The sequence below is a fragment of the Carassius gibelio genome, chromosome A16 (genome assembly GCF_023724105.1).
Source record: "Carassius gibelio isolate Cgi1373 ecotype wild population from Czech Republic chromosome A16, carGib1.2-hapl.c, whole genome shotgun sequence".
Taxonomy (NCBI): Eukaryota; Metazoa; Chordata; class Actinopteri; order Cypriniformes; family Cyprinidae; genus Carassius; species Carassius gibelio.
This window is the reverse complement of record NC_068386.1, coordinates 17819627-17891715: the sequence shown is the minus strand read 5'-3', so window position 1 is coordinate 17891715 and position 72089 is coordinate 17819627. Positions and strand designations below refer to the sequence as shown.

Below are 72089 nucleotides of genomic sequence, written 5' to 3'. Positions count from 1 at the left end.
TTCATGTCTGATGGAGGAGCATGAGCCAATCCATCAGCTGGGACTTTAATTCGGTGAAGTAATGGTTCTATCAATAGTACATTAATTCCGTCGTTTAAAGATATAGAGCTGGAGTGGACCTCAGCCCTGGTGGAACCTTTGGCATTAGAGTTGTTGCCGCTTGCTGACATGCACAGGGTAATTAGAGAAAAATGAAAAGGCGCCACTTTGGCCAGCCAGGCCTGATTTAATTGCAATGCAGATTGGGATAAATATTGGCTGCTGGGAAAATCGTCTTCCAGTTTTATTTAACGCCTTTGCCTGTGGTGGCTATTGCGAGCATCTGTCATCCTTTTCTGTTTGCTTCAATTAGACATGTTGGTGAATCTGGTGTCTAGTACGGGTGGAATGTAGATGGCAAGCTTTTTTCCGCAGAGTGCTGTTTAGTACCAGCTTAGAGTAGTCTCATTCTGAATTCATAGCACAGTGTGGTGTTTCCACAGGCACATCAGACTGGGTGGTAAGGAGTGTGAGTTTAACAGAGGTTTCCTTTTCCTTCTACACACTAAGCATCCAACCCTCACTTTCCCCGAGCTGCAGGCCCAGACCACACTTGGTCAGGAGAAACATCTACTGGGACAGGCGGTCATGCATGAAAGACCTAAGCTGGAGAGGATGAAGGTCGGTTACAAATTTCATATAATCATTTATGTTGACCTAACATTGTCCATTTTTGATTGCTTCAGTTGGAATTGAGCACCCAGCAGAAGTGTCAAATTGAGCTGAAGAGACTAGAGAATGAGCTGCTGAGCAAGCAGAAGGAAACTTTCTGCCAGATACAGCCTTAGTGGAACAGCTAGAATATGGCAAGAATACACCCAGACACATCCACAACAAGGTATGGTACAAACTGTCCATTTACGATGAACTCAAAATCAATATTTAAAACTGATATGAAAAAATAATAAACAAGAAAATGTAATTACAAAACTTTAGAAAAGTATATTATAGTTATGTACATTCTTCTAAGACTAAGTATGTCATGATTCTGCCTTCATGTCCTGACTTTCCTCTAGTCTTGAGGCAGGATCATGACAGACCCGTGTTTTGTGTACAAGCCTTGTCTGGCCTTGTCTTTGGGCCATGTGCTTGTGTTGTCTCGTTCCCTTGCCCCGCCCCCCTTGTTATCCTAGTTGTTGTGATTGCCTTACCTGTGCCACCTGTTGTGTCTTGATTAGTTTTCCTATGTATGCCCCCTAGTATGCTCTGTCTTTTGTCGGTTCATTGTTTCTACAGATGTGTTGCTTAATGTTAGCTTGTGAGATATTGTATCATTGTCACCCCTTGAAGAAGTCGTTGTTTTACCCGTGAGTGTTTGTTTGTAGTTAGTGTACTCGTGTTTAGAGTCTTTGTTTATCATGTCTACCCAGTCTTGTTAAGTTATGTAGTCTCTGCCCTAGTCGTTGTTTTCCCCCTCGTGGGTTTTGTTTTCCCCTTTTGTGTATAATAAATCCTGTGTTTTGTGCATTCCTGTCTGCAAATGAGTTCATCCCTACCCTCCACATGACAAAGTATCTGTAAATCTCAATGACTGTGTTTACATAGGCTGTTACAGTGTGAGAGAACAAGATAAAGACCCATTAGGCACGGGATCTCTACCAGCCAGCGGCTGAGAGACCGTCATAATCTGCTTCACCATTAAAAAGCTCCACAACACTAACTCCATGTACCAATAATCCCTCAAGGTAATACACAACACTGGATAAAGTGAAAATGTCCAGTTGTTACCCTGAATACTTAGTGCACTGTACATGCATTACAGTTCAAAAGGTTTGGGGTCATGTAATGTGAAAAATCTCTTATGCTCACCAACGCCACATTTCCAAAAATGCAATAAATGGAGTAGTATTGTAACAGGGTTTCGGCAGGTCCTTAAAAAGTCTTAAACTTAGTTGTATCAAATTTAAGGCCATACAAAGAAATGCTTATTTATTTCAAGAAATCTTAAACTTGGTGACAAGAATTGAAAAGAAAAACTTAAAAAGGCTATGATTCGCTGATCTATTATAGATCAGTGCTATGATTTTAATAAATTAATTGGAGCACTGCACATTTCAAAGTCAGGTACTGCAATGCCTTGTTGTGGTTACCAGAGAAACTGCTATTTTCCAAAAGCTGTCAGATAATTCATTAGCATTTTCAATAAATCTGTCTGCTGGTTTTGTTTAAACCAAAGTGAAAATCCATGTGCAGCAAAGATGCAGTTGTAAATGTGAACCAGTGGCTCGTCATGAAGCCAATGTTATTGCATTATAAAAAAACATTAAGACACTAAAGTATATTTATGTTATTTATTTCATGTAATAACTGATTGATAATAATTGAAGTAATAATTGTTGACTCTTCCCTTTTCTTAAAAAAAAGTTTAAATGTTAAAATGTGAAGTTTATGATTTTATTAAAACAATATTATTTTTGTGAAAGCATGTATCTTAACTGTAAATTTTCATTTTACAATTGAATATGTTATCACAGACATAGCCCTATGACACATTTTATTTGTGAAGGTCTTTGATTAAATTAGATTTTTAAAAATCCTGCAGATACTCTGTGTAAAATATTTCAATTTAAAATGTATTTCACAGTACAAAACAACAACATAGTCCCAATAACATAAACATATTAAAATTAATTTCACATTTCGGTATACCGTTGGGCAAAATTCATTAGCTTTCCCATTCATCTCAATGACAGTCATAGAAATGCTGAATCTTTGCTTGACTAGTGATAAGTTTCAAAAAACATTTTTAGATGATACCTCTATATATTAGAGACAGGAAAAACCAGTAGGCTGGTCATATAAATCCATTACACACAGAACACTGCATATGTTCCACTATTTAGTTCTAAGCAACATGTTTACTTTGTTTCCAAATAAAGTTGTTTTTTCAAATCATAAACTGTATTTTACATTTAAGGCCTTCAGCAAAGTGTTCCTTAAAGCGATTGTGAGAGCTCCATGTGATGAAGGTGTGTCAGTGCGTGTTTTTTCTCTCATTGAGGCCATCACCCACACTGCCATTCAGTGCACCTGCCAGGGGCTCTTCCAGAGGGACCTTCCTCACCCACACTGCCCTCCAGGTGAGTGGGATGGGATCCCGGCAGAATAGAAATGCCTCCCATCCACCCAACACCACCTCCTTCCTCCTCCTGCACTCTGTCATTCACAACAATCACACCACTTTTCTATCCTTACATTAAGTTCCATTAGGCCCTGTCAGTGGATTTAGGTCCGTTCCTATTGATTAACTCTCACAGCCCGGGCAGCCCCTCTCCCTCAACTGGTCAGCTCTGACAGGAGGGTGGGCTGCAGTGGCAGAATGCAAATACTTGTCGGGACTGCACCTGTTTTCCCTGCTGCTGTGTCTCCACTGCCTGTCCTTCACACGTCCACATCAAACAGAGTAAAGCTGTTCTGAGACCTGCTTTGTCCTTCTCTGATGGATGGAGACATCAGTATTCAACAGACCTGAGGTCTAATGTCCTCCTTTATTTGCATCTGTGTTTTATTTAGATTCTTCTGATGAGGGGCTACATTGAGGCTCAGGATCTGGAACTTCTGTTGTGATTTCCTGAGGTTTTTCAGAGCAGTCCCGCCAGCTTTCTGTCTCCACAGGCCACAGTGTCATTAGGGTAAGAACTCACGCTCTTTCCTGTGTTTTCATATGTCATTTAGCATTGCCATTTAGAAAATGATCAATCTGAAGCACCTTTTCAACCTCAATAAGTCAACCCATCTAGCCCAGGGGTGTTCCAACTTTGTAATGTGACCAAATATACAGTATGTGACGCTTTTCTTAAAAAATAAAGGCAGTTACAGTTATACAGTGAAATTATAAAAAACAGTGTGTTTAATTAATTAATATGCCTCTTATCTGGAAAATAATTGTTTTCTTAGTTTACAATAAGTTGACAAAATAAATAAATAAATATATATATATATATATATATATATATATATATATATATATATATATATATTGAAATGTAGACATTCGTAAAACTACAAACTAGTATTTAGTTGCAAATTAAACTTGATGAATGTTAACAATATTTATTTATAAATAAAGTTAATCTTAACATATTAACTTCGACATCCCTTAAAAACAATTTATATGTGTATATGTATATGTATGTGTGTATACAATATATATATATTATAATCTAAAGTGCACCAAATTGCCAAAGAAGTTCACCCAGTTATTCTGTTATCAAATATTTACATGAGAATGTCTCCCTCGGGACCGGAAGATTAAAAAAAAAAACCTCCAGAGACTCATCATTCACAGAGCATTTCGGCCTGACAGGATGACCTATGCTCTCCTATAATAAGAATTCTTCAGAGAACCATCACAACACAACCAATATTTACTTAAAATCAGCTTTTGTTTTCTGGTTTTGAAATACTAATATTTTAATCTTTAAACGTCTTTTTAAACCAGAAGTTTTACTGAGAACAGTTTGTGCCAAGTATTTAGATGTCGGTCGGATGGAATTTGAAAAGTGTTTTGAGGAGTGCATCAGGAGGGATCTCCTCTCAAAGGCGGAGGACACCATAGTCCATCCCCGCCCAGAGCTGTGGAAGTTATGGGTGTGGCCCCTGAGGGGGCACAACTCGTAGCTTCCGGTCTCCCAACCGAGGTTGTTGAGACCATCCTCCAATCCAGAGCTCCCTCTATGAGCAAACTGAATGCCTTGAGGTGGAAACTTTTCACTTCTTGGTGCGGAAACCGCCAGTTCGACCCAGTTAACCGCCCGATTGGTACAGTGCTGGAGTTCCTGCAGGCCCGTTTCTCCACAGGGTTGACCCACTCCACCCTGAAGGTCTATATGGTGGCCATTGCTGCCTACCATTCCCCTCTCGGTGGTCAGTCAGTGGGCAGACACCCCCTTGTTACACGTTTCCTCCGAGGTGCTCTGAGGCTGAGGCCTCCAGTACATTCTCGTGTCCCCAAGTGGGACCTGGCTATGGTGTTAGAAGCTCTCTGCAGGCCGCCCTTCGAGCCTATTGAGGAGATCTCCGATCACCTTCTCTCTATTAAAACTGTCTTCTTGTTGGCGATTTCTTCTCTCAAGAGAGTTGGGGACCTGCAGGCCCTCTCTGTGGACCCTTCTTATATAGACTTTGCGCCTGGTCTGGCTAAAGCTTTCCTTTACCCTCGTGCGGGGTATGTCCCCAAGGTTCCCTCCTCTACACCACGGCCTGTCGTACTCCAGGCCTTCAGTCCTCCTGCTTCAGGGAGCCAGACCAGAAGAAGCTTAATTGTATGTGTCCAGTGCGAGCATTGGACACATACGTCCACAGAGCTGCCCTGTGGGGAAGGGCGGACCAGTTGTTTGTCTGTTATGGTCCCCCTAAGAGAGGTCTTTCTGCTACTAAACAGACCCTCAGCCGGTGGATAGTAGATGCTATTTCTCTTGCATACGAGTCCTCTGACCTCCCCTCTCCCCTGGGGGTCAAGGCTCAAACCACTAGAAGTGTGGCGGCCTCCATGGCCTTCCTAGCAGGTGTCTCTATGCGTGACATCTGCGAGGCTGCGGGGTGGTCCACACCCTTGACCTTTGTAAGGTTTTAGGGTCTAGATTTACGAGCCGCTCCAGGCCCCTCTGTTCTCTCGTCCTAGCTGTGCAGTTTCCCACACTGGCAGAGATTTGTAAGTCTGGCGGCGTGGGCATTCTCGTTCGCCAATCGTTCTCACCGCAGCTCGAGTTCCTTCGAGGAACGTCTAAGGTTACGTATGTAACCCTGGTTCCTCGAAGGAACGAGACGCTGCGTCACAGGGCCACACTTCCGGCATCTCTGGCCAGCGCTTGCTTCATCCTTTGAGGCTGGTGCCGGCTGTGCCTCTCCAGCTTTTATGCTACCTGACGTCACCTGCCTATGATGTCTCGCCCATCCATTGGTCTGATTACACACATGATTCAGCGACGTCATGCTGGGGGCATTCCCCAATCGTTCTCGACGCAGCGTCTCGTTCCTTCGAGGAACCAGGGTTACATACGTAACCTTAGACGATATTCTGCTTAATACTAAATACTAATACTAAATAAATTATTTTTATTACTCACTGTCATGTCTTTTCTGTATAATGTGTTGTATAATTTCATCAAACAAGACCATGTTTTTCCTTTGGCAGCATTACTTCATTCACAACCAATTATGGCAGTTCTAGATATCCCCCCTCCCCTCCAAAAATGAATGTCCTTCATTATGTTAACCAAACAGTAACCTGTATGTGCGTACACTGAGGATTCATTAGGCGGCAAATGAAGCATCACACTAAATGTAATTACACGCGTTGTGCGTGACACCTTACAATGCTTTATAAGTGATCACTGCAATTAGAGCTGATGAAAGAAGCAATTTGCAAAACAATACAGGTACAAATGATGGTAAACCTCTAGCGTCTGTCAATGGTTATTAGACACACACTCACTTGTTCTTCTCTCCTTTAAAATTACACATCATTTGCTTTATTCTCAGGTCAGACTTAGGCCAAGCACAGCAGAATATCAGGAAGAGCTTGATCTTTGCTTAAATTATGAACATGAAGTGAGTTGAACACATGAAGTGAATTGTCTTTTTGTCTGGTGTGTAGAACCATTTCAAATGAAAAACTCGATATAGGATGCACCTATCACCCAGCATCAGTTCCTCAACTCATACTTGGGAGAAAATCCCTGCATCCAACATCTACCAGAAAGTTATTTTAGCAGTTTTCACCATGTTTATTTCCCTCTGTCAGAACTTGCCAACCTGGCTGAAAATAATGCTGTAGGTATTAAACACAGGGCGCTGAGGGATCAGTTTGTGCTGGAGGTTTGACATTTTGGTGTGTCAATATGTGTGGCTCGAGTACCGTGGGAGGATCGGTGTTATCTGTTTGGAGAGATCATATATGGGCCGGGATAGGAGGCTCTGCCGTACATACCTCCAGGAGATCATCAAACCTAAGATGGTAAAGACTTTCAGAGCACTGCAATATACTGAAACACCGCTCCAAACATATTTGATAAAAGCACTGTTAAATCATCAGATTTTGTTTCAAGACAGAATTCATGTACGGAAGTAGAATTTGAAGTTTGTTGTTCTTAACCACAGCGCCTCTGCAAACTTTTAAAAAGACATACAATCAAGATACAATCCAACAATAACTGTTTTTATTGAAGAATCCTTAACTTTTAGAATCACAAGAATTGGGTGTAATTAATTAACTATATAGGCACACCCATAATTGCAACAGCAAGAAATTAATGTAATGGTAAGATATTAACAGACAGGTCTTTTGCATTTCTTTTGTATTATTGATTTGATTTTGGGATGTTGCACTCAAAAGTAGAGGTAGATTAACGTGAGCTTGCAGGACAGGATTTAAGTGGACTAAATGATTGGAGAAGTCCTGTATCCATCATCAGAGAGACATTTGGTGCTGCATTTGATCAGTTATTATATTTTGATATTTTCATATGGATGATTAATTCACAAGATGATAAATAAAAACAAGCATTTACAAAATAGATAAAGTCAACATGAAATTAAATTTCACTCTAAGTATCAGATTAAGTAGTAATTGTGAGAAATAAATTCTGAATTTCTTTTTTTTTTTTTTTTTTATTGTGTCCCAGTAGTAAAATCTGGAAAAGCTTCAAATTCTGCAGACAGCATCATATCAATATGATTGTGACTATATGTTTGTCTGTGGACCTCACATATACACTGTACCTTTGAACAGATTGGGTTTGTACATGTAAATACTGCAGCTCTATGGGGCCATCTAGTGGTGAGGGTCTACATTACACGACACAATTTCCCTTGTGAAACAAAACAGAAGCTCTATGTTTTAGAATATCTTTTGGTTCTCAAGACACGTTTGTTGTGTTCAGGCCAGGTGTATTCCTTGACATTATCTGTAATGCTAACGTTTTGTCTTAAGTGTGTGTTTTCTGAAGTGATGTTTGTGAGGCGATTAAGGCTGTTTTCCTGCAGTGCTCCAGTGTTTTCTCACTGAGTCTCATTAGGCCCCAGGATGAGCAGCCATCAATCACAGAGTTTATACTTAGCCTCTCCACAGAGCTGCATCACTCTCCCAGTGTCCAGCACCAGCCCTGCTATCGATTACCACACACACCTTCATCCGTTACTGAGCAATACTGAGGTTTAGCTTGGTGAAATGTTACAATGCTGATCAGGTCAAAATATTGAGCAGAAGAACCCCATGGTCTCATATTTCTATCGCTTGATAGATCGTGTTGCAACTTGTCTTTTGTTTACCAGAGCAGATCTTTGACCACCATCCTCACCCTCTCCAGCATGAATCTCAAAAGACCGTGCTCTCATTAGAAGTGAAGCATCTCACCGTTACTCCATGATCTCTTTCTGCAGTTTGAAGGAGAGCTGTTCTTATTCCTGGATTTCCATTTGCTCTTGATCTGGACTACACTGGGTATCAAAGTATACGTGGATGAGAGATTGCCGTTGGAGAGCCCTGGTCTCTACAGCATGCACCCTACTGATGACCTCTTCAAAACTCACGATTCCAATCAGCATATTGGTTACTGACTTCTTTAAAGTACTTTAAAGGTTCTCTACCAATTTCTACTAGTGATAATTGTCTTAAAATGGCTTTCCTACGTATATGGTTGCAAAGCTGTTCTGGTTCTTTTTGGAGGTGTATTTACAGTGTATAGCCACTATTGATGCAGTTTTTCTTCTTCATTGGTCAGGTGAAGAGTATTCTAGATAAAATGCTGAAGAAGTTACCAGAGGGGGATAATCTTGCATAGCTCATGTCTAAAACAGACCAGAGGTGCCCCCACATCCTAGTGTGCCTGCAGGAGTGAAGTTTCACATGGAGCTGGTGGAGTGTTGATTCAATAGGATGACTCAGGGATTGAGCATCCTGTGTGTTATTTTTCTAAGAAATTGTTCAGCACAATTACAGCACTATTGAAAAAGAGGCGCTGGCCGTGGTACTGGTGTTGTGACACTTTGATGTGAAAGTGAAAGTGAAGTGACATTGAGCCAATTATGGTGACGCATACTCAGAATTTGTGCTCTGCATTTAACCCATCCGAAATGCACACACACATAGCAGTGAACACACACACACACTGTGAGCACACATCCGGAGCAGTGGGCAGCCATTTATGCTGCGGCACCCGGGGAGCAGTTGGGGGTTCGATGCCTTGCTCAAGGGCACCTAAGTCGTGGTGGAGAGAGAGCTGTTCATGCACTACCCCCACCCACAATTCCATCCGGCCCGAGACTAAAACTCACAACCCTTCGATTGGGAGTCCAACCCTCTAACCATTAGGCCACGACTTCCCTAAATGCCTTAGCAGAGGATGGTTGACAATCCACTTGTGTTTTTGTCACAAATGTCTAACTCAAGCTAGTGTTTGATGCATTGGTCTCTTGTTTTTCAGGAGTACAACCTTGAAATTAATCATTGGAAGGGTTCAGACAATGTAGCAGCTGATGTGCTGTCCCAGTGTGGGGTTGCTGATGAATGATGCGTTTTTTGTTGTTGTATTTTTCGTTATGGGGGTGTTACATCCGAGGACGCATTTAATGTATTTTATAATTGTGCATGTGTGTGTGTTGGATGTGCATCTTTCTCCCTCATCACAAGAGAGGTGATCCAACCCCCGGTGTTCAATCTGGTGATGCCTGCAGTGATTGGATGATGACGGGAAGGAGCAGAAATAAGAAGAGGTGGATCTGTGGAACAAGCAGAGAGAGACTTCTTTCTGTCAGGGTTACTCTTCCTCCTGGTTCCCCATAGTCATTTGTTGTTTGATTTTAGTAGAGCTATTTCTGAGTAAGTGAACTTAGGACTTTGTTGTGTTCTTGATCACGTAGAGAACTGATGTTGTTTAAATTGATTTGATTATTTTTGTTTGATGTTAACTAGTTTTTTTTTTTTTTTTTTTTGTACTATGTTCTTTTTTTATTTATGGGAATGTAGGGGGAGGGTGCCATTTTTTTTATCATCTCCTTTTCTCCTGGTTATGGGCAGACAGGATTTTTGGATTATATTGTTATTTTGGCCTAGCTCTCCCCTGAAGTGTCTGTTCCCTCTATGTCTGTTAATACTTTCTTTGAGATTTGAGTTTCTATGTTGTTGGGTTTTTTTTTTTCTTTCTTTTTTCTTCTTCTTATCTTTTCAATTTAAAAAGACATTCATTTGAATTGGTGTCTGTGTTGACTCTGGGTCAGGAGGCTGGATTCTCTCCGAGTTTTTCTTTTTTTTTTTTTTATATATTTTTCTTAGTTTTTGTTACTGGCTCCCCAGCCCTAGATGGGAGGTTATGTAACACCTGTGAGAAAGTAAAGAGCACTGTTGCTAAAATCTGCCTCTTCTCACCATCTTATAGGGTGAACTGATTCTGTCCTCAAACATGGAGCTGCTCCAAATGGCTCTGTTCTATGACACCTACCCTTCAACCATAACACCTTCATATAACTTCATCTGGAGCTTCCGTCTCAAAACACGCCAACCGTCTGCAAAGTGGATACTTGCAGGAGTGGCACTGCTTCTGTCTGTGTAAACAACCAACCAACTGTGATCACAGAGGTTGACCTACATTAGTAGTAATGTGCTGATCGAAATATATATTTTGGTCTATGCATGGATGCACGATTAATTGAAATAAAACCAAAATTGTAAATCGCAAATATATTTACAATGCATGTCATGTGAAGCTTTTGCACACAACCCTGTCATGATCCACGTTTTATATATATATATATATATATATATATATATATATATATATATATATATATATATATATATAAAATATAAAATCAATCATATTTTTCCCAAATAGTGCAGCCCTAGCTCTGCAGAACATCAGTATACTATAGAAAAGTTGCCATTATTGTCATAAGTTTCCGCCACTAGATATTTTTTTTTTTTACTTTTTATTTCATAATCCTGACATTTTTATCAGAATTGAGAGTTCATATCTAAAACTTGCAATTCAGACTTTTTTTTTTTTTTTTCGGGATTGCAAGGCTTTTTTCTCTTGTGAGAAAACTTTATAGCTTGCAATTTTGACTTTATAACTCGTATTGGCGTGTTATCAAGTCTGAATTGCAAAATATGAACTCACAATTTCCTCATTTTATTTTTTATTCAGTGGCAGAAACGGGCTTCCATACAATACTCATGTTGTTATTATCTTAATTAAATTGAAAGCTGGTTCTTGAAAGCCCAGTGTTTAATGAATGACATGATCTCCTCAGAGCCTCTACAATGAGACTCCCAGTAGATTATGAACCAGGTTCATACTGATTTTCAAATGAGGTGTGTTTGACCTTCCTCTCCTGAATACAGATAGATACTGTGATTCATCTCACGTCGTGACAGAAACCAAATAGTTATCATCTCTAAATGACATGCTTGGTCATGTCCATTCTTTGCCTCATGTGCCCCATGATTTGATTTGTTAACAAGTTACATTATATTGCTGAACTGAACAAAAGTGATTTTGCTCAGTAGTATTTTGGAAGGTATTAAACAAAATTCTACAGAGAACACAATCACAAAATGCATAACATCTGCTGCTGTGTTTATCTGGGATGGTCCGTACAGTTCTTTGCTATGACGCAGACCTTGTCAAGAGACAAGAAAATGACACATCTGTCCCGGAGAGGGAAATGAGAGGGTAGCACAAGCTGTGGAGCTGTTCTTCCCCTCTCAATGAGTCCAGCAGCGGCCTCACAGCAAGTAATAATGGCCCAGGGCAGGATGGATCTGTAACTCTTTGGACAATTCATCCTCGGTTCACACCGAGTCAGCTGAAATGCACTGTAAGCCAAACAAGCCTCACTGAAGAATATTCCCATTATTACTGATGAATAATGAGGTCTGGGGTTTATTAGGAAATCCCAATTTGTAGACCCAATGAAATCAGAACAGGAGTTCCATGGCATTTCCTTTTAGCTTTGCGGTCTCTATTAAATGTACATGTAAGGAATGATTGACGACTGGCTGTTGAATTATTAGAAAAATAATGCACAACCGAGGTGGTAATGCGGCCACATTGCGAAGCGGTAAACCCACCTCAAGACATCGATCAGATGATATATTTAAAGAGATTCGTCCAGTTTTTGTACTTAAATCGCTGTTGGGAGTAGGGTTATTTCTTCCGCATCTCATCCAGTGCCTCTTTTGCTAGTTCCAAAACGTCATTTTAAAGCTGGTAATTGAGGCTTGAGCCCTTGAAAGCATTCTAATGCAGTTATTAATTAAGTTATTCGAATGAGAGAGAGAGACTGAGCTTGTGTGAAATAGGCTACCTCTGTGTGCCCTCAATAGTGTTCTGAGCCCGTAGAACACCGTGACCGTAGTGTACATGTGTGAGCTTGTGTGACTTCAGTAATTCCTGGGTGGTTTATGGGTACTGCTAATTTCCATTATTACTGTTAACTATGCGAAGTGATATGGAACTGTAATGCGGTCAAGACATCTGGCTGGAACTACCTTCACTGTGCTTTTCCCTGAAAATAACTGCACACCTCAGAACATTCGTCAGCCGATCAGATTCAAGCATTCAATGGCCCCGTGGTATAACAGCTCATAATTAACGAAATGATCTTTTAGTGGACTTAAACTGACCCACTTTCACTCTAAAGGTATTTAAACTTTCTGGAACTCATTATTAAAACATTTAAAATAATAATAATAATATGATATTAAACACAGAATGATCAAATTAAGCACTCTTAGGGGAATATAATATTTCGTAAATTTAAAATTGGACAAATTTTCAAACTGTTTGTCATAAAATAATAATAATAATAATAATGAGAAGAAAAAAAAAAGAAAAAAAAAAAAAACTTATCCGAAAATGTTACAGGTTTCAAAACAGAATATGACTTTTTTTGTGAAACGGGGCATCATTTTCATACATCTTTAGAGGGCGCCAGGCAATTAGGCGAAACACAAGTCAATAGGGAAAGAAATTATAGATCAATATTCCCAATTTCCTATTTATTTATTAAGTTATTACTCCCATTATTAGACTTCTCCTATTTATTTTTTTATTTTTATTTTTTTCCTTTATATGTTTATTATGCTCCAACCAATGTAATGACGTAAATAAAATACATAAAATCTACAAAGCTTTTTTATTTTATTTAATGGTTCTCAGGAGGATATTAAAATATTAAGCAAAAAATAAATAAATAAATAAATAAAAAACGGACTTTCACAAGTTTTATTTATTTTTTTTTTTTTTATTATTATTCTTTAATGTCAGGCTCTTAGTGAAGAAAACTTGTCCAAACCGCAGCTACAGTCAATCACTGCTAACATTTTTTTTTTTTCTCTGAGGGTGAGATGTACACCTTGCTATTGCTGTATAGCCTGTTTATTATTATTATTATTTTTTTTTTTTTAAGTCTTAGTATTTACAGAGTTCACAGGCTTTATAAGACTGGTCAATCAATGGTGTCACCAAATCCTTCAGACCATCTGATTACATTTACAGTAAATTACAGATTTTCTTTGCATTTTGTTTTCCCTTCTGAATCAGGGACAAGCTTGTTGTGTAATAAATAGCTCAATGTCTCACAAGTCCAAGAACAACTTATACAAGAAATTTACATATTTGCTTTTTTTAAGCACCATCTAGTGTAAGAACCACTGCTCAGTTATTTTCAGTATGGCCTTTCCAATAAAATACATCCATAATTTAAAACCAATTATTTATCTTAAAATCTGTTAGACTTCTACTTACTGCTTCTGGTAGCAATTCTGCAGCTAAAATACAGTGTGCTGCCTTGGAATATTTTTCTGATTGTCTATAAACTGTTTGTTGGTCATGATCAAGGCATCACATTGTTTTGTGATTTGTGCATGTACTTCACATTGCAGATTAATTGGACTACGTAGGAATAATGATGGGTCTATTATTTTCTCATAAAATCTGCCCTACACTACAGAGTGAAGGTGTGTATGAAAACTTTTGAATTCCCAAGGTGATGTTTCTGTACTGTAACAAACAGAATACTGGATCCACTGTGATGTTTCCTGTTATAACAGTTCTGTAAATTCTTCCTGTTTCAGAAGCCAGTTTTCTATTTCACCGTCTTGCATGATTCAGCTTCTTTGTTCCTTTCACACTGTTGAACTGGCGGATGCTTCTTTGGCTGTGCAATACTGTTCTATCCTGTGTGGTTAGTGTGTGTGAGTGTGTCTCTCTCTAGTGGAGGACTCACTCATCACAGCCTTCAGTTAGAAGGATGCTGTCCTGTCTTCTGAAGTGGATTTAGGATACATCATGTCCTTCCATCATTTATGTCCTGGGCTCAAGTCTGTGTGAGAGCTCAAACAGAGTCTGTTGATTGTCGATGACGTGCAGGTAATTGATGTACGTTCTCACTTCTATGCTGTCCTTCTGCGACAGCATGTTTCCTGATGGACACAAATCATTGTTATACCCTATAGGAACCAACACTTCAGTAGTGAGGATGACTCTGAGTGTATAATACTTTCTGCTATCCGGGCTTAAAATGAAGAGAGAAATTTGAGGGCCAGGTGGAAAACATGTTAAAAACTGTCATTTATTTGCAACTTAATTGGATGTTCTAGCTGGGCCGAGATTACACTTCAGCATGGTAAGGAAAGCATTATTTTACAGTTATTATCTGTGTAATTTGAGCACTTACCCATGTGATCTGTCCGACACTGGCTGATAATGCGCAATGTGTCTGCTATCATGTGCTGCACATAAAATACACTCACATTAGCTCATCTTGCTCACTTGATGGGACATGACATTAAAGGAATAGTTTGCCCAAAAATTTTGATTCAAGGGTTATTTACTTACCCTCATGTCACTCCAAACTTGTATGGAAAAAATAAATAAAAATTATATATATATATATATTATTATAAGATTATAATAATCTCGGTGACATAGAAAAAAGAAAGTCATACAAGATTAAAATGATGTGAGGTTGAGTAAATGATGAAAATCTAATTTTTGGGTGAACTAGCTTTAAAATAAAAATATAAATGCCTCTATAAGGTCTAATTGTTCACTTACTAGTTTATCAAAGTTGACTAGGTTGTCAAGAAATGTTTTGTTGCCCTCATGAATGAAGGTAATATCTGTTCAGATAGAATTTGTTTAGAAGTCATTACACATAAGTTTGGCAAAAAGTCTCTCAAGGAGAATGTCTCACCATGTCCTAACCAGATCCGTGGCAATAAATGCTATTTCTTTTTTTCAAAACAGCCATGATCAAACATTTTGTCAATAGCTTGTTTGTTTTATTTCTGCTGTGTTGTGATTGGTAGCTCTGTCCACGGCAAAATCTCAGTAGTCCAAAATAAATACATTTTTCTACATATAATATTTGAATCATCCAAGCATTTATTTTGGTATTTTTATTTTTTATTTTTTTTTTTTTATTCCATATATTTATGTAGTTTGAAGTCTGATGTTTGAGAAAATAAACTTTTTTTTAATTAACTTTTATTATTAAACGGTAAATTACATTTGTCCCATGGTGTGATATATAAAAATAAAAAGAAGAAAAAAAAAGTATACAAGTAGCATAAGAGAGATTTATCTTTATTGTTAGACACTTTATTACTTACATTTAGTGTTATTTATTTAATGTGAAATTATGAATAATATTATTCCCCACATGACCCGTAGGACATTATGGAGACAAACTTTGACAAAATTAGCTGTCATCTTTTCAAAAATATTTAAGATTAAAATTATGAAAATTCTAAATATATTCATTTATATCTTGTGTGACAGTGAAAATACCATGTCATGTCAACAACCTGCTTTATATGCTAGACTCCAATCATGCTGTCCACATAAGTCCCTGCTCTACTGTACATGTTATGTTTTGTTTATTATTATTATTTCACAGTACAAAATAAAATCTCTGGCTACTTCTTTTCCATTGCAACATTAATCTTCAAATATCTTTTGGAACAGTTGTGCTCGCTTCATATGAAACAGCAGTTTCGTGTTCAGTGAGATAAATAGCTTCTGGCTGGTTAGGACACGGTGTGACATGCAGATTATTAATATTTATTAATCATGTATGTTGTGTATCTTAAATTTGCTTTTCTGCACCTTTCAGAAGAAGAGGCAGGAAAGGGATCTTGGGAGACTTCATCTTCCTGAAGGCATCTCTGTAGGCTTTGTGATTTAAAGAAGGGTCCTGGGGGTCATAAAAAAGCATTCATGTGTACATATTTGCGGGTTTGTTTTATTTTACACTGAAACCATCTGGTTAGACTCAAATCTCTTCCTCTGTAACATCACCTACTGTTTCCTCCCTGGAGGCCAGAGGCTCCCATATGATTACGGCTTCATATATTATGTCCTAATGAGCCGTAAACGGCACAAAATTCTGTAGCAGGAGGTGAACTAGCAGGAGGCAATTTAAGATTGTGATGAGACAATCACTTACCATCAAGCTCTCCAGCTCGGAGAACAACTTCCTGAACTTCCCAGGGACTTTCTAAAAATGAGGACAGGTAAAAAAAAAAAAAAAAAAAACTTTAGAACTGAAGCCAATGTACAGTTCCAGTTTCGCAGAGTTTGCAATGCACTTATTGCTTCTAAAACATAATACATAATACATCATAAAGACTGATGACGAAAAACTGCAAGACTACAAACTTCCACATAGATAGTAATATTTTTCTGTGCACTAGAGATGGTGTCTTCCTACCTCCCATGTCTGAGTGAGTCGACTGACAGCAGGACTGTTCAGTCCCATAATGATGGCAAAGAATGAGCTCAGGTTCCTCTGTGCTTTACAGCTAAAAAGAAAGGAAGATCACATAAGCGTGCTCATTGTTTGAAATATTTGAACAGAACGAAATACAACCACAAATAACTTAATTTTCAGGAGAAACTTTCTTCCACAATGTCAGGGTGTTGATGTGATTGCTAGGATGTTTTGAGTTGCCAGGTGGATGTTTGTAGGGCTATGGTCGTTCAGCTAAAATATGGGATTATTTTAGATTAGACTGAAGGTCTGGAATTCATGGCAGCTTTCATTGGCCAAGGCCCGCCCATGAGAGCGTTTGACCGACATGTAAAACAACCAACTACAGTTCATTTCGTTCATAATCACGTTTTGAAGCGTAGAAATGTCGTCGAAATAACAGACCGGTGTGTAAAACTCTTGGACGTATTTTAGGGTGCTTTCACACTTGGTTCACTTGCCTGGTCCGAACCCGAGTTCGGTTGCTCCCCCCTCCCCCTGCCCCCGCTGGACTGTGTTCATATTATAATATTTGAGTCCGAACCGCGGTTCGCTTGCGTCATAAAGCCATCAGCTGTTTACCCCGTTGCTTGGTAACAACAGCGCAGGAGAAGGCGGCAAATCCATAACATAACTCATTACTCATAACATTACTATTTTCATCAATTAATTTGTCATTAAAAGCGGTTCACTTCCGTGATTTGGTACGATTGTGTTCACATAAGCAGCGGACCGTACCAGAGTTCACATGAAGCGTACCCCAGACCACTGTTTTTAAGCGGACTCGGGTACGGTTCGTGGGTGCGCATCCGAGTACGGAAGACAGCGTACACATCATCCAAACGAACCGAATTCTGACGTCAATCGACTCCGGGTGCTAGTGTGAAAGCACCCATAAAGATTCTATGCCGTGAACTTTACATATTTCACATACTTTAGAAAATCCAGCGTTTAGTTGATCCTGATGAGCGCTCATCATCACAGTTGTAAACACGGCCGCTTTCTTATTTCTTCCACTGTATTTTTGTTTCCAGGCGGAACACTAAAGAACGCGCCACATGTCGTGCAGAAATCCTGCAGAATTCAACCAATCCGGTGACGACTTTGGCACTCCTGAAGTGTTTCCACTTTTGTGTCCCATTTGCATTAAACGTTTAGCCAACGGTCTGTGGGCGTGACGTCTCAGGCTGAGACTAAGTGTACACTTACTGTGCTGCGATCTTGATGAATTTCTTGAAGAGCTGCACACGTTTGCAGAGGTTTGGGCACAGGAGCACTTCAGTCATCACCCACTGCTGAGTCTCATTGCTGCGCTGCAAAAGCTGCTCCAGCGCCATCGTGTGGCCGGCGCTCACGTCTCGGCTCAGTGTAAAGTATACCAGCTCTTGCTGCAGAGAAAAGTAAAATGTCATGGCTCTGAGGTTGTTGAACATTGTTGGCAGTTCTTTTTTGGAATCAAAACTATTGAGTGTGTTTGATTACAAGCCAGCCCTGTTCTTCAAATGATCACTGCCATTGTATATATTTACTTTCATTCCAGACTGATATTACATCAAGCAACTGTGTTTGAGTCTAATGTAACTAACTCAGTTAGTTTGTATTTCATTGATATCTTTTCTAGGACACCTTCTCTAGTGCTGCACTGTCGGAAATGTGCAGACATTACCTCATGCACGATACTAAAGAGACTCCAGTCACAGTTGGTGAGCGACACGGCTACATCCCACGTGTTCATGCTCAGCATCTTCACTGAGCTCTGCTGCCTGTTATCAGTGAAGGGACTCTGGGACAACAGAAGATAGACATCCTGATTGTAATTAATCTTTTCAAATTAATTGGTAAATGGACTGCATTTATATAGCGCTTTCAACAGACCCCATGGCCATCCAAAGCGCTTTACAAGTTGCCTCACATTCACCAACAACCTACATGAACCACTGAGCCACTGCCGCCCATTAAGATTAAGATTAAAATTTAAATTAAGATGAATATACTTTGTATAAACGCATATTCCTTGTTGACCCAGACCAGTTATGAATACTAAGCTAAAGTGGGTCAATCACAAATTGTCATAGACATTAGAATCATAAGCATATTTGATTCCCAATATTTGCATATCAACAACTATTGGATATCCTGCAAATTGATCCAGCATAAGAGAAGGTAATGTAAGGTTTTGTATATTATTCAAGTTTATTTTTATACTTGCAAAGAGTTTGTTTCTGGCATAAAATCCTGGCAGGAACTTTGGTGCAAGAAAAGTTAAGAATGCAAGTTGTGTGCACAAGTACAGTTGTGTGTTGACTTGAACTAATGGTGTGGAAAGCAGGATTCTTTTAAGAGCAGTTCAGAGAACAGCATTCTGACTCTCACCACGATCTCCGTCAGGTCTCTTCTGCAGACGTGCAGCCTCTCAGTGGCACTGAGTGAAGACGAGAACACACACTGATCTGACTGAAGCAGAACCTTCTCTGGAGAAAGAGAGAGAGAAATAACGATGGAAAGAAAGCGTCAATGTCAGGGAATATCAAAAGGGTAAACAGTGAGCTACAACAGAAATCAGGTAACTAAAAATGTATTTAGAAATTATTTACTTACTCCCAAGAGCCAATTGCGCAGTAGGGAAAAGTTAAATAATAAAAGAGTTCTTACAAAATACTTGAGGCCATGCCAAAAGTGAGTGCACCACTAAAAAATGGTGTATTATTTGCTGAAGGGGTTATCTTTAAAAATTCAATTTTGACTCAAATGTGAATAGCCCTCTAGTTTTAGAATTTTATGACTTTATATTTTATAATAAATTCTACCGTTTATTTTCATAAGTATGTTGCATAACGATTTTAAATAACAAAAATGTATTATTTCATTAATCACACACACACAAAAAAAAAAAAAAAACTTTGGACAGCTAGGTTGAAATGGATACTGCACTCCAAATTCAAAATATTGGCTAAAGTTGCTTTCCCTGTCTCCGGTCCTCAAACTCCACATTCATGGGAGTTGCCAGATTGAGAACACGTAACAGGAAAAATGCAGTACGCTGTGTTTTCCGCCACCTGGCAACCCAGTGTGTGGAAGAACTATTGGATAAATCGGCAGTGGGTGAAATCGCATAGACCAAAACAAAGGCAGACATTTTGACACTGAATGCACATTTCAAAGTAGAATAACTGGCTTTAGCATTGTTTTTCGAAGAAACAAGTATGTGAACTTGTTATATCTGCAAACATATGGTATTTTTAATGCTTTAGAACAGTCAAAACAATTACATACAGCGCCTTTAAGACAAGCTTTAAGCTCTGTTGTACCATAATAACTTGTTTAAAAGCATGATGGCACCCCAGCAGACAGGGATGTCTCATAAACACAAAGCTGCAGTTATGTCAATCAATATGAAAATAGACAGTTGAATGAACTTGCTCAGACCTCCAGGATATGTGACGGCCATCAACACCATGTCGTCTTCAGCACAGTCGAACCTTTCAGCCACAGTGCTCAGCAGTTCCTGCACGGACACCTCACTGTGGGTCCTCACACTCACGTATGAGTCTATGGTCACATACACATGACACAGCACTGAGGAGAAACACACACACCCAACACCGCATGAATCTGCCACCAATTCTCATAAAAAATGCTATAAAATAAGATTATCATGTGCTGTTATTCATAAACAACCTGCCGTGGGTCTCCAGCAGCTCTGCAGGCAGTCAGAACGCTATGAGAGTGTACAGGAGAGAAATATGAGGGAATATTTGATGAGCTTACCTTCCTTCCTCTCCCTCTGAGCTCCTCTCACAGGGTGCCAGTTCTCCTTTAGACTCAGCTGATGGAAGAGAGCTTTATTCTGGAACATAAATGTGTGGCATTGAGAATATTATTGTTTATGAGAAATGCACACACTCACACACATACACACACAAAACGGTGAAAGCCTGAAACTGTACAACTCATCATCTCAGTCTTGAAAATGAGTAGTGTTATTGTTAAGTAAAACTAAAACAAAACATTAACGGAAATATTACATAAATTTAAATACAGATGAAATCTAATTAATGTGTATATATATATATACTAGCAGCAGAAAATCCATAGGTAAAGCAGAAGCTTTAAAGAGATACTCGACCCCAAAATGAAAATTTCTCATTAATCACTTACCCCCATGTCGTTCCAAACTCGAAAAAGCTTTGTTCGTCTTCAGATCACAATTTAAGATTTTTCGGATGAAAACAGTGAAGTTTGTGACTGTCTCATAGACTGCCAAGTAAAATACACTGTCAAGGTCCAGAAAAGTATTGAAAAGCATCATCAGAATAGTCCACCTGCCATCAGTGGTTCAACAGTAATGTTATGAAGAGATGAAAATACATTTAAAAATGCAAAAAAAAAAAAAAAAAAAATGCAAAAAAAAAAAAAAAAATATATATATATATATATATATATATATATATATATATATTCAACAATCTTTATTCAACAATTTGTGACATAGAAGAGACAAATTGTTAAAAATTGTTAAATATAAAAAAAAAAATTGCGTACACAAAGTATTGTCGTCGCTTCATAACTTTATGAAGACTTTTTTAATGCAAAAATTTAAAAGTGAAAGAGACGTGACATTCAGCCAAGTATTGTGACCCAGATTCAGAGTTCGTGCTCTGCGTCTAACCCATCTAAACTGCACACGACAGTCACGGTATTGAAGGTTGAGAGAGCACTGTACATGCACTCCCCCCACCCACGATTCCTGCTGGCCCGAGACTCAAACTCACAACCCTTCACTTGGGAGTTCGACTCTCTAACCATTAGGCCATGACTTCCCCTCCTCCTTTGTCTCCCATGTCACTCCACAGATGAGACAAATTGTTGAATGAAGTCTTTTTTTTTTTTTTTTTTGAATACAGAAAGTATTCTCGTCACTTCATAACGTTACTGTTGAAACACTGATGTCAGATTAACTATTCTGCCAATGCTTTACACACTTTCTGGACCTTGACAGTGTATTTTACTTGGCAGTCTATGGGACAGTCACAAGCCTCCCGGTTTTCATCCAAAATATCTTAAATTGTGTTCTGAAAATGAACAAAGCTTTTACGGGTCGAAAAATGACAAAATCTTCATTTTGTGGCGGAGTATCCCTTTAAATGTTTGAGCTCTTTAAAGCAGGATGGGTTCTGATAGGCTGACTGGCTTTTGAAAGTGATTCCAGCTATATCGCTCTTCTGTGTTGTTATTATAGTCGTGGTGTGGAATTAAAACTTTAAAGATATCATTATTGTCCCTGGTGTGAATGGGCTCATATTTAACATTTTTATAATATTTCTTAAGCCCATTCTGGAAAAGCTCTCTATTAAAATCTGTGGTTGAAACTTTAGGTTTACTTTAGGATGGAGTTTGTTTTTTTCTTTAGTTTTTTCTTTGTTGAAGTGAGAATGATAGAAGTGACCGAAGCTTGAAATGCACTGCTTTTGCTTTTTTAAATCACAAAGCCTCAAGCGTGTGCAAGTGTCAATACAATGACTCTTAAGTGTCAATATAGTGATTTCTGAACAAGCTTTCCCCAATAAAACACAAGGAGTTCAATCAAAGTACAGTGAGAAGGCTTAATAGAGATTCTGTGCAGGTAATACAATAGATGGTCTTAACTCTTACCTTCCTTTGCGGAGAGTATTCATCTACCGTGCTGAGAGATGATAGGGGTAGGAAGACGAGCGAGACAAAAAGAAACAGAGAAGAATGAGTCAAAGGAATCACCTGTAATATAAATGTGCCATTATATAAATTCTGCAAGATGGCATCTCCCAACGGTCGTAAAAAGCCTTTTCTCATTCAGATCAGGCCTGAATCATCAAAGGGAACATCTCGGTTATGTATGGTAACCCTCGTTCCCTGAAGGAGGAAATCAGCTGCACTGGATGCAATAATTTCATGCCGATGTGCATTGGCTCGTATATTGAATCGATATCCCAATTTGTCGGTCACCGACATGATATCTCCGTTCCCTCATTCAGGAAACGAGGGTTACCATATATAACCAAGACATTATGAATGAGAAATGGGTGATTTAAGCCTAATAAAACTGAGTGTGTAACATCAGTTGTGATTGTGGCAATGTGGTGACTCACTGTCTCCTTTGCATCCGTAGAAGTTTCTGAAGTTCTTTTAGATCCTTCTCCAGTGAGGGAAACTCATAGAGATCATCCAGAACGTATCTGTACAGAGTCTACAAATGTTAAAATGAACACATTTTTACGTTGCAAATGGGGCATAACTTACTGCCGTGGCAACTGAAAAATCTGGTTCATTTCACTTATTTAAATAACAAAAACGGATAAGTGTGCACCATTTCACTGAGATACATGTTCATGTGTCGCGTATGCTAATGAAAATGTCTGAGGGCATTTAAAAATCCTCTGAAGCCAGCAATAATCTTGTGATCTTCACTCATTATGTAGCATTCAGGAATCAAGTGCTGTAGGGGTGGTGGCATTTTTGTATTTTCTAAAAATAATTCCCTCCCTTCTCTCCATCCGTACCTTGAGGAATAGTTTGGCATGCTCGTTGTCCCGGGGCAGGTCTGTGCACAGCGAGCTCCACTGGGACAGCAGGTGCAGCACTTTTCGTTTCCTAAGCAGAGTGTCTCTCCGCTCCTCTTTCATCCTGCCTTTCTTTGAACAATAGGTGGACCAGGAGCAGTTAAGGCATAAAATCTATTCCAGCACGCTAGACTGCTCTGACACAGTTCAGAGCAAGGAGGAAATGCCTGCGGCTGAATTCTCTGTGTTAAATTAAAAGGGGTTCGGTAACAGAGAATTAATTGAGTGCCCTCGGCTAAACAGCATGGAATTTGTTAAGTGGTTTAACGCCAGGTAGATCGTTAAGATCATGTAAAAGAACATGTGTAACAGAGCTGTAAATCAGAATATCAGAAGGATTTCTGAAGGATCATGTGACACCGAAGACTGGAATAATGATGCTGAGCTTTGCATCACAGGAATAAATGACATTTTAAAATATATTAAAAAGGAAAACAGTTACAAATACAACCTTGGTTAGCATAAGAGACAGCTTTTATAAACATGAAAAATGACTGACCCCAAACTTTTAAGTGGTTCTTTATATTGTACAGCTCACATTTAAAAAAGCATGCAGGCAACTGTTATAGCAAAAACAACATCAGCAATGAAGCATAAGAGAGCATGTGTTCATATCATGAGAAGGATATTGACCGAGTAGTGCTTGGCACAGGTCACTGGTGGACATGAACACAGGGTACGTCAGCAGGAAGTCATCCAATAGATTATCTGAAAATGAACAGAACATGTAACACATATTAGACATTTAAGTAAGAAAGCAACACAAAATCATGAAAAACTCTGGAGAAACTTCACAATGAAGAATGCTTTTAAGATTTTAAACCCTTATGTCATTTCAGTACTATTCGTTTTGTCAGAGGAGACGTTTTGAAGAATGTTCATACTGCTCTTTTTCAAATAATAATGGTGGATGGGGCTCAAAAAAAGCATAAAAGAATCGTATGATCATTCCATATGACTTAAGTGCTATAGTCCGAGTCTTCAAGTCATACAATTTATTTGTGTGTGAAAAAACAAAAAAACAAAAAAAGATTAAACACTGGCCAACATTTAATTTTGGGGCAAACTATTCCTTAAAACCTGTGGGTTTCACAAAGTAAATCATTGCAGCTACATTGAGACAGTAAAGCTAAGACTCTGGTGCAGGTACTGTCGCATCATGAAAAATTCAGCACAGCTGAATCAAACCAAACAGGCAGTTTACATGTGCTCTTGTTTGTTTTCTTCTGTTCTCTATTTTCTCCTGACCCCCTGTCCCCTACATTTTCACACTTTAGTATTGCACCACTTTAATTCGAGTTGTGTTTGCCCGGAAGCATTCAGTGCCGCTGTTCATACATCATCTCGCTGTGAAAGTATGACTGAATTAATCGAGCGCTTGGTGCGTGCTGACCTTGAGCAAGCCTCCCAATGTTTTTAATCCCACACCACAGCAATGACGGGAATACTTATCTGCCTCGCAGAATGACAGAACGTTTCCTCTGTGTATAGTAAAGAGCCACATTCAACCATATGCTGTGTAAACTTTGCTAAAGAGATTTATTTCATGCTGGAAAAGACAAAGAACCTTTTATCATTCACCTTAATGTAACCTCATATGAAATGAAGGGATTCTTTGTTTCCATTATTTCATCTACTGACAATAATTCTTAATAGAACAACAGTATCCTACAGAATGATAAGCTCTCAGATGAGAAATTCAAAAAGGAGCGGTACACAGGATCTAAACAGATCTGATCAACTCATTATTCAAGTGAAACATTTTTACGCACGTTTAATTACGCTTAATTATATGTTAAGCGCATTGCATATAATAATAAAATAATAATAATAATGAAAGAGGTATATATATATTATACTATAATATGGTTGTGTGTGTGTGTGTGTGTATATATATATATATATGTACATACATGCACGCGCACACACACACAGTATAGAGAAATTTTATTTATTTACAATGTTTGCTGGTAATATTTTTGTGGTACACTATCATAAGTAAAATAAAGATAAAGACATAAAATTTTCTACTCAGCAAGGAAATTAAAATGATCAAAAGTGACAGTAAAGATATTTATAATCTTACAAAAGATTTATATTTCTAATGCTTTTTTTTTGACTTCCTGGAAAATAATAATAATAATAATCACAGTTTCCACAAAAATATGAAGCACCACAACATTTCACAAGTTCATAAAAAAATATTGATATAATGGCAAAGCTGAAAATTCAGCTTTGCCATCAGCGATACATTTTACAACATATTTAAAATCAAATGTTGTTCATTTATTTTCAATTGTAATAATATTTCACAATATTTATACCTATATCAATTTTACTGTATAGATCAAATAAGTGCAGCCTTGGTTAGCAAAGACGACTTCTTCCAAAAACTTTTTTTTTTATTATTTGTTTTGTAATTACAACTAATATTCTAAATTGTTATATATAATAATTATTATTATTATATATGTGACCTGTGCTGGCAAAATGAGTCACAATGAGCACATTTAAAAAAAAAAAAAAATTGTAGTTATAAAAAATAAAAATCATTACAAATAAAGAAGTTCAAATCAAGAGCATTAAGTGATTTCCTCATTTCTTTTACTGTTCGATTAACATTAATGACACAGACGTCCTGTATTAAGACCTACTGTAATGCATGGATCTAATATAATGTTACACATCAGATGTTATTCCCCAACAGTTAACCAAACATTCACTTAAGACATAACATATTATGTTTGCATGAATACTTGTCAAGACATATATCTTGAAATACTGTAATTCTAAGTTTTGGGATCGCAAGCTTTCTAAAACGAGTCTTTATGCACACGCTTCGGATCTTTCAGTCAATATGAGTACGATCTATAGATTGTAATTCAACAGTGCACATTCCAGCTCATTCTGAGGTCTAATATCATTTAGTTTGCAGATGACACTTGATATTTTGTTACTTCTGCAATTAATTTTATACATTTACAAGTGACTTTTTAGGTCACTATGTGATTTTTAAGTTCTAGTAAGACGTTAGGTACTGAAAGTATACTTACGAATTAGGTTGTAAAACATGGACACTGCTCCAAGTAATTTCAGCAGTAATTCCACAACTTTGACATGTGTCATAAACATATTACTGGGACAGTCCACTTGGACTCAGCTGTCTTGCTATTGGGTAAAAATTCTGCTGGTTCATGGATCTTGTGGTTAGTGAGCCCTTACCACTATATCTTAACACTCATAATACAGAGACAAAAGAAAGAGACAAAATACAGAAAAAGTGAGCAAGAAGTGAAAAAAGGGAAGAGCAGAGCATTAAATGGCCCTTAATACGCCTGCCCTCTCTTCTGATCCCACTGAAACACGCTATTACTCTGGTAAGGCCCCAATGATGTGCATTCACTGTTCATTCCACTTTAATTTGCTCTGCATGAATTTGAATTCACCATTTGCTCTCACAGACATCAATCGATATTCTCATCTGATCTACTGATCGTCAGAATCTCTACATCTAAGCCTCTGAATTGCAGATCATTTCATAATCTGTTTTTGGCTTGTGAGTAATTTAGATGCAGTCATCATACATTCTGAACACCTTCCAACAAATGTAACAACACTGAGCAAAACCTAATGTTTTGCTTCACTTGTTTATTTTTCAGTTAAACTTCTTACTCAAATCATAACATTTTGTAATGAAACTAAAAGGCATTTAAAAAATCTGAATACTGTGAAATTTTTTTGAAGAAGAGGTTAATCTTTTATCAGTGAGTCACACAAAAATTATTTTCAAAGTGCTTTTGGTTCGAAGTGCGAAGTTATAATCATTATTAGAGAAAATGATCCATGATTAGATACAGCAAAAAACATTACATTCACTGAACACATGCAAAAATACAATAAACCAATCCACCTTATCGGCGAGAGGATCAATAAACATTATCACCAAAATCAAATATACCTCCATAACTGGTAATGAAACAGATCAGATTTGTCCCTCAAATCATTATGAACTACTTATAAGCCTTCAAAAGATGCAAACATTCTTTTAAGCATACATCTGACAAATATGGATAAGATTTAGACTTTAAACACACACACACACACACACACACACAGTATATATAAAGAATTGTGCAATTATAAGTCAGAAGAGATATAAAGTGCTAGTGATTTTGTGTGGTAATACTAAAGAGGTAAGTGCAAATGCAGGCCTTAAGAGACCCTGAAAATGTAATTAAACCGAGCCAAACAAATAGACTGCTGCCATTTCTCACAGTCAGATTTAAGGCACTCTTATGTTTATTCCAATACTGCTAAATTAGGCTTTTCCAATTCAGAGCAAAGTTGGAGGGAAGGAGGGTGGAATGGAGAGGAGTAGAACATCATGAATGAGTTGAGTGTTTTCTGAAGCAGTGTATAGTGACAGCGGGATTCCTCCATAAGCTGTAAATCCTATTAGTGGCTCTCTTCCTGCAGGCTGCGGTGTGAGTGTGCTGCCTTGGCACTGTTGTAAATTTGTCCTTAATTTCACATTTACTTCCTTGAGCTTTGTGCGTTCTGCTCTACTGAACTGCTCGCATCATTATGGTAATCTGCAGCGAGCAGCTGTACACACCGCCACCAATGGTGCTCGCTCACTCACACAGACAGATACTGTGCCCAAATATGCATACTTTCCAACGCTGTTTCAGAATGCACAACAGAATATGTCAAATGAGTATGACTTCTGAAAACAGTCAAGACACTAGATGACGTACTGCACCTGCTGACATTCTATGGCCATTTTCACAATAAGTTCATCTGGTCCGCTTTCCTCCTTATTTGCAGTCTGATGTTTAACGCTGTCAGCTCAATAGTATCCGTTACTATATTCTAATAAATATTTGAATTTGGAGCGTTTCACTGTTACATAAGCACCTTCTGGTTGTGGTGCTGGATGGGTAATGTAGTCAATCGCTTTACATTGGTAATGGATTGTTATGCACAGCGTCACGATTTAAAATTACAATCACTGAATTCACTTTAGACCAACATACACCTTTGTGGTTTTGGGCTATTGGTTTGATGTGTTTTACATTGTGTATTTCTGTGTTTAGAGATATGTGCTTTGTTTAGTCGTTGAATTTTAAACCCTAATTATATTGACATTTATATTTTATTCATGTTAGTATATTCAGAATTTATGGTGTATTATGTATGTCAATGTGGCTAATGTTGTTTACACCATCTTTCTATTTCAACAGGTTTATAACCTGCTATTTGTGGATTAATATTCTGTTTGTGGACAGTCAATCAGTTTAAATAAAAAACCACAACGAGTTATAATAACGTGACCTCTCCTGATGCCCCATTCGGTGGGGAGATTCTTAAAAAACGAACACATACACCTAGAATGGCTTGAGAGAGAGTAAAACGTACTCGGTTACTAACGTAACCTCGGTTCCCTGAAATACGGGAACGAGTACTGCGTCGAAGACGCATATGGGAAAAACCCCTTTTTTTCTCCTGAACTGAAGCCTTATTCAATCACGCAGTGAAACTGCACAGCCATTGGATCGTGCAGTGCTATTAAAACAAACCAATGGCTTGGCAGCGGTGCTGCACGAACCTATGGCAGAGAAGCCCGCCAAAGCCCGCCAATATGGGCGGGGAATCTGGCTATATATTGGCCGCTTCGCCACAGGAATTCAGGTTACTTCGACTGAAGCGACGACTGAGTTGTGCAGCCTTTTTAGCATGGCAAGGAACGCAGTACTCGTTCCCGTATTTCAGGGAACAGAGGTTACGTTAGTAACCGAGTACGTTCCCTTTCAATACTTCACTCGTACTGCGTCGAAGACGCATATGGGAACCCAGTTCAATCACGCCATGCTAAGAAGGGAGGACGACCAACGCAATCAAACTTGATTTGTTAAACCAAGATATGATAATAGCAACTAGGGGCAGAATAAGCTCAATGAGGTTACGTCTGGCCTAGCCTGATCATCCCGTGTTCGTATCGCCTCAGTAGCCAAGGGACCGAGTGCATACGAGTAGACTTTGAGCCTTGGGCAAGAATGGCCAAGAGCATGCAAATGAGGAACAAGAAGGTGACCTTCACACAGAAAGTACCCTAGCATGAAGCGCCGGGACGTCTAGATTGTAAAATCTAGCAAATGTGGACGGCGAGCTCCAGCCAGCCGCCTCACAAATTTCTGCGATAGTCACACCATTAGACCATGCCCAAGACGAGGACACTGCTCTCGTCGAATGGGCTCTTACTCCAATTGGGCTTTGCAGGCCCAAAGAAGAGTAGGCTAGCTGGATTGCATCAACAATCCACCTTGAAAGTCTTTGCTTAGAGACCGGTAACCCTCTGGTGCGGTTTCCAAAGCATATGAAGAGCTGTTCTGATCGTCTTATTGGCGCAGAACGCTCTATGTAGACTTTTAGAGCCCTCACTGGGCAAAGTAGATTCAGCCCTGGATCCTCCTCTGTGTTTTGTAACGCAGAGAGGGTGACCACTTGTGCTCTAAAAGGTGTGGAGAGCACCTTTGGCACATAGCCATGCCTCAGTTTCAGGACGACCCTCGAGTCGTTAGGCCCGAATTCTAGGCAATTAGGGCTTATCGAAAGTGCTTGCAAATCACCCACACGCTTAACAGACGCTAGTGCCAATAGCAGAGCGGTCTTTAGCGACAGGGCTTTAAGGCCTATGGACTGTAGCGGTTCAAAGGGGGCCCCCTTCAGGGCTCTCAGCACCGTGGGCAGGTCCCAAGAAGGGACGGTGGGAGGGCAAGGCGGATGAAGCCGTCTGGCACCTCTCATAAATCGGACGACTAAGTCGTTTCTGCCCACCGACTGGCCTGCTATAAGGGCGTGTGACGCCGCTATAGTTGCTACATAGACCTTGAGCGTGGAGGGGGATCGTCCCTTCTCCAAGAAGGAACACTCCTTCACTTTTTGTGAAGGAGTGTGTTTTTTATTTTTTTGCACTATAACAGCGCTTTGCTGTCTGGGCGCTAACAAGGGCCCATTGTTTGCAGCAGGAACAACTTCGTCGACATCTGGAGATGGACGGCAGAACACACGGGGCAGTTTGGGGGGTGGTCCGGCTGTGGCGAGACTTAGCCCCCTCCTCTTTCTTTCCTGTTGATCAGGATGACGGCGGCGGCGCAGGGTCCAGCACTATCTTGGGCCGGGGTCCCATGCGCTTGGGATACTGATACCGTCTGGTGGCCGAGCGAGAACGGTGTCGAGGCTCGGGTTTCACCGGCTGGGCTGCGGTGGTAGCAGCTGGCGCTTGCTTAGGAGGCTGACGAATCGGCACCTGTCTGGGGCGACTGGCAGCAGATGAAGCGCGCTTCGGCAGGAAGTGTCGCATTGCCTGGGACGACTTCTGCGCCTCTGTGAAACGCTCGGCGAATCCCTCTATCGCCGGGCCAAAGAGGCCGCTGGGGGAGATCGGTGCGTCTAGGAACTGGGCTCTGTCAGCATCCTTGATCTCCGTAAGGTTGAGCCATAAGTGGCGCTCCAAGACGACCAGGTTAGCCATCGAGCGCCCAATGGCCTGGGCGGTGCTCTTGGTAGCACGCAGCGCCAAGTCTGTTGCACTTCTCAGCTCCCTGAGTGTGGCGACATCTGGGCCAGACTCGTCGGTGGCGGCGAGGAGTTTGGCCTGGAAGACTTGAAGCACCGCCATAGAGTGGAGCGCCGTGGCTGCTTGCCCTGCCGATGAGTAGGCACGCCCGGCGAGCGCCGACGTCGTACTGCAGGGTTTGGACGGATGGTTGGCCTTGGCTTTCCATCCAATAGCTGCTGGCGGGCAGAGATGCACTCTGGAGGAGACCAATCCAGACCCAGCTCATCCACTGCCCTGGAGAGAACGCGGATAAGCTCGGCGTCCATCCCGAGTTTCGAGCGGTTTGGTTCAGATGACATCGAGGGGGCGGGGTCCGGCGAGCCCGACAGCTCCTCAGCATCTGAAGCGGCTAGAGACATGCTGTCCTCTAGCAGTTCCTCCTCAGTCCCTCCAAACAAAACCAGATCACTCGCGGCAGCAGAGGGACACTGGTCTGGCTGTACAAAGAGGACTGGGGAATCCCCTCTGGGCGGAGAAAACGAGGCACGCGGGGGCTGAGCCGGCGTGAGCTCGCTTTCATCCTGCTGCTTTAATCCTCTGCCCCGCCTTTTCTTCCTCACCGGCTCGCGGGAGGAAGAAAAAGGGAGGGCGCGAGGAGCGAGATCGCTCTCTGAAAAGAAAGCGATTCGCGAGCGCAGAGAGGCGATATTCATGTTCTCGCAATGAGAACATGAATTCCCCGCGAGTGCTGTGTCAGCGTGGGGTTTCCCCAAGCACGCGACACACTCGCTGTGCCCGTCATCAGCGTGCAGAGGGGCTCTGCACGAGCTGCAATGACGAGACGGCATTTGCAACAACGCCGTAGAAAAAGGCTCTTTTAGAGAAATTTGCTCTTTCAATATATCTCACCGGATGGCCGCAGGGAAGCGATGAATCTGCGGTGGGGACCGGCAGTCGCGTTCCAGTGCGAGGCGTGTCAACGGCGAGCAGTTCAGCGGAGATCAGCGAAGCGATGTGACGTCGTCGCTGAAGGAGAAATAATCTGAATTCCTGTGGCGAAGCGGGCAATATATAGCCAGATTCCCCGCCCATATTGGCGGGCTTTGGCGGGCTTCTCTGCCATAGGTTCGTGCAGCACCGCTGCCAAGCCATTGGTTTGTTTGAATAGCACTGCACGATCCAATGGCTGTGCAGTTTCACTGCGTGATTGAATAAGGCTTCAGTTCAGGAGAAAAAAAGGGGTTTTTCCCATATGCGTCTTCGACGCAGTACGAGTGAAGTATTGAAAGGGAACTGTATTTTTCAGTAAACTGCTTTAAGTTGCTGTGACTCAAAGGACACAGAAGACTACATCAACATGGCAGATATAGTATGTTTATGTAATTATACTACACCTGCAAACATACAATATGTTTTTCAAGAGTTAAGGAGTTTGTTCTTCAGTACATACCACAATAGAACACGATCACAGAGGGTTAAAGCTGCACTTTTACCAAACACATTCACTCACACCTGGGAAAGAACATAAAACTTGAACAGTCGCATTGTAATCATTGAAACACTGCATGTGCAAGTGTGCATTTTCATGAACTAGTTTTGTTGTGCTGTGCAACTCGAAATGGTGCTAAATTAGTTCAACTAAATCTAATCATCCAATCAGCAGCTGCAAGCAAACGCGCACACACATAGACGCGCTAATTTACAAAGTCACTTTCACAAGAATTCTCATTAACAGGCTCACTCTGCATCAGAAGATTAACCTCACTCAAACTTTACTTCTCCAGCTCATTTTTTCTACTATCAATAAAACAAGGTGCATTTGTCAATATCTGAAGAATGAAGGACTACAGCTCACCTTGACACTTTTCCTAGACGTTTTCAAGAGTGTAGAGTGGATCTAGATCAGATGTGTGTGTCATATATATATATATATATATAGACACACACACACACACACACACACACAAATACATATATACAGTGAGTATGGACCAGTCGTCCTGTGCTTCCAGCTGAAAAACACCCCCACAGCATGATGCTTCCACCACCATGCTTCACTGTTGGGACTGTATTGGACAGGTGATGAGCAGTGCCTGGTTTTATCCACACATACCGCTTAGAATTAAGGCCAGAAAGTTCTATTTTCGTCTCATCAGACCACAGAATCCTTCAGGTGTTTTTTTTAGCAAACTCCATGGGGGCTTTCATGTGTCTTGCACTGAGGAGAGGCTTCCGTCGGGCCAGTCTGTCATAAAGCCCCGGCTGATGGAGGGCTGCAGTGATGGTTGACTTTCTACAACTTTCTCCCATCTCCCGACTGCATCTCTGGAGCTCAGCCACAGTTATCTTTAGGTTCTTCTTTACCTCTCTCACCAAGGCTCTTCTCCCCCGATAGTTCAGTTTGGCTGGACGGCCAGCTCTAGGAAGGGTTCTGGTTGTCCCAAACATCTTCCATTTAAGGATTATGGAGGACACTGTGCTCTTAGGAACCTTAAGTGCAGCAGAATTTTTTTTTGTAACCTTAGCCAGATCTGTGCCTTGCCACAATTCTGTCTCTGAGCTCTGCAGCCAGTTCCTTTGACCTCATGATTCTCATTTGCCCTGACATGCACTGTGAGCTGTAACGTCTTAAATAGACAGGTGTGTGGCTTTCCTAATCAAGTCCAATCAGTATAATCAAACATAGCTGGACTCAAATTTTCATTACTGCACCACAAAATGCATCTCCTTCTCATTTCTATAAAAATAAATAAATCTTATTATCATTACTGTAACACAAAATAAATATTCCCATTACTGTAATGTGATATATATATATATATATATATATATATATATATATATATATATATACATATATATATATATATATATATATATATATATATATATATATATATATATATATATATATATATATATATATATATATATATATATATATATATTGTTTTTATATTGTTATATATTGTTATATAAGTTGTATTTATCCATCATGGACTCATTTGTTGTACTCCTTTTAATTTACATGTATTTAAATCTAAACAAATGCGTCTTAATGTGAATGTGAACCAGAATTATTTTAAAAAGATACAATTTAAAACAAATAATCATGGCAGTGAGCTTAATGGTCATGAAAAATTATGTCTCATTAAAACGCTTAATTGTTCTAAAAATAGGTTAGGTTTGCTTTCTATATACAGTATCTCACAATAGTGGGTACACCCCTCATCTTTCAGCAACCATATTGGCATATCTTCTCAAGGGACAATAATATTAGAAAAGAAACTTGGATATATTTTATAATGTGCTTGCATAGCAGTACACTGTAGATGCAATATCCTCTGAAACTTAGCATACAACCATTATTGTCAATATAGCTGGCAACAAAACTGAGTACACCCTGAGTGAACATGTCAAAACTGTGTCCAAAGTGTAAATATTTTGTGTGAGCACCATTGTTGTCTAGCACAGCTCCCCAGCACCAACCGCACTCATACAGCCTCAGACCATGATGCTACCACCACCATGTTTTACTGTTGGCAAGACAGAATTTGCTTGGTTCTCCTCACCAGAGTATCGCCACACATGCTGGACATCATCTTAGCCAAACAAGTTTCATCAGACCACAGGACATGGTTCCAATAATTCTTGCTCTTGGACAGGCTGTCTTCAGCAAACTGTTTGCGGGCTTTCTTGTGAGCCAGCTTAAGATGAGGTTTCCTTCTGCGATGACAGCCATGCTCGAGGACTTGTAAGGTCCTTGCAAGGTCTATTCCAAGAACCCATCTTGGAAAAACTCTGTATGACCCTGGCCACTGTACAGTAACTCAGTTTCAGGGTGTTACCGATCTTCCCATAGCTTATGGCATCTTTGTGGAAAGCAACAATTCTAATTCTCAAATCCTCAGAGAGTTATTTATCATGAGGTGCGATGTTGAGCATCCAGTGGTCCGTATGAGAGAATTGTACTCAAAGAACCAAATCTTAACGACTCTAATACAAGATACACAAATTTGTATGGTCCTGTCAAGCAGACAAAAACATGAACATGATGAATAGGACATGCGATTATGTTCTCACTTAGGGTGTACTCACTTTATTTGCCAGCTATATTGACAATAACGGCTGTATGTTAAGTTATTTTCAGAGGATAGTGAATATATACTGCTATTCAAGCAACACATTGACTACTCTAAAATATATCCAAGTTTCATTTCTATAGTATTGTCCCTTGAGAAGATATATTAAAATGGTTGCTGAAATGTGATGGGTGTACTCACTCTTGTGTGTATACACACACACACTTACACACACACACACACACACGTATATATATATATATATATATATATATACACAGTGCAGAGCATAAATGAGTATACCACCCCCCCCCCTGAATAAATATAAAAGATGTATTGTCTTAATGATCACTAAAATAATTCATGCGAAGATGGCAAAATTGAAACATATTAAACATATACTTAATAAAAACAACAAAATATATTGAAAAAAAAATATATAGCCCTTTTTTTTTTTGGAAGACAAGATATAAGCCAATTTTGTTTAAATGAAGGACTGCAGAAATGAGTACACCCTAGATTTAATTCAGAAAATCTATAATAATTTAGTACTTGGTATGTCCACCAGAACGTAAAGTTTACTGCTCTGACCTTTCTTGGCACAAGTTCTTTACAAATCAGCTTGTCTCTGCAGAATCCCCCACAGCTGCTCAAGAGTGTTAAGATTGAGTGAAATACATATTCACTGAAGGATTTTCACCTTGGGAGAATGAATATCTTCATTGTCATGCTGAAAAAATGCCCAGTAATGCAGGGAATGAGGGGAGGGTAGCATCTTCTGTTTTAAGTTTTTGTATTACACATTATATCTCCAAAGAACCCTAACATTTTTATTTTATTTTTTTGGTGATATTCATTAAAAAAAAAAAAAAAAAAACTAACCAGTAAAAGTGTTTCAGGACATGCTTCCTGACAAGATTCCATTTGCATGAAGTAGGTCTAACTATATTCTCGAGGTCTCTTACATCTTTCAAGCTCTTCCACCCACACTACACTACAGGAAACATCAGACAGAGTATGACAGCTTGACTTGAAAACATGATGTAAAAAAAATAAATAAATAATAACAGAGGCAAACCCTGGAGGTCAAATGAGTTGCTGTCTGATGCTTTGATGGACAGCTGAAGGATACTAGAGTTCATAGTTTTGAAGGCACAGACACGGTCAACTGCTTATGATATTGACAGATGCATGCAAGAAACACAAGCATGCCAAAAGCTGAAATTTAGACTGTTAAAGTTAATGAGAGGGTGAGACAGATGATTGACTTTAAACAGCTTAATCTCATTAAGTGTTTGCACCAAATTTACCAGCACACTTACTTCCTTGAGCTTGTGTGTTCTGCTCTACTGAACTGCTCGCATTATTATGGTAATCTGCAGCGAGCAGCTGTACACACCGCCGCCAATGGTGCTCGCTCACTCACACAGACAGATACTGTGTCCAAATATGCATACTTTCCAACGCTGTTCCAGAATGCACAACGGAGTACGTCAAATGAGTATGACTTCTGAAAACAAGTCATGACACTGGATGACGTATTGCACCTGCTGACATTCTATGGCCATTTTCACAATAAGTTCATCTGCTCCGCTTTCCTCCTTATTGTGGGTAAGAAGAGAAAAAGGGTGTGTGGTAATACTGTTTAATATAAGCAGCCTTAAAGGGATAGTTCACCTAAAAATGAAAATTAGTCCATGATTTACTAACCTTCAAGCCATCCTAATATTATAAAACTTTCTTCTTTCAGATGAATACAATCGGAGTTATATTAAAAAAATGTCCTGGTTCTTTTAAGCTTAATAATGGCAATGAATGGTGGTCAAGTGTTTGAAGCAGAATAAAGTGCATCTATCCATCATACAAGAACTCCAAAGGGAGCTAGAGATTATGGTTTATAAAGTTTCAAATATGGATATTTTTCTTACAAAAATGCATCAAATCTCTTCAGAAGGCCTTTATTAACCCCCCGGAGCCATATGGAGCACTTTTTATGATGGATGAATGCACTTTTTTTGGGCTTCAAAATCTCGACCACCGTTCACTGCCATCATAAATTTAGGACATTTTTTTTTAATATGTATAATTCTGACTTCAAAAAGAAAGCCATACTGTATAAACCTAGGATGGCTTGAGAGAGAGTAAAACTGTACTTTTCAGTGAACTGCTTTCACAGTTGCTGTGGCTCACAGGACACACAAGACTACAGCAACATTGCAGATATAGTATGACAGCTTGACTTAAAAACATGATGTAAAAAAAAAAAAGAGAGTTAATGGCCATCCCAATGACTGAGGCAAACCCTGGAGGTCAAATGAGTTGCTGTCTGATGCTTTGATGGACAGCTGAGGGATACCAGAGTTTTGCAGGCACAGACACGGTCAACTGCTTATGATATGGACAGATGCGTGCAAGGAACCCAAGCATGCCGAAAACAGAAAATTATACCGTTACAGTTAATGAGAGGGTGAGACAGATGATTGACTTTAAACAGCTTCATCTCATTAAGTGTTTGCACCAAATTTACCAGCATTCTTGAAAAGCACACACACTGTACACACTCACTCCCCTCCTTTTGTTTTTGATGTCTAGAAGCAGTATTTTACACAAATCATCTCTGTTTTGCATAAATCATTTTGCTCAAGGTTCGCGTGGGAGTTTTCAGTAATTCTGGTGTGAGCTAAGTTATCATCAATGAAGCCATTCCAACAAGACTCTCCTTCAGCCATGTGGATGGGGTTTGATAATTGTTCATTGACCAGAGCTCGCCATTTACCCTCAGCAGGCCTTGATAAAGATGTTGTCCCAGGAACATGTCTCACTTGGTAAAATCAGGTTCTGCGTGTGTGTGCACTTTGGAATGAATAAATGCAGAGCATGAATTCTAAGTATGGGTCACCATACTTGGCTATATGTCACTTTATTTCACATTACTACAATATTTCCCAGCCTGATATAGATAATCAAAATGTAAATCTAAATGTTTTTTTTTTTATTATATTATTAAATAATTATACAGGTGCATCTCAATAAATTAGAAATGCTGTGGAAAAGTTAATTTACTTCAGTAATTCAACTCAAATTGTGAAACTTGTGTATTAAATAAATTAAATGCACATAGACTGAAGTAGTTTAAGTCTTTGGTTGTTTTAATTGTGAAGATTTTGGCTCACATTTAACAAAAACCCACCAATTCACAGCAAATCTCATCATTTTAGAATATGGTGACATGCCAATCAGATAATCAACTCAAAACACCTGCAAAGCTTTTCTGAGACTTCAAAATGGTCTCTCAGTTTGGTTCACTAGGCTACACAATCACGGGGAAGACTGCTGATCTGACAGTTGTCCAGAAGACAATCATTGACACCCTTCACAAAGAAAGCCACAAACATTCATTGCCAAAGAAGCTGGCTGTTCACAGAGTTTTGTATCCAAGCAGTTTAACCTGTTAACCAGACCCCCCCATTATGGGACTCACAGCTGAAAGTGCACTACCTAAGTTAAAATTGGAACAGTTCTGTACTTCAGTGTGTTACACACATAATTTTGGTGTCTTTGGAAAGAAGACCCTTTGGTTTTTACTTTTTATCAACCAGAGTTGATATTGCTCAAAAAAATTACAAGTTATAGACACTGAAGTGCCTTGAAAAAAAAAAAATACCACACTGATGTTTTTATTTTTTTATATACACACACACACACACACATATACATATATATATATATATATATATATATATATATATATATATATATATATATATATATATATATATATATATATATATATAAATACATGAAAACAATAAAAAAATAATGGCTTGAAAGTCACAGGTCTCATAAGTTTATATTTCAAATCGGAAGAAGATACCATGAAAAATGAGATTCCTGCAACCATTTTTCTGATACTATGTCTAGTCCCCCCACCCCCCAAATATAAAATATTTACCACAGGAGAGTTGAAGGAAAAAGTGTGGAGGAAAAGTTGCACAACCAACCGAGAGAACTGCAGCCTTATGAGGATTGTCAAGCAAAATCGATGCAAGAATTTGAGGGAACTTCACACAGAATGGACTGAGGTTGGGGTCAAGGCATCAAGAGTCACAACACACAGACATGTCAAGTAATTTGCTGAATCACAGACAACGTTAGAGGTGTCTTACTTGGGCTAAGGAGAAGAAGAACTGGACTGTTGCCCATTGATTGAAGTTTTGTATTTAATTTGGAAACCAAAGTCCCAGAGTCTGGAGGAAGGGTGGAGAAGCTCATAGCCCAAGTTGCTTGAAGTCCAGTGTTAAAGGGTTAGTTCACCCAAAAATTAAAATGATGTTCATCTTCAGAACACAGTTTAAGATATTTTTTATTTAGTCCGAGAGCTTTCTGTCCCTCCATTGAAAATGTATGTACGGTATGCTGTCCATGTACAGAAAGGTAATAAAAACAAAGTACTTTTCAAAGTAGTCCATGTGACATCAGAGCGTCAGTTAGAATTTGTTGAAGCATCAAAAATACATTTTGGGCCAAAAATATAAAAATAAATTCAGCATTATTCAGCATTGTCTTCTCTTCCGGGTCTGTTGTGAGCGCATACACAACACTGCAGTGTAGTGATGTCCGGTTCGCAAATTAATTATTCGATTTAACCAGTTCTTCTTAGTGAACCTGTTGAACCAGTTCACCAAATCGAACTAAATTGTTTGAAACGGTTCGCGTCTCTAATAAGCATTAATCAACAAATTACTTAAGCTGTTAACTTTTTTTTATGTGGCTGACACTCCCTCTAAGTCAAAATAAACCAATAACCCGCAGTAATTCATTTACTCAATCAGTACACTGACTGAACTGCTGTGAAGAGAGAACTGAAGATGAACACAGAGCAGAGCCAGATAACGAACGAAAGGTTGACTTGTTCTCGAGTCAAGAACCGGTTGAATCGGTTTTCGGACCACCAGTACACTGAACTGGTGGAGCCGATGATACTGCGCATGCGTCATTCAGCGTGAAGCAGGCTGACACACAGCGCGTCTGAACAGAACTGTTTCTTTTGGTGATTGGTTCTGAACTGATTCTGTGCTAATGTTATAAGTGTGGGTAAACCAAAGGCTTAAATGAAGGGCAATCATTGCCAATGATGTCATTATTTCGAGCGCAAAAGAACTGGTGAACTGTTTTTTTTTTCAACCGGTTTATTGAATCGAACTGTCCAAAAGAACTTCCCATCACTACTGCAGGGACTTAAGTCAGCAGCGTCACTGCGGAGTCATGAACGAGGATTGACAACAGACCTGCAAGAGAATACAATGCTAAAGTCAGTTTTTTTTTTTTTTTTTTTGGACCAAAATGTATTTTTGATGCTTCAACAAATTCTAACTGAGGCTCTGATGTCACAAGGCCTATTTTGATGATGTTTTTATTACCTTTCTGAACATGGACAGTATACACTACATACATTTTCAATGGAGGGTCAAGAAACCTCTCTGATTAAATAAAAAAAAATATATAAAACTGTGTTCTGAAGCCTAAACCTTTAAGTTTCCACAGTCTATGATGATTTGGGGTGCAGTCTCATTTGCTGGTGTTGGTCCATTGTGTTTTTTGAAAACCAAAGTCACTGCACCCATTTACCAAGGAATCTTGGAGCACTTCATGCTTCTTTCTGCTGACCATTTTTTTGAAGATGCTGATTTCATTTTCCAGCAGGATTTTGCACCTGCCCACACTGCCAAAAGTACCAAAAGTTGGCTGGGTGACCATGGTGTTGGTGTGCTTGACTGGCCAACAAACTCACCAGACCTGAACCCCTTAGGAAATCTATGGGGTATTGTCGAGAGGAAAATGAGAAACAAGAGACCAAACAATGCAGATGAGCTGAAGGCCACTGTCAAAGAAACCTGGGCTTCCATACCACCTCAGCAGTGCCACGCTGAATTGAGGAAATAATTAAAGCAAAAGGAGGCCATACCAAGTATTGAGTACATGTACAGTAAATAAACATACTTTCCATAAGGCCAACAATACACTAAAAATGTTTTTTTTTTTTTTTTTATTGGTCTTATGAAGTATTCTAATTTGTTGAGAATTGGTGGGTTTTTGTTAAATGTGAGCCAAAATCATCACAATTAAAATAATCAAAGACTTAAACTACTTCAGTCTGTGTGCATTTAATTTATTTAATAAACAAGTTTCACAATTTGAGTTGAATTACTGAAATAAATGAACTTTCAGAAAACATTATAATTTATTTAGATGCACCTGTATTATATTATGGATGCACAATAAATATTGGCTGATATTTAATGAGCATCTTGTCAGTAAAGCTGGTTCTCTAATCAGTGGTAAATCTCTACACATGCGTTATTTTTCGTGGAACAGCATTTACTACGAGTTGTTGTTCACTGACAAGCTTCACCAAACCATTATCATATTTTGCACGTTTTGTGCAGCTTGTCAGTGAACCACGGCTCCTTTACTGAAAAGATTTGCATTAAACATCCAAATTTATCGTGCATTTCTATATTCTATTCTATTCTATTCTATTCTATTATAAAAATTATAAAAATTATAATATGAAAGAAAGGTTAGTTTGGGGTTAGCAAAATGTTTTAATGTTTTTGAAAGAAGTCCTTTATTCTCTTCAAGCATTTTTTATCAAAAATGCAGTGAAAACAGGATATTTCAGAATTTCCATAATATTATTACAATTAAAAATAGGTATTTTCTATTTTAGCATGTTTTAAAATAGATTTCTTTACATTTATTCCTGTGATGGTAAAGCTGAATATTCAGTAGCCACTTCTCCAGTGTTCAGTGTCACATAAATCATTCTTATATGCTGTTTTGGTGCTGTAAATACACTCCTAGTAGAAAACAGTTGTGCTGCTTCATTTTTTTTTTTTTTTACTTTTTTTTTTTTTGAAAATGTGATGCATTTTTTTCTTGTATTCTTAAATACAAAGTTCAAAAGATCAGCATTTATTTGAAATAGAAATCTAAAAAATATAAATAAACTACCAAACCACTACCAATCTCTTTATGTAATTGCACATCTTCCTGTTTCTGTATTTATTAGCACTGAGAGACGCCGAAAGCTCCAGCTCTGTTGGGAGATATATTTGGCTGGATGGCTTTCATTTGGAAAAACAATAAAACAACCTTTGCTCTCCATAAACGAATCAATACTTTAACTGCATGCTTCCCTTCGGTTTCATACGTTAAACAACAAACATTTAAGTCCCTTTGTGTACAGAAGCTGCCTGTCCTGCAGGATGTAAACACGGAATTGACATGGGATCGGCTGATGAATACTTCAGAAGCTGTATGAAATCAATACATATCAAACTCCCTACATATGCGAGGGGAGTGCGTTGTGCAAGAATGACAATCCCATATAATACACCAGCAAGCTTAATGTCCCCTGAGACCTGTCCTCTGGGAATCTCCGTCTCTCCTTCTGTCTGTCTGATTCTTTCTTTGTCTCTCTCCATCCACAAGAAAACACAGTTCTGTTCCAATACAATGAAATATAGACATACACAGACACACTAAAAGCCTTAGAAAAACTATACATGGATCACCAGGCATTCTGAGCCAATGAAATGGAAATGATAATAATAATAATAATAATTTATTTTCCATCATACCGTTTTAAACAATAACAGCTTTGTAGTGTGGACAAAACCCTCCCAGCAGAATAGAGTTTACCCGGCAGTTAGGAGTGAATCCACTTCATCTGATAGTTCATAGCTCATGGCTGCCTTTTCTAGTTTGTCATTGTTAATTCTGACAACACCCAAATTTATTTATTTATTTATTTTTGTATAGTAGAAAGGTGACAATAAGAGGTATGCTGTGCTTCAATAGCACAGTTTTTAGAGGAATAGTTTTTGATAATTGAATAATTCATAATTTATGTCTTTCTGAAGATGTATGTGTTTCTTGTGTAGAACACAAAAGAAGAAGTTTAGCAGCTGCTCATTTATATGCTATGAAAGTGAATGGGGACTTTTTTTTATCAATAACAAATTTAAAGGGATACTCCACCCCAAAATGAATATTTTTTTCATTAATCACTTACCCCCATGTAGTTCCAAAACCGTAAAAAGCATTGTTGATCCTTCAGAACACAATTTAAGATATTTTTGATGAAAACCGGGAGGCTTGTGACTGTCCCATAGACTGCCAAATAAATTATACTGTCAAAGTCCAGAAAAGTATGAAAGATATATTCTGAATAGTCCATCTGCCATCACTTACAATACTTTTTGTAAGTGAAGAAAACAAAAAAGTACTTTATTCAACATTTGTGTCTCCTCTGTGTCTCTCCGCATCACCATAGCAGAATTTGGAGAACATCAGCTGAACTCAAACTGTGTATGCTATTCTGTGTCAGCTGTGCCGCACAGATGCGCTGTTTTCATTCAATCAAAGCATAAATTCACGTAGAAAACGTATCCTTGTGTGGCGGCTGACACAGAAGAGTGTACGCAGTTTGCATTGATGCAGAGAGACAGATGAGACAAATTGTTGAATAAATTTGTTATTTTTGTGTTCTTTGTGTACAAAAAGTGTTCTCGTCACCTCATAATGCTGCGGTTGAACCACTGGCAGATGGCCTATTCTAACAATATCTTTCATACTTTTCTGGATCTTGACAGATGGGACAGTTACAAGCCTCCTGGTTTTCATCATTTTCATTTTATCTTAAATTTTGTTCCAAAGATGAACAAAGGTTTTATGGGTTTGGAATGGCATGGGGTAAGTGATTAATGCCAAAATTAAAATTTTGGGGTGGAGTAACCCTTTAAGTCTTTTTCATCCAAATCTACTGTATATGGCTTCAGAATCTTGGAAATTCATTGCAAAAGGATGCATTCGGACTAGTTTTATGGTGCTTTCTGTCCTCTTTGGAGTTCTCATCCAGTTGCATTGTAGAAAAAAAATAAAAAAATAAATAAAAACCTTCAGAATGTTTCATTTTGTGCTCCACAGTAGAAAATCGATCATACAGGATATGTGTGAATAAATGAGACATTTTCATAACAAAAATGAAATTAACTGAATTAACTTTCCTTTTTGGATGAACTCTCTTTAAAACGATTCACACTCTCCACAATACAAGTACTCGTTTTTTTCAATTTATGAGTATAAATGGTCTTCCTGTACTGTACAAACAATATCTTTTCCTGTGTTCAGCAGATGAGAGTTCTGAAATTGCACTTAAAACAAACAGAAGATCTGCAGCAGCAGTGCAGGAACTAACCAGACATACTCTGTGCGCACGACAGAGAAGTGAGTTGAATTATGGCGATTAGCTCTCAATGTCTTTAATGAGGTTAGAACTCACTCAGCTGGACCGGCTCGCCGTGCAGAGGGAGGGGGAGCAGTCTCCGCAGAGTCAGGCTTTTTTTTGGAGGGGAAGAACACTTACTCATTCCTCTAATCTAGTCTGAGAGACATAAGCTGGATATCTGGCACACGCTACATCAGCCATTCAGAGTCCAAAGCAGAGTGTATTCACTCTTTTTTTTCTTTGTTCAGCTTCAATACAAAACTGTGAACAAATCCCACAGTTTCACTCCATATTTGACCCAGACCTAATGGCTTTAGGGCTACATAGATGTTCTGTTCCCTATGGAGAATCCAAATCAATACTTTTACAACAACCATTCCTGGTGGAAGATTATGTGAGCCTGGCAGGCAGAATGACTACCTCTCTTTGTCTGTCTGCAAAAAGGATACATTAAATAGTACTATAGTTTTACCTCATATGACTCCGGTTATGATAGGATATCATATGATATGATTATGCTATAACCATTCAAAAATGTAAGGCATTTAAATGATAACATATATATTGTGCTTCCCAATAGTGGAACTAATCCACAGTCTTCCTAGCTTGTTTAACTGTAACCAACTAAACATGGAGTTCAGCATACCATCCATGATGGCGAGACAGCAGGTGATAAGACCAGCAGTACCAGCAGGATAGAATAGAGAGGATAAAGTATACCATGTGTCAAAAATTTGATTGATGAGGGTCATAAAAGCCATCTGTTCTGGACACCTGTTTGTACACCCCCACCCCTCCCCTCCGTGTACACCCCGGTGACCTAGATATGAACTTACGACCCTAAGAAGGAATTTCGGTGAGGGAGGGTGAAAATGTGTTGGAATCTATGTGCTTTTTTTTTAAAACAGTGGAAAGGGATGAAATCATGAAAATGGTATAAGGGAAGTTTTTATTAAGGTTTTAAGTACACAGTGCATTTCAAGAAAAAAAGGTTATAACACAAACAAAATGGGGACGATGTAATGATTGTTTTCGTAGTTGGAAAAGTGTAAAACGTTGTTAAAGTTGTAACAAATAAAAAAGAAAAAAAAATAGGTTACTGGTTATTTATCTAAAACAACTAAACAAGTCAAAACTATCAGATGTGTTTTCGTTAAGCAACACGTGAAAAAGATGTGAGAGCTTGTAAAAATTTAAAAAGGTGTTTTGTTACCAGTTAGAAAAGAAAGCATTTAGCATTTGTACCTTACCTCAAACTAAAAAAGAAATGAATGTAAAGCGGCGATACAAACCAGAAAACTTGGTGTTTGTCACGATGTTATAAAAAGTTAAAAACAAAAGAAAAAATATGGTAGGCATTACGCGGATCAAAAATAAAATCCATCAGACAAGATACTTCAAATCAAATCTATGTTGTACTTTACCACTAACTACAACTTTAAAAATCGAGAGTGTTACTGACAGAGAGTTAGACGAAAGAAAAAAAGATCTCACAGCAAAGTGTCAAGGCATCTCCGTTGAGCGATACTGACATCATCGCTGACACACTTAGAATGAGGCTCGGGGAATGCTCCGGAAAAAAAACCACGCCTCCGGCGCTAGAGACTGCCCCGCTGTAGGCGTGATAGCAGCGTCAAATAGATTTAAATGTTAAAATAATTAAACTAAGTATTTCTTAATAAATAGACATCAGTCCTTAATTAGTGAAAACTTTAAATCCGTTTAAACATAAGATCAATTTGTACTTTTTAAATGATGTAGCTTTATGCGATTTTTATTTACTTTTAGTCTTAAAAAAAAAAAAATAATAATAAAAAACAGCACTGAAAAAAAGCATTATTTGTTTTTAATGTGTTAAGTTAATTACTCTAATCTACGACTAGTCTAAATTTAGACTATTGCCGTCGATATATCTTTTATTTTTGTCAAGCTTAATTTCTCAAGCTATGACAATTAACACACACACACACACACCCAGCCACCCATCCACACTTTCCTTCTGTCCTATTTGTAAGTTTTTGTCGCGTTATCTAGTAAATAAAACAGACATATGTAGTTAAAAGCATCCCCATTTAACAATATGACAGGGAAGAAATATCTCGTCTCAGGTCGTGCAGCGAAACGTGACCGTGCCGTGCATCTGGTGTCTGTGTGATGTCGCCTGCATATCAGTTAGACATCAGCGGGTGTAAAAACATCTAAAGGTTTTTGGGGGTTTGCAACTCGACTGTAATCTAATTAGTTTTCCGGGGGGTTCTGGTGTTGTAGCTAAATGGTGCACTGCAGGACGGCTAAAGTTTAAAAAAAAAATTGTGTGTAATCAAGGATCAAAGGCAATTTCAAATTTATGGCTTAGGCCTGTGATCGTGAGGTTATCTGACAGTTCATTTAGTGGGTCAAATGGGTGTGAAATCTTTTAACAAGTCAGACCATATAGGAATATGTAGTTTAATTCGAGTTAATTTAGTTTATTTTAGTTACATTTATAATTTTTATTAACCCTAGATCTTTCAACCTCAACATAAATGTACCGAGAATGCAAACAAGTACACAAACACTCACACACACACACACGCACACACACACACACACACACACACACACACACACACACACACACACACACACACACACACACACATTTTCCTTCTGCCGAGTTTGTGTCTTGTTATCTAGTAATTAAACCATACATATGTAGTTAAAAGTATCACCCATTTAACAATATGACAGGTAAGAAATATCTCGTCTCAGATTGAAACGTGACAAACTTAGTAGTGATTCTTTAAATCCTGTTTATCCACTCTTTGACATACTTAATCATTGAAACATTTCTATAGTCACATCTTTATTTAACATTTTCTAAAATGAGATCTGGTTTATTTCTATATTAAGTGTAAGTAAGTTGTATTCTTTCGTTGTCATATCTTTTACATTTTATTAAAATAGGTTCAACTGATTCAGGAAGATCACATTTAACACAAAGTCCAGACACATGTTTTTCCTCTTATAAATAATGACTGATTAAGTGCAATGTGTCCAATTCTATGGCGAGAGCTTCCTTTCTATCCCCAAAATTCTCCTTTCATTAAATTTGATGTCTGACATTTTAATGTTTTTATCTGATCCACTACCTTTTATTCCTATATGTGCAGGTATCTATACAAAATAAATATTTGTTTTTGGTTGTATTCTGAACAAACTCTGTAAAATGAATGACAAATTGTCTTGTTGAAAATTCGCCACACTTTAAACTTGGTAGTACTGCAAATGAATCTGAACATATGACTACTTTAGGTATATTAATGTGTTCAACCCACTGAAGAGCCAAAAATATGACAATCATTTCTGTAGTATAAACAGACGGATGATTAGATGTTCTTTCAGGTATTCTATATCTACCCACTTGGAACATATGTGTCCTGTTTCAGGATCTTTAGATACATCTATGTATATGAGTTACTTTAAAACTATATGCTCTTTATTTTTCATCTAAACAAAAGTCCTTGATGTTTTATTTTATTTTAATAAGCCACTCACACTTACTTTAGTAGCCTAAATCATTGAATATGTCTTTTATTTTGTCAATATTAACTTCTGGCACGAAATTCTACATTCATAAATGTATGTTTTTCAAAATCCTTACGTTTAGTGGCATTTAAAGAGGAATTTGTGATGTATTTGGAGACGTTAAAAGAAATGAAAAGTCTCAAAGCAAGATTTTTGTATTCTTCATTGGGGGATTTGGTTTTTCTTAATGTGAAAATCTGTTACTCCCCTACTTTTTCATTCTTTATCTTTTTCTTCAGTGTTGTTTTATTTATTTTACATTTATTTTGTTTTATGATGTACAGAGTGTGAACGAAAATTGAGTGTAATCTCAGACCATATTTGTAAATCTACCAGTAATGTACGCCTTTATATTTTTAATGTTTAAAGCAACGAATAAAAAAGAAAAAAACACCCACTAACACATCCCCCTAACACCTCCCTAATAACGTTGGTCACAAAGGTTTAAATGTATGTTAAAAGAGTTAAACAAAGTAACGTTTTTAATAAAAACACATCAGTTCTTATTTGATGAAAACATTCTACCTGGTTTTAATATTAGACCGATGTTTTTACTTTAAAATTAGGTTAACCTATACCATTTTATTTTCATCTCAACAAAAATTCCTTGTTGGAAAAAATTGTTGTTTTATTTCATTTTAATAAGTCACTCACACATACTTTAGTAGGCTAAATCCTTGAATACGTCTTTTATTTTGTCAGTATTAACTTCTATCATTGCTATATCGTTGCTATATCAATTAAAACGTGCGTTTAGGCATACACAAATCTAACTGGAATGAAATGTTTTGGAATGTCTTTGATTTTCTTGCCAAAGAAACTTTAACAACGTTACAGGAGAGGCTAAATATTTCATCTCAAGTAGTGCGTAGAAACGCGTCTGGTGTCTGGAGTCTGATGTCTTTGTGTTTACTGTTACGACCATGTCAGATAAGATTGTAAAACATCTAAAGGTTTTTGGGGTTTGCAACTCAACTGTTATCTAATTAGTTTTCCGGGGGTTCTGGTGTTGTAAATGGTGTGCTGCAGGTAACCATAAAATGTTTATGGTTTAGGCCTGTGATCGTGAGGTTAGCTAAAAGTTCATTTACTGGTCAAATGGACGTGAAAACTTTTAACAAGTCAGACCATATAGGAATATGTAGTTTAATTCGAGTTAATTTAGTTTATTTTAGTTACATTTAGAATTTTTATTAACCCCTAGATCTTTCAAACTCAACATAAATGTACCGAGAATGCAAACAAGTACACAAACACAACCATACAATCATAAACACACACACACACACACACACACACACAAATGTAAACATTACAGAAAACATGAACATGCAAACTAAATAAATACTAATATACACTCAAACAAGTAAAAAAATACACAAACAAACAAAATAGGTCACAAACACGAACATATCTATATAAGATTGAAAATGAGTTGTCCTAAGTTTTCTTTGAAACCAAAAGTGTTTGTTGGTACAAATGTCTGACAGAAATGTGTACAATAGATTAGACGTCCTTTCTCACTTTCCAAATGGTGTTGTTAACCATGATGTTTAAAATAGTTTTAAAAAAGTATAATTTTTTAGCTTTCATGCAGGATTCATGTCAGCACTCAAGTGTTTTAACAAGAATCCAGAGACAGATGAAAATAGATGTGTGAAGAAAAAAAAAATGTAAGAGGTTTTTAAGGATAGGCTAAATGGTTTAGATTGTTTAAAACAATTGAGTTGACGCATTTCTCTTGAATGTGTGTATGGTAACCGCTGCATACATGAAGCAGAACAAATACATAACTCATAAACGCATTGTGGTTAATAAAAAAGACTTATTTATCTAGCATAACTTACCTTCTTTTCATAACAATAAACATTCTTACGACTTTAACAACTGCAAACAAACGGTTTGGTTGGAAAAAAAATAAAAACATATTGTGTTTTCTTAGTTAGAATGCTTATAGTTTGTAGTAAAATCACATATATAAGCTAAAAAAAATTTCTTCCAAACCATGCTGCTTTCACACACACACACACACACACACACACACACGCACACACACATCACCTCACAAAACTGTCAACAAGGACCTTAAGTTTTTGTTATAACGTTTAGCTGTAGCTGAGACCTTGGTGGAATTATTTTACGTACAGTTTTGGGGAAGTTACTATGAACGTTGTAATAGGTTATAGATCACAAATTAACCCATTTAAAATCTAAAAGTTTAAAAAGTAATGTAACTGATAACATTTGATTACATGTTTTAAGACTTGTAATGTTTTCAACCGTTAATCTTTTGAAATGTGTAAACAGGACAGGGGTTAACATTAGAGTACTCAACAACTAATGACCGTCAGACTTTTCAAATCCTTCATCACTTAAATTAGGATTGTGATCATTTCATTTTAAAGCACAACCACCACGAAATCAGATTTGCTTGGAGATTAAATACATATTTAAAAACACAACAAGAAAGTTTAACAGCTATGATACTGTTTTTAAATCAGGTTTTTGCACACCTATGAAGGGGAATGCCATGGCATCTAACAACGGTTGGTAAATCGGTTCAATTTAACAAATAAATATACATTGGCCAAATAGGAAATAAGCATACGTCTTTAACTCATGAAACATCTGACTCATATTTTAGAGTATTTAAGGTGGTTTATGAAATATATCAATGAAATCTGTAATCTGTAAAAATATTCAGATGTAACATTTTCATAATTAACCGCAATTTAATTATTTTTCTCACTGACTGTAACTGATTACATTTATTTTTAATCAAATGATATAATTTAGCTATATGTAAATAAGTTGACCCCCTAACACTGATTATGCGTTCTAACAAGAATAGTTGGCGAAAGAGTTCATTACCCTCTTTAACTTTAAAAATGCATACAATGTCCACAAACAAGGGTTTGCTCTTAAAACAAGCCCCAGACACCGACTTGGAAGCATCGTAACAAGTATAGCCATTGCAGAAATTTGTTATAGAGATTCAGTAAGTTAAACTCTGGATGCACGATTGACCGACTTACGTTTGCCATATTATTACTTTTTCTAAAGATAAAGACAATTATTTGGTTTCAGGACACACGAATCCTAACGCCCAATGGTTCACAAGATAACATGACAACGGTTGCTCCATTACAGCATAGTCAACCCATTTTAGCCTGTTTTAGCACATGTATATCGTATTATTGTTGAATATAGTCGTTTGGTCTAAATATGTGTTAACAGTTATTTTATTGTTGTTATATGTATTATATGTTTTGTTTTACAAATGTAATATGTTTACCTAATAACTCATTCAAGCTATGTAGATCTTCAGGTCAGGGAACTACAATACCCATCACACACCTCAGGCTTCAAACATGCCTGTCGTGAATACATACTCATATTGTATGTGGCAACGCTCTAAATCATTGGACATCTGATTAAACGCATACGCAGATAACCTAAATAAAAAGACTCATATTCTTTTCTGTGATCTGTTTTAGTGATGCAAAGTTCGATTCACTTCTGAAAAATTATTTATTTGGACAGTTTGGTTCAATGAACCGATTCATAGGGTCCTTAAGTCATTTTCGCAGTTACGTAGTACACTTTTTTTTTCTTCTAACAACTGAAGAGTCATTTTTATTTCTGTGAATCATCTAAATAAATGTAATTGTGTGAACACACATTAGCGGTTATTGTCTTTTGTTCATTTAAGTTAATTCTGAATCATCTAAATAAAGTTAACTGTGTGAACACATATTAGCGGTTATTGTCTTTTGTTCATTTAAGTTAATTCTGAATCATCTAAAAAAAAAAAAAAAAAAAAAAAAAAGTTAATTGTGTGAACACATATTGGTGGTTATTATCTTTTGTTCATTTAAGTTAGTGATGTTTGTGTTTGCAGTTTTATGCACAGTCTCTCTGTCGTTGTTTAGCTTAAACATCAGTTTTTAGTCAGTTACAAAAGTGTCAGGCATTAAGTTTTTGTATTTTTAATTCACCTAATTATGACAGAGTTACAGGTTTCGGGTGTTTTTGAAAGTGTAAGCGGTGAAAACTTAAATGTGACCGTCGAGTAAAGTTGGCTACTCAAACGAAGACAAATTGTGTAAGTGTTCATTAAGATGCAGAAATGAAAATAAGCGTACAAATATTCATAATTACAAGTACAATATAACCTAAAAACACTATAGAACCCTGCTAAGTATACCTAAAATTTTCTAGAGCGGTGAGATATTTACATTTACTGTACATTTATTCATTTAGCAGACGCTTTTATCCAAAGTGACTTACAGATGCGGACGGTGGAAGCAATCAAAAACAACAAAAAGAACAATGATATATAAATGTTTTAACAAGTCTCAGTTAGGTTAACACAGTACACGTACCATGGGATTTTAAATAATATCATAAATAAAAAGAAAACAGATTGAATAAAAAAAGAATAGAGCAAGCTAGTGTTAGAGGTCTTTACACATACACACACACATGCACACACACATGCATAAATAGATATAAACCGCAATGTTTTTCATAGCGTTACACTTTGAACGATATGTTTCCATGACATTGTTAACTCTTTCTGTTTGAATCTATTTACAGCAGTTTTCACCATCCTAATTGTAATGGTTTGGTCTTATGCTTAGGGCCTTATACGTTGTATTTTCTAGTTTTTGCTCTCGTGTTAGTGGGTCTCTTTGTTCATACAAATCAATATTTCTGTGGATTTGGGTTTTAAAATATTGCTTTAAACATCGTCTTCATTCGAGACGTTTACTTAACATCATTATATCATCCTAGTTGATTATTGATTATTAATTATTATCCAACCTTTTAATCATCAAAATATCACGACTGACTTGAGTGATCATCTTGGGCGGAGCCATCTTGAGCGTGACCAATGTTTATGACTTCCTGATGACAAACCCCCATCGTGTACATCATACAAGGGTTGAGGGTGGCTCACTAAAACCAACAAAGGCCGGCTGATAAATGCTACAGTTGCCTGCTGTGAACAACAAACAATACAATAAATCAATAAACCGGAAATTTATCGTGAATTAAAACAGGACTACTGCATTCGGCGACAGTTCTATATCGATTAGGGGCAAAGTTTACGCCTTGAAAAGAATCGAATTCTGAAAAAGTCGTCTGATGCTGCACAACTGACCCATGGAGGGTAAATGGAGCGGCGCTGATGAGGTCGAAAAACTGGAGTGCGCTGCGGCAAACACCAGTTTTGTCAAAGACATTATCGACCCTGATTTTAAACTACACTACAGAGGACAGATGATCGGACTGATGCAAAAGATCCTCAAGAAGGAATGCGACCCAAATCACGATTGTACGGGTGATAGCAAGCGGGAAACAAATCTCAGTAACCAAATGAAACTTGTAAGAAGACTGAAATATACATGGCCTGATTTGACGAGCATATTTTTAACCGGGAGGGACCCGGTGCATGTTTCTGCACGTAAAATTCTGGAAGTGATGTCTGAATGTGAAGATGAGATGGACGTTAATGACGTTCTCTATCTGTGTACATCTATAACAGATCAATGTGTGCTGTTGGCTGCCAAAAATTATGATTCTATGACCTGTGAAATTGTTGCAGCGTTGGTTGATTTTATATTGGACCAAAACATGTTAATCTGCAGAGATTTTATATTCTGGTTAGATTGCCTGTAATGTCATGAGTACTATTTGTTTTTAATGACAATTTGATAATTTTCTTCACTACATCAATGTATATTCAACAATATAGTGTTGAAATAAAAGATTGATCCACTTCACTCGCTATTCTGTTCTCTGAGTTCAGCAACTTTTTTGTTTGTTAACAATTAACAATAATAATTAATAATCAATAATCAACTAGGATGATATAATGATGTTAAGTAAACGTCTCGAATGAAGACGATGTAGCAATATTTTAATACCCAAATCCACAGAAATATTGATTTGTATGAACAAAGAGACCCACTAACACGAGAGCAAAAACTAGAAAATACAACGTATAAGGCCCTAAGCATAAGACCAAACCATTACAATTAGGATGGTGAAAACTGCTGTAAATAGATTCAAACAGAAAGAGCTAACAATGTCATGGAAACATATCGTTCAAAGTGTAACGCTATGAAAAACATTGCGGTTTATATCTATTTATGCATGTGTGTGTGCATGTGTGTGTGTATGTGTAAAGACCTCTAACACTAGCTTGCTCTATTCTTTTTTTATTCAATCTGTTTTCTTTTTATTTATGATATTATTTAAAATCCCATGGTACGTGTACTGTGTTAACCTAACTGAGACTTGTTAAAACATTTATATATCATTGTTCTTTTTGTTGTTTTTGATTGCTTCCACCGTCCGCATCTGTAAGTCACTTTGGATAAAAGCGTCTGCTAAATGAATAAATGTACAGTAAATGTAAATATCTCACCGCTCTAGAAAATTTTAGGTATACTTAGCAGGGTTCTATAGTGTTTTTAGGTTATATTGTACTTGTAATTATGAATATTTGTACGCTTATTTTCATTTCTGCATCTTAATGAACACTTACACAATTTGTCTTCGTTTGAGTAGCCAACTTTACTCGACGGTCACATTTAAGTTTTCACCGCTTACACTTTCAAAAACACCCGAAACCTGTAACTCTGTCATAATTAGGTGAATTAAAAATACAAAAACTTAATGCCTGACACTTTTGTAACTGACTAAAAACTGATGTTTAAGCTAAACAACGACAGAGAGACTGTGCATAAAACTGCAAACACAAACATCACTAACTTAAATGAACAAAAGATAATAACCACCAATATGTGTTCACACAATTAACTTTTTTTTTTTTTTTTTTTTTTTTTTTAGATGATTCAGAATTAACTTAAATGAACAAAAGACAATAACCGCTAATATGTGTTCACACAGTTAACTTTATTTAGATGATTCAGAATTAACTTAAATGAACAAAAGACAATGGGCCCTATCTTGCACCCAGCGCAATTGACTTTGTACACCGACGCATGTGTCATTCCTATTTTGCACCCGCGCAAAGCGCGCTTTTCCCTCCACAGAAGCACGTCGCTAAACTAGTGAATGAACTTGCGCTCCCTGGGCGGTTCAGCGCAAAAAAGGAGGCGTGTTCCGGCGCAAACAATCCCTGGTGCTATTTTGCTGTTCCATTAAACAATTGCGCCACTGACCAGAAAAAACCTGGTCTAAAGTCATTGGCGCGTTGCGCGTTGTTCATTGTGCTATTTTAAGGGCGCATGCTTGACCATAGTGTATAGCGTGCACAACGCGCACACACTTTGCTCATGTAATCTACACAGATGCAACAGTTATTTTTGCAAATCATAAATTGTTACACTAAAAAAATATTAACACATGAGATGACGGAAATCATTGTGGTGTGCCACGAAGATGTGAAAAAAAATAGGCATAAAACTAGCTCACAAATTATTCAGGCTAATTATTCTCCCATCCCCATACAACACAACTTCTCTGTCTTTCACTGCTCTTACAAGAACATCAGTCTCCTCGGCTGTGAACCGCTCCTGGCGTGCGCCTGGTAAATACGCCATAATAATAGCAATCCATAATGGAACTTGCGCACCTGCTTTTAAAGGGAATGTTGGATGACGCTCCGATTGGTTTATTTCACGTTACGCCCAAACCACACCTATGAATAATGAAGCTACTTCAGACCAACCCATTTTAGATTTGCGCCGGGCGCAAGAGCCATTTATCCCGCCGGGAAAATAGCAACAGCGCCGAGACCCGCCCACAAAGTTACTTGCGCTTCGCGCTTTGACACTTGCGTTTCAGATCGTTAAAATAGGGCCCAATAACCGCTAATGTGTGTTCACACAATTACATTTATTTAGATGATTCACAGAAATAAAAATGACTCTTCAGTTGTTAGAAGAAAAAAAAAGTGTACTACGTAACTGCGAAAATGACTTAAGGACCCTATGAATCGGTTCATTGAACCAAACTGTCCAAATAAATAATTTTTCAGAAGTGAATCGAACTTTGCATCACTAAAACAGATCACAGAAAAGAATATGAGTCTTTTTATTTAGGTTATCTGCGTATGCGTTTAATCAGATGTCCAATGATTTAGAGCGTTGCCACATACAATATGAGTATGTATTCACGACAGGCATGTTTGAAGCCTGAGGTGTGTGATGGGTATTGTAGTTCCCTGACCTGAAGATCTACATAGCTTGAATGAGTTATTAGGTAAACATATTACATTTGTAAAACAAAACATATAATACATATAACAACAATAAAATAACTGTTAACACATATTTAGACCAAACGACTATATTCAACAATAATACGATATACATGTGCTAAAACAGGCTAAAATGGGTTGACTATGCTGTAATGGAGCAACCGTTGTCATGTTATCTTGTGAACCATTGGGCGTTAGGATTCGTGTGTCCTGAAACCAAATAATTGTCTTTATCTTTAGAAAAAGTAATAATATGGCAAACGTAAGTCGGTCAATCGTGCATCCAGAGTTTAACTTACTGAATCTCTATAACAAATTTCTGCAATGGCTATACTTGTTACGATGCTTCCAAGTCGGTGTCTGGGGCTTGTTTTAAGAGCAAACCCTTGTTTGTGGACATTGTATGCATTTTTAAAGTTAAAGAGGGTAATGAACTCTTTCGCCAACTATTCTTGTTAGAACGCATAATCAGTGTTAGGGGGTCAACTTATTTACATATAGCTAAATTATATCATTTGATTAAAAATAAATGTAATCAGTTACAGTCAGTGAGAAAAATAATTAAATTGCGGTTAATTATGAAAATGTTACATCTGAATATTTTTACAGATTACAGATTTCATTGATATATTTCATAAACCACCTTAAATACTCTAAAATATGAGTCAGATGTTTCATGAGTTAAAGACGTATGCTTATTTCCTATTTGGCCAATGTATATTTATTTGTTAAATTGAACCGATTTACCAACCGTTGTTAGATGCCATGGCATTCCCCTTCATAGGTGTGCAAAAACCTGATTTAAAAACAGTATCATAGCTGTTAAACTTTCTTGTTGTGTTTTTAAATATGTATTTAATCTCCAAGCAAATCTGATTTCGTGGTGGTTGTGCTTTAAAATGAAATGATCACAATCCTAATTTAAGTGATGAAGGATTTGAAAAGTCTGACGGTCATTAGTTGTTGAGTACTCTAATGTTAACCCCTGTCCTGTTTACACATTTCAAAAGATTAACGGTTGAAAACATTACAAGTCTTAAAACATGTAATCAAATGTTATCAGTTACATTACTTTTTAAACTTTTAGATTTTAAATGGGTTAATTTGTGATCTATAACCTATTACAACGTTCATAGTAACTTCCCCAAAACTGTACGTAAAATAATTCCACCAAGGTCTCAGCTACAGCTAAACGTTATAACAAAAACTTAAGGTCCTTGTTGACAGTTTTGTGAGGTGATGTGTGTGTGCGTGTGTGTGTGTGTGTGTGTGTGTGTGTGTGAAAGCAGCATGGTTTGGAAGAAATTTTTTTTAGCTTATATATGTGATTTTACTACAAACTATAAGCATTCTAACTAAGAAAACACAATATGTTTTTATTTTTTTTCCAACCAAACCGTTTGTTTGCAGTTGTTAAAGTCGTAAGAATGTTTATTGTTATGAAAAGAAGGTAAGTTATGCTAGATAAATAAGTCTTTTTTATTAACCACAATGCGTTTATGAGTTATGTATTTGTTCTGCTTCATGTATGCAGCGGTTACCATACACACATTCAAGAGAAATGCGTCAACTCAATTGTTTTAAACAATCTAAACCATTTAGCCTATCCTTAAAAACCTCTTACATTTTTTTTTTCTTCACACATCTATTTTCATCTGTCTCTGGATTCTTGTTAAAACACTTGAGTGCTGACATGAATCCTGCATGAAAGCTAAAAAATTATACTTTTTTAAAACTATTTTAAACATCATGGTTAACAACACCATTTGGAAAGTGAGAAAGGACGTCTAATCTATTGTACACATTTCTGTCAGACATTTGTACCAACAAACACTTTTGGTTTCAAAGAAAACTTAGGACAACTCATTTTCAATCTTATATAGATATGTTCGTGTTTGTGACCTATTTTGTTTGTTTGTGTATTTTTTTACTTGTTTGAGTGTATATTAGTATTTATTTAGTTTGCATGTTCATGTTTTCTGTAATGTTTACATTTGTGTGTGTGTGTGTGTGTGTGTGTGTGTTTATGATTGTATGGTTGTGTTTGTGTACTTGTTTGCATTCTCGGTACATTTATGTTGAGTTTGAAAGATCTAGGGGTTAATAAAAATTCTAAATGTAACTAAAATAAACTAAATTAACTCGAATTAAACTACATATTCCTATATGGTCTGACTTGTTAAAAGTTTTCACGTCCATTTGACCAGTAAATGAACTTTTAGCTAACCTCACGATCACAGGCCTAAACCATAAACATTTTATGGTTACCTGCAGCACACCATTTACAACACCAGAACCCCCGGAAAACTAATTAGATAACAGTTGAGTTGCAAACCCCAAAAACCTTTAGATGTTTTACAATCTTATCTGACATGGTCGTAACAGTAAACACAAAGACATCAGACTCCAGACACCAGACGCGTTTCTACGCACTACTTGAGATGAAATATTTAGCCTCTCCTGTAACGTTGTTAAAGTTTCTTTGGCAAGAAAATCAAAGACATTCCAAAACATTTCATTCCAGTTAGATTTGTGTATGCCTAAACGCACGTTTTAATTGATATAGCAACGATATAGCAATGATAGAAGTTAATACTGACAAAATAAAAGACGTATTCAAGGATTTAGCCTACTAAAGTATGTGTGAGTGACTTATTAAAATGAAATAAAACAACAATTTTTTCCAACAAGGAATTTTTGTTGAGATGAAAATAAAATGGTATAGGTTAACCTAATTTTAAAGTAAAAACATCGGTCTAATATTAAAACCAGGTAGAATGTTTTCATCAAATAAGAACTGATGTGTTTTTATTAAAAACGTTACTTTGTTTAACTCTTTTAACATACATTTAAACCTTTGTGACCAACGTTATTAGGGAGGTGTTAGGGGGATGTGTTAGTGGGTGTTTTTTTCTTTTTTATTCGTTGCTTTAAACATTAAAAATATAAAGGCGTACATTACTGGTAGATTTACAAATATGGTCTGAGATTACACTCAATTTTCGTTCACACTCTGTACATCATAAAACAAAATAAATGTAAAATAAATAAAACAACACTGAAGAAAAAGATAAAGAATGAAAAAGTAGGGGAGTAACAGATTTTCACATTAAGAAAAACCAAATCCCCCAATGAAGAATACAAAAATCTTGCTTTGAGACTTTTCATTTCTTTTAACGTCTCCAAATACATCACAAATTCCTCTTTAAATGCCACTAAACGTAAGGATTTTGAAAAACATACATTTATGAATGTAGAATTTCGTGCCAGAAGTTAATATTGACAAAATAAAAGACATATTCAATGATTTAGGCTACTAAAGTAAGTGTGAGTGGCTTATTAAAATAAAATAAAACATCAAGGACTTTTGTTTAGATGAAAAATAAAGAGCATATAGTTTTAAAGTAACTCATATACATAGATGTATCTAAAGATCCTGAAACAGGACACATATGTTCCAAGTGGGTAGATATAGAATACCTGAAAGAACATCTAATCATCCGTCTGTTTATACTACAGAAATGATTGTCATATTTTTGGCTCTTCAGTGGGTTGAACACATTAATATACCTAAAGTAGTCATATGTTCAGATTCATTTGCAGTACTACCAAGTTTAAAGTGTGGCGAATTTTCAACAAGACAATTTGTCATTCATTTTACAGAGTTTGTTCAGAATACAACCAAAAACAAATATTTATTTTGTATAGATACCTGCACATATAGGAATAAAAGGTAGTGGATCAGATAAAAACATTAAAATGTCAGACATCAAATTTAATGAAAGGAGAATTTTGGGGATAGAAAGGAAGCTCTCGCCATAGAATTGGACACATTGCACTTAATCAGTCATTATTTATAAGAGGAAAAACATGTGTCTGGACTTTGTGTTAAATGTGATCTTCCTGAATCAGTTGAACCTATTTTAATAAAATGTAAAAGATATGACAACGAAAGAATACAACTTACTTACACTTAATATAGAAATAAACCAGATCTCATTTTAGAAAATGTTAAATAAAGATGTGACTATAGAAATGTTTCAATGATTAAGTATGTCAAAGAGTGGATAAACAGGATTTAAAGAATCACTACTAAGTTTGTCACGTTTCAATCTGAGACGAGATATTTCTTACCTGTCATATTGTTAAATGGGTGATACTTTTAACTACATATGTATGGTTTAATTACTAGATAACAAGACACAAACTCGGCAGAAGGAAAATGTGTGTGTGTGTGTGTGTGTGTGTGTGTGTGTGTGTGTGTGTGTGTGTGTGTGTGTGTGTGTGTGCGTGTGTGTGTGTGTGAGTGTTTGTGTACTTGTTTGCATTCTCGGTACATTTATGTTGAGGTTGAAAGATCTAGGGTTAATAAAAATTATAAATGTAACTAAAATAAACTAAATTAACTCGAATTAAACTACATATTCCTATATGGTCTGACTTGTTAAAAGATTTCACACCCATTTGACCCACTAAATGAACTGTCAGATAACCTCACGATCACAGGCCTAAGCCATAAATTTGAAATTGCCTTTGATCCTTGATTACACACAATTTTTTTTTTAAACTTTAGCCGTCCTGCAGTGCACCATTTAGCTACAACACCAGAACCCCCCGGAAAACTAATTAGATTACAGTCGAGTTGCAAACCCCCAAAAACCTTTAGATGTTTTTACACCCGCTGATGTCTAACTGATATGCAGGCGACATCACACAGACACCAGATGCACGGCACGGTCACGTTTCGCTGCACGACCTGAGACGAGATATTTCTTCCCTGTCATATTGTTAAATGGGGATGCTTTTAACTACATATGTCTGTTTTATTTACTAGATAACGCGACAAAAACTTACAAATAGGACAGAAGGAAAGTGTGGATGGGTGGCTGGGTGTGTGTGTGTGTGTGTTAATTGTCATAGCTTGAGAAATTAAGCTTGACAAAAATAAAAGATATATCGACGGCAATAGTCTAAATTTAGACTAGTCGTAGATTAGAGTAATTAACTTAACACATTAAAAACAAATAATGCTTTTTTTCAGTGCTGTTTTTTATTATTATTTTTTTTTTTTTAAGACTAAAAGTAAATAAAAATCGCATAAAGCTACATCATTTAAAAAGTACAAATTGATCTTATGTTTAAACGGATTTAAAGTTTTCACTAATTAAGGACTGATGTCTATTTATTAAGAAATACTTAGTTTAATTATTTTAACATTTAAATCTATTTGACGCTGCTATCACGCCTACAGCGGGGCAGTCTCTAGCGCCGGAGGCGTGGTTTTTTTTCCGGAGCATTCCCCGAGCCTCATTCTAAGTGTGTCAGCGATGATGTCAGTATCGCTCAACGGAGATGCCTTGACACTTTGCTGTGAGATCTTTTTTTCTTTCGTCTAACTCTCTGTCAGTAACACTCTCGATTTTTAAAGTTGTAGTTAGTGGTAAAGTACAACATAGATTTGATTTGAAGTATCTTGTCTGATGGATTTTATTTTTGATCCGCGTAATGCCTACCATATTTTTTCTTTTGTTTTTAACTTTTTATAACATCGTGACAAACACCAAGTTTTCTGGTTTGTATCGCCGCTTTACATTCATTTCTTTTTTAGTTTGAGGTAAGGTACAAATGCTAAATGCTTTCTTTTCTAACTGGTAACAAAACACCTTTTTAAATTTTTACAAGCTCTCACATCTTTTTCACGTGTTGCTTAACGAAAACACATCTGATAGTTTTGACTTGTTTAGTTGTTTTAGATAAATAACCAGTAACCTATTTTTTTTTCTTTTTTATTTGTTACAACTTTAACAACGTTTTACACTTTTCCAACTACGAAAACAATCATTACATCGTCCCCATTTTGTTTGTGTTATAACCTTTTTTTCTTGAAATGCACTGTGTACTTAAAACCTTAATAAAAACTTCCCTTATACCATTTTCATGATTTCATCCCTTTCCACTGTTTTAAAAAAAAAGCACATAGATTCCAACACATTTTCACCCTCCCTCACCGAAATTCCTTCTTAGGGTCGTAAGTTCATATCTAGGTCACCGGGGTGTACACGGAGGGGAGGGGTGGGGGTGTACAAACAGGTGTCCAGAACAGATGGCTTTTATGACCCTCATCAATCAAATTTTTGACACATGGTATACTTTATCCTCTCTTAGAATAAAGTGGGGCGGTCAGCTAAAAAACTATCACATCATTAACCTTTTAGCACAAAACCAGCACACACAACAACATTTAAAGTGTGCAGCTGATTGAGGGGGAAAAAAAATATTTTTTTTTGAAGTTTTTCAGACTTGCAGCTGGTTTTGAATCGTCCAGGTACCAGATTCAGATCTATTCCTAAAACAAGAGTTATTAAAGGGATGATTCATTTCTGCAGAACACAAAAGAAGATATTTTGAAAAGACTACTTCGTCAATATAATGACAAAGTCAAAGGCAAAAACACTTTAGACGCTGTTGACTTTCATTGTATTGAAGAAAATAGACATTTTTTTCTAAAATATCTTTTGTTTTCCTCAGAAGAAAGAAGGTCATTCAAGGTTTGGACCAACATGAAGGCGTGAATTTTAATTTTTGGTTGAACTAAAAAGAAAGATAATTTTCAAGATGATGATTCAATTATTATTTTCAATTATATAAGTTGATTTAGTATAATTGTATACTATTATAGTTTTTATTAATGTTTTGAATTAGATTTTTATATCTTCAGTTATCATTTTCATTTTAGTAAAGGTTGTTATTTTAATAGTTCTTTTTTTTGGATTTAGCGATAACTTTTCTGAAATACCTTTTGTTTTCAGTTTCAGACAGTTTAGTACTACAGCTTGCAATTTTATTTATTTTTCATAGATTTTATTTCAGCTAACAAAATCTGAATAGTTTTAGATTCTGTTAACAATAACAGCCCCGTTTCAGATTTCTACAGTGAACTAAAAACACTTATAGTAGCCACTGATCTAACACTTACTGTATACCAAGTCATGAATTATTTGAAAAATGCAATAAGATCAGGCAGACAGAACCTTTGCCTGTAGAATCCAAAAACACCTGTCTGATTTTGCTTTCAAAGCCTGTAGATAAAACCTGACCCTATACGTGTGTCACCACTGAGGTGAAAGGTTACGTCTCACCTGTCTCTCTGCTCTGGGGGCTCTTCTGCTCCTCATCCAGCCTCAGGTGGCCCAGCAGATGCTCTAGAACCTTTTCAGGGGCGGCGGGCACGGCAGCGCACCTGTGGGAGACAGAAGAGTCACTGGAGTCTTCCTCTTCGATGGAGGACAGGGAGCGACTGCTGCACCAGCCTTCCTCTTCCTCCGTGCCCTCCTCATCAATGTATCGGAAATACGGCACGTCGAACGTGGACATGGTAGCTCGGTCAACACTGCTGATATCAGAGGTCTCGTCTTCATCCTCGTCTTCCTCCTGTTCCACCAAAGCGGCCGGCATTAAACTGCTGTCCAGATGCGGGTCCGGGGCCACTGCACGCCTGCTGCCCATGTCGGCATCAGCCCCGACTTACCACATTGACCTGGAGGAATCGAGGATTCTAAGTACGACAGCCTGATATCTTTCTCTCTGCACTCTGGAGCTTCTGGTTTAAGATCCTTCACAGGGCAAACAGATCCATAGGAAAGAGTGCACAGAAATGCAGCACATCCTCAGACGAGTGTGTGTGTGTGTGTGTGTGTGTGATTGAGTGCGAGAAAGAATGACTTCTGGGAGATGAGAGATAAAAATAAAGTGAAAAGAGGCCGGGCTGGACAGATTACATGCAAGACGGACTGACAAGAGTGAGAATTGAGAGACGAGAGAGAGAAAGGGTGTGTGTGCTCTCAAGCGCCGCTCGCATGTGAGAGCGGGTGTGTGACTGCTTACCTCCCGGTCCAGGAGGAGGAGGGGGGAGATCTCGGTGATGTCGTCCTCTGAGGCAGCAGCACCTCGTGGCTCCGCTCTCTCTCACACACACGGACTGCTGCATCACTGGAGGGCTGCGGAGGGGGAGGGGTTACATTATCACCAAGGAGATTCCCTGTCTTCCCATCCCTGTCTGTCTCCCTCCCCTGATTTCCATCACAATACAGTTTTAAATTAAACAGCCTACATCAAACGGCGCTGTACAAGGGGTCGTTTAATTGAGATCCTACACAATGCACGAAAGCGCAAGGCGGCATTTATATTTGAATGTTTTGCTTGTTGGAAAAGATGGATTAATTCAACTAATTTAGTTATTTGATATTGCGTAATCATGAATTGCAATCAGACTATGCTGAAATGTTATGTATGATGAGCTGGTTTGTTGGATGAATATATACATAGACAGTATGTATGTGTATGTATAGCATATAGTGAAAACATATTTGTACAGGGATGGTCCACTCAAAAATGAAAATCGTGTCAGTACACCCTAATGTCATTTCAAGTCTGTATGACTTTTTCTACTGTGAAAAACAATAAAACATTTTGAGGAATGTTGGTAAACAATCTTGGTACCCATTTACTTCTTTTTTTTTTTTTTTGAAAAAATATCTTAATTTGTGTAATTTGTATATATACAGTGAGTACGGAAAGTATTCAGACCCCCTTAAATTTTTCACTCTTTGTTATATTTTTCCTCATTAATGTACACACAGCACCCCATATTGACAGAAAAACACAGAATTGTTGACATCATTTTTGCAGATTTATTAAAATAGAAAAACTGAAATATCACATGGTCCTAAGTATTCAGACCCTTTGCTGTGACACTCATATATTTAACTCAGGTGCTGTCCATTTCTTCTGATCATCCTTGAGATGGTTCTACACCTTCATTTGAGTCCAGCTATGTTTGATTATACTGATTGGACTTGATTAGGAAAGCCACACACCTGTCTATTTAAGAGGTTACAGCTCACAGTGCATGTCAGGGCAAATGAGAATCATGAGGTCAAAGGAACTGCCTGAAGAGCTCAGAGACAGAATTGTGGCAAGGCACAGATCTGGCCAAGATTACAAAAAACATTCTGCTACACTTAAGGTTCCTAAGAGCACATTGTCCACCATAATTTTTAAAGGGGGGGTGAAATGCTATTTCATCCATACTGAGTTTTTTACACTGTTAAAGAGTTGGATTCCCATGCTAAACATGGACAAAGTTTCAAAAATTAAGTTGTACATTTGAAGGAGTATTTTTGTTCCAAAAATACCTCTTCTGGTTTGTCACAAGTTTCGGAAAGTTTTTTTCGAGTATGGGTCTGTGTGACGTTAGATGGAGTGGAATTTCCTTATTATGGGTCCTAAGCGCACTTCTCCTGGAAGCGCACGTGCGCTAGCGCCCATAGAGCAGAGACATTCACTGATCAGAGCGAGAGACCGAAGTCACAAAAGAAGTGTGTTTTTGGTTGCCAGGGCAAGACAACCATGCACAGTTTACCAAAAAAAAAAAAAAAAAAGCATTAAGGGACAAGTGGATGGAGTTTATTTTTACAGAGCATCAACGGAGTTGTGCAAGTGTTTTTGTTTGTTCCCTGCATTTCGAAGATGCTTGTTTTACAAACAAGGCCCAGTTTGACGACGGATTTGCGTATCGTTTATTTCTTAAGGATGATGCAATCCCAACGAAAAAGGGTCACGATCGTGTGTTGGAACCGCAGGCGGTGAGTAAAACTGTGTAAAATATCTCTGTGTTGTTAACTTGTGTAAGTGCGTAAGCACATCAAGTAAACAACATTAGATGTTGTCATCAAACTGCACTTTCCACATGTACACCTTAAAAAAAAGGTGGAACTTAGTCATTATCCAAAACCGCTAAGCAAATATATACAGTTTTAGTGCTGATGCTGCTATTGTTAAATTTCAGCCCTTTGGATCTGATTCTGGATCATAAATATACGCTGAATCTGACTGTTAGCCATGGTTTGTTTTGGATTATGTTTTTTTCCTCACGGTAATGTCACAGCTTCCAGACATTGACAACGCAAACAATTACTCGCGCTTGTGATTCTTTAGCTCTGCCCACACGTCACGCCTCCTGCCGGTCGTGTTTTTTCCGGGAAAAAATGGTACAGACTATCTTTCTCTTATAAATATAATAAAACTAAAGACTTTTTTGACTTATGAAGGATGCAGTACTACTCTATAGGTACTCAAGATTAACAGGATATTGAGTGAAAATGAGCATCCCCCCCCCCCCCCTTTAAATGGAAGACGTTTAGGATGACCAGAACCCTTCCTAGAGGCCAAACTGAGCTATCGGGGGAGAAGAGCCTTGGTGAGAGAGCACCTGAACACCTGAAGGATTCTCTGGTCTGATGAGACCAAGATAGAACCCAGTTGAGCATCTCTGGAGAGACCTGAACATGGCTGTCCACCAATGTTTACCATCCAACCTGACAGAACTGGAGAGGATCAGCAAGGAGGAATGGCAGAGGATCCCCCCAAAAATTTGTTGAATCTTTCCTAAAAAGGGTGATCTACTAAATACTGAGCAAAGGGTCTGAATACTTAGGAACATGTTATATTTCAGTTTTTCTTTTTTAATAAATGTTCAAAAATGTAAAAAAATTCTGTGTTTTTGTGACAATATGGGGTGCTGTGTGTACATTAATGAGAGAAAAAAAAAAGAACTTAAATTATTTTAGCAAATGGTTGCAGTATAACAAAGAGTGAAAAATTGAAGGGGGGTCTGAATATTTTCCGTACCCACTGTGCATATGCATATATATATACATACACACACACACACACACACACACACACACACACATTTTGTGTTAGTGTGTAGTATATGTAATAAGGATTCTGGGAGCCAAAATTTCCCTGTTATTGTCCTGTAAAAGCCCTGCCATTTTGTCCTGTGTGTGTTATCAATCTTACACAGCTCTCTGAACATGCCGAAACACACACACACACACACAGAGAACAAAGCACTCAATCCATCCCATCTCCAACCAACATGTACAAAAACAATTCTCTACATCAGACATACCCATTGCTGTATATAATTCTATGTACAAAACACCAATTTCTTAAACACTCAGGGGCTCAAACATTGACTTTACTAGTGCAAACTAAACCAGTCATGGAATACCCCAATATACAGTACTGTATGAAATAGAAAGAAAGTGGTGTTTGCATCTAACTTTGATCTTATATCAATACGTAAAATCTGCTCTGGACACTGAACTCCAATAAAGGGTCTGTTAGTTGTTGTTTAGCCAGCATGTGAAAAATGCTGGCTAAACAGTGTGTAAATATGTATGTGAACATCTCACGCCTTCTATAATGCTTCTGCCAACAAAATACAGACTGGAAACTCACCGTCACTATTCAAAATACAACCTCATTACAATGATACACTAAGAGTAGTGCATTTCAAGTTAGCAGTAATCAGAGCTGGATATTAATTGATTAGATGTAATCAGATTATAAACATTAAGTACTTGTAATTAGATTAAATTACATTTTAAAATACTCATAATCGGACTACAGTTAACTTTTTATTGATTACATGATTACATATTCACACAGTGATCAGTCATTGTTATCAGTCACAGTGATCAGTCTGGTGGCTACACAGCATTTGACAACTGGATTTACAAAAATAATTTTAGGTTTGAGAAGCGTTACTGATGAATACATACATTTTTATTTTAATTATAACTCAGCAGGTTATTTAAGCATATATTACTACATAACCATATTACCATATATTATAAAATTTTTTAAAAATTGACGTTACTTTTTATTTACATGTAATACAGGCATTTACAAACGTTTTGTCATCTGAACCGCTTTCACTTACTACAGTATCTATTTATTTGAAGTATCGATCGGATTTTAAAATGAATATTTTAATAATTAACACTTGCACGGTCACAGTTCCCTGACATTGGATAATGGTCACATGACATGCACAAATAAATCAAATATTTAAAATATTTTTAGCATTTCATTTTGATTGATGTTATTTCAATTTTACATTTATATAATTTCATTAATCATTACCTTTTCATTAAACTCACGAAACCCTTGCAGTTCCTTAACAAACCCCAGTTTAGGAAGCCTCAATGCAATGTAACGTTTAATTAACTATGTATTGTAAATTACAACGAATGGAATGTTTATAACAATATTGGACACGATCATCGTATTTAGTTCAATGTAATAAACGAACTAGGTCAAAAGTAATCAAAAAGTAATCAAAAAGTAGTCTGAATATATTACATAAAATGTGTAATGTAATGGATTAAGTTACTAATTACAATTTTTATCATGTAATTTGGAATCACAATTTTCAAGTAATCTACCCAGTTCTGGCAGTAATTAATGAATAGGTCATTCAGGGTTTGTTTGTGTGTGTGTGTGTGTGTGTGTTAATGAGCTGATTTTTTGCTGTCTCACTATCCCTGGACCACAGCAAACAGCACATCAGTCGATGCGGAGCAAATGTGCGGCAGTAATTAGGCAGACAGATAGACCAGCACTCTCTGCTCTTATTGATCACTGCACTGAAAGACCTTCAGTAATCTTGCGAGCACACACACACACAGACACATGTGTATGCACATATACATGAGTAATGACAGAAGAACACTACGTTGAAAACTTTTGGGCTGTAAAAAAAATGCCACCTTCTTCAGGTATAATGGCATTAGTGCAGGCTGGAGGCAAACTCAAATGAGCAGCGCCTGTTTGATGCAAGAAACTATTTGTTTCTTTTCTTCCTACCCACGAGTATTCATTTGCATGTATTTTTGAAGGGGCACCGAAGCAGCATATTTGATGTCCTAGGCAAAATAAGAGGAGGTAATTCCAAAAGTTGTCAGTTGTCAATCATGTAGACGTATGCAGCACAGCTCACACACAAGCTGATCAGTGTGGCAAATTCTCGTGACCAATTGAATCCTCCTCATGAAAAATTCCCAATTACCTACATTCCTACAGAAACGACTGGATTTCACCAGGAAAAATTTACCAAGCAATGGTACAAGTGAAAGCACATTAAGTATAAACTACTTAAAATATTGTATTGTGATAAATAACAATAAATAACATTATGTTTTACATTGTCACTTCAGTTTTTCGCTCTGTAACATTAAGCAACAAAAGCCCCTGAGCTCAGACCATGCTCTCAATAGTCTGTGATATTGTAATAGTGTAACCAACTACAAATAGATTCAAGCATAACAAAAAACAATAACAAAAGTTATTCTCCATTAAAAAATACATTAAATGTGTGCCTAGGAAACAGACCCATAGTATCATACTGATTAAAACAATAACATTTATTTACATCCATGTGTTTGGCTCCCTGGAAAACCAACACATAAGCTAACTTCCAGACCAGGACAATGTACTTCTACTTCAAGCCTTTAGTTTACTCTATCATCCACTGCAAATAAGCTCCACAAACTTTTAAATACAAAATATTACATCACTGAGACCGTGAGAGAAAGCAGAGCACAGGCAAAAATGTGTAGTATGCACTTGTAAAAGGGCTTCTTAAACAGCAGACATCATGCTATTTTAGAATTGGTGTGAAAAAATATGCATAATTTCATTCATGGATGTCAGTTTAAATAAAAGTGTTGAGGTGTGGCACAATCTAATTATTTTTTATATCATGAATATTAATTAAATTATGCACAAATAATGAAATAAGTTAGCTTCTTATATATTGTTAAGGATTTTTAGACATTTTTACTAGAAAACTTTTTTTTTACTAGAATTTCTGCTTTAAGCACTTAATTTTATTCTGTATGCAGGGTCCTTTTTTTAGGTCAGATCAGCGCAGTATAAATCACTGTTTGTTGTCTTCTTGTCACAACAACAAAATCTTTTTGATTATACAGTGTGAATACAGCCAATCCTGACAGCAGAAAACTCCCATGGCCCAGCCTCAAATACTGTGACATTTTCTGAAATTCAAAAGCGATTTAAATATGACAATACGTGACGACAAGAAGTGGCCTGTCTTAAATCCACTTTAAAGTACCTGTGATGGTTATGAGTCAAATTAAGGACAATTCTACTTTTGTTTTAGAAAGGTCGAAGAAATGTGCCACAGAGTGAAAGAGGAGGGACTGGTGGCCGGCAACCTTACAGAGCTCACGTCAACTCTTCCTGTCATTGTGAGTGGCGGCCCACTACCAGGAAGAGGCAAACCGGGACTATTGTGGGATCAACCAATCAGAGAATAGGAGATTGGTGCCCTTTTTGGTTTTAGAAAGTTTCTCCTGCACTAGTTCAGAGTTGAATACAGATTCACTGATAAAAAAAGAGAAATCAAAAAATGACTTCACATTTAATATTAATATTAAACAAATCCTCAGTCAAATGCTGTCCAAAGGGAATACACAATATTAAATATACATCCCATTATGTTTTCATAATAGGGTGTCATTTCATAATATATGTATCTATCTATCTACCTATCTATCTATCTATCTATCTATCTATCTAATAATAAATATGTAATTTTGTCAAATAAAAAAATTATTATAAATTAATTTTGTGGATATATAAAATACTATCTATCTATTTTTATTCTAAAATGTCACAACTCAAATTGGAACAATACTGTGTGAGAAATGACATTTGTTGGTCCAGAAAAATAAGGCCCTGTGTCTAAAGTTTCCAAAAGAGCCCAGAGTTGAAGAAGCAACCAATAATAGTATTGTGTATGTGGATTGACTCGCACACAAATACATGAATGTTAGTTTGCACCTCACCTCAGCAGGCCTTTCGGTAGCTTTGAGAGGGCTGTGTAGAAGGCGGCATCCGTCCTTGGCCAGTCTCTGGACCATCTCCAATCGGCTGATATCCTCTCTATCTCCTGTAGCAGTTCCAGGGCCATGCTGCAGCGCAGGGGACACAGAAAACACATACCTCAGGCCACAGTCCCATGCCATGACACCACAACACACATGAGCTGGGAGCTCTCAAAGTCACTGAGAGTTTGACAGCCCGTCTTGCTGTCTTTGCTCAGGTGAGACCGTGAGTTAGCTGAGATGGTCACGCTAGTCCTGAGGGTTAAGTGAGCTCCAGACGCACGCAGTCGCTCAGGAGGAAACCTTCAAAGAGTGAAGCCTAAGAGACAGTGTTGCCTGAGGGGGAGAGTGAACCTGACTTTTCTCTTTCCTTTGCCTCTCTCTCTCTCTCACTCTTATGCACATAGCCAGGGTGGGGGCAACCAGGAAACATCTGGCAGTCCCTCCAATCCTGAATAGGAAGTATTGCAATCTCCAGAAATCTGGCAGAAGGGCCAGCATGGGCAGGTTTACTCATAATGTGAGGTAAAAATGCTGTACAATATGTGTACAAGACAGTGGATCATGAGGTCAAGTGCTAGCATTCACCATCCTAATATTATATAGGACAATGCACACAATATAGAAAAATCATATGAAAATCTGTAAACTGTAGTCTTTACATGCTTGTTGGCTTCATATGATTTTGAAAAATACATACAAATTCCAATAAAAGATTTATTGAAGTGATGCTCAAAATGTAATGCAACATGACCAAATAAGGTAATAACATATTTTCCTTGAATACATATACATGTACAGAATTATATATTTAAGATTGTGTTAACAAATAATATTAATTGTTAATATATAAATTCCATTAATATTTTAGGAGTCATTAGGATTTTTGCCTTGTCATAACAAGGTTTCATATTGTGGACAAAAGTCTTCAATTATTTAAAGGGCAGTATTTTTTGTTATTGTACACACACACACACACACACACACATATATATATAGTTTAGTTTTTTTTTTTTGTTGTTTAATTAATTATAGTGAATATTTTTTAATTAGTGACTATTATGACAATGATAATGAATTAAATGACAATGACAATTGTACATACTGTATAATTATATTTAAAGAAAAACAACCAACATCTGCAAACAAATTATCAAATTGCTAAAAAAAAAAAAATAACTCACTTTTTTGCAATTAATTTC

At 37.4% G+C, this 72089-nt stretch overlaps 1 protein-coding gene across 1 annotated transcript; it reads right to left on the bottom strand.

The window, feature by feature from the left end:
• Positions 1-13193: 13193 nt before the first annotated feature.
• LOC128030888 (rap guanine nucleotide exchange factor 5) lies at positions 13194-71245 on the bottom strand. The gene is made up of 18 exons (XM_052618965.1): positions 70849-71245; positions 64013-64125; positions 63268-63368; positions 24020-24098; positions 23331-23475; positions 22920-23017; positions 22447-22477; positions 20563-20641; positions 20221-20370; positions 19168-19265; positions 18461-18577; positions 18004-18182; positions 16756-16846; positions 16492-16542; positions 16152-16239; positions 15099-15163; positions 14719-14773; positions 13194-14464 (listed from the first exon to the last, which is right to left on the bottom strand). The coding sequence occupies exons 1-18, from the start codon at positions 71026-71028 to the stop codon at positions 14346-14348; spliced, it is 1839 nt and encodes a 612-aa protein (XP_052474925.1). The 5' UTR covers positions 71029-71245; the 3' UTR covers positions 13194-14345.
• Between the last annotated feature and the right edge of the window lie 844 nt (positions 71246-72089).

Coding starts and splice junctions, on each gene's coding strand:
- LOC128030888 (XM_052618965.1), bottom strand. CDS start 71,028: ATGGCATGGGACTGTGGCCTGAGGTATGTGTTTTCTGTGTCCCCTGCG. Junction 63,369..64,012: donor TCCTCCTCCTGGACCGGGAG/GTAAGCAGTCAC, acceptor TGTCTCCCACAG/GTGCGCTGCCGTGCCCGCCG. Junction 14,465..14,718: donor GTGTCGGACAGATCACATGG/GTAAGTGCTCAA, acceptor TGTGTCCATCAG/GAAACATGCTGTCGCAGAAG.